This window comes from Esox lucius, chromosome 9 (assembly GCF_011004845.1).
Source record: "Esox lucius isolate fEsoLuc1 chromosome 9, fEsoLuc1.pri, whole genome shotgun sequence".
In the NCBI taxonomy this organism is placed as follows: domain Eukaryota; kingdom Metazoa; phylum Chordata; class Actinopteri; order Esociformes; family Esocidae; genus Esox; species Esox lucius.
The window spans coordinates 861,412-933,500 of record NC_047577.1 but is presented as its reverse complement, the minus strand read 5'-3'; the positions used below and the strand labels follow the sequence as shown (position 1 = coordinate 933,500).

The 72,089-nt window shown below is 40.5% G+C and overlaps 5 protein-coding genes and 2 pseudogenes across 14 annotated transcripts in view; 5 read left to right on the top strand and 2 right to left on the bottom strand.

The window, feature by feature from the left end:
• LOC105030083 (zinc finger protein 501-like) overlaps positions 1-3,056 on the bottom strand; it is a 4,135-nt gene extending 1,079 nt beyond the window's left edge. Inside the window, exons 1-2 of one of the 2 annotated variants that reach the window (XM_010903744.3) lie at positions 2,504-3,056; positions 1-30 (exon numbers count right to left, since the gene is read on the bottom strand). The exon at positions 1-30 is cut by the window's left edge and continues 1,079 nt beyond it. In XM_010903744.3, coding sequence (XP_010902046.1) covers positions 1-30; positions 2,504-2,795 — 322 coding nt within the window. In that variant the 5' untranslated portion in view covers positions 2,796-3,056. Of the gene's footprint in view, positions 31-470; positions 1,124-2,503 lie in introns of those variants that run through there. The other variant, XM_020049593.2, reaches the window with a different exon arrangement.
• An 8,798-nt stretch (positions 3,057-11,854) lies between these two features.
• On the bottom strand, positions 11,855-24,256 carry LOC105030079. 3 transcript variants are annotated; one of them, XM_029122107.2, is made up of 3 exons: positions 24,170-24,256; positions 15,166-15,239; positions 11,855-14,365 (listed from the first exon to the last, which is right to left on the bottom strand). In XM_029122107.2, the coding sequence occupies exons 2-3, from the start codon at positions 15,174-15,176 to the stop codon at positions 12,688-12,690; spliced, it is 1,689 nt and encodes a 562-aa protein (XP_028977940.1). In that variant the 5' UTR covers positions 15,177-15,239; positions 24,170-24,256; the 3' UTR covers positions 11,855-12,687. The 3 variants fall into 3 exon arrangements, with proteins under 3 accessions (XP_028977940.1, XP_028977939.1, XP_012986960.2); XM_029122106.2 differs by lacking the exon at positions 24,170-24,256 and adding an exon at positions 16,486-16,526; XM_013131506.4 differs by lacking the exon at positions 24,170-24,256 and adding an exon at positions 15,554-15,965.
• Positions 24,257-25,021: 765 nt separating this feature from the next.
• Positions 25,022-32,226, top strand: LOC105030081. 4 transcript variants are annotated; one of them, XM_010903742.5, is made up of 3 exons: positions 25,022-25,040; positions 29,032-29,107; positions 30,207-32,226. In XM_010903742.5, exons 2-3 carry the CDS (start codon positions 29,097-29,099, stop codon positions 31,756-31,758), a joined length of 1,563 nt encoding a protein of 520 aa, XP_010902044.4. In that variant the 5' UTR covers positions 25,022-25,040; positions 29,032-29,096; the 3' UTR covers positions 31,759-32,226. The 4 variants fall into 4 exon arrangements, with proteins under 4 accessions (XP_010902044.4, XP_010902043.4, XP_019905137.3 ...); XM_010903741.5 differs by lacking the exon at positions 25,022-25,040 and adding an exon at positions 26,669-26,721; XM_020049578.3 differs by lacking the exon at positions 25,022-25,040 and adding an exon at positions 27,256-27,274.
• A 6,851-nt stretch (positions 32,227-39,077) lies between these two features.
• Positions 39,078-47,886, top strand: LOC105030089 (annotated as a pseudogene).
• Positions 47,887-51,452: 3,566 nt separating this feature from the next.
• On the top strand, positions 51,453-54,598 carry LOC114828650 (zinc finger protein 664-like). Its single transcript, XM_013131516.4, has 4 exons — positions 51,453-51,986; positions 52,437-52,498; positions 52,719-52,887; positions 53,412-54,598. Exons 1-4 carry the CDS (start codon positions 51,683-51,685, stop codon positions 54,191-54,193), a joined length of 1,317 nt encoding a protein of 438 aa, XP_012986970.1. The 5' UTR covers positions 51,453-51,682; the 3' UTR covers positions 54,194-54,598.
• Positions 54,599-58,833: 4,235 nt separating this feature from the next.
• On the top strand, positions 58,834-66,861 carry LOC114839784 (zinc finger protein 544-like). Of its 4 annotated transcripts, XM_034294385.1 has the most exons (5): positions 58,838-59,590; positions 61,607-61,668; positions 62,257-62,425; positions 62,553-62,597; positions 62,785-64,916. In XM_034294385.1, exon 5 carries the CDS (start codon positions 62,850-62,852, stop codon positions 63,858-63,860), a length of 1,011 nt encoding a protein of 336 aa, XP_034150276.1. In that variant the 5' UTR covers positions 58,838-59,590; positions 61,607-61,668; positions 62,257-62,425; positions 62,553-62,597; positions 62,785-62,849; the 3' UTR covers positions 63,861-64,916. The 4 variants fall into 4 exon arrangements, with proteins under 4 accessions (XP_034150275.1, XP_034150276.1, XP_028977972.1 ...); XM_034294384.1 differs by having other exon boundaries at positions 58,834-59,590; positions 62,553-64,916; XM_029122139.2 differs by having other exon boundaries at positions 58,918-59,590; positions 62,553-64,916.
• A 4,959-nt stretch (positions 66,862-71,820) lies between these two features.
• The window catches only part of LOC105030078, a 9,022-nt pseudogene continuing 8,753 nt past the window's right edge, over positions 71,821-72,089 (top strand).

Here is a 72,089-nt window from a genome sequence, read left to right as displayed (position 1 = left end):
CAGATGATCCGCAATATTCCCGTTTCTCTCCTGTATGAACAACAAAAGTGGAACACACGGTTAACCTCTGACCTTTTATTTCAATCCTGTCTGGTATGGCTAGTATCATACTGACATCTCAGTTAGATTAAAAATATATTTATCCAAGAGCTGGATAAAATAAACACATTTATAACAAAATTAAAAGTTGTAATTTGAAAAACATAAATTTTCACACTGATCACAAGAAGGGTTAACCCTCATTTCAGACTGGGTCTGCATCAACTGATCCATAATCTCTGTATTAAAACATAGCAACAAATGTCATTATTGATTAGTTAGCTTTACTTGAGACATTACATGAGACAAAAATTACAATATATATAATATATACAGTCAGCACTATCTCAAAAATAATATATTTTTGAAATAGTGTTGAGTGTTGGAAAATAGAAGCAGAAAATTTTTTCCACAACTCTGGTATGCTCCCCAGATTCATTTATTTTCAACTGACAAAAACAGATGTTTTAATACAAATATGATATCGGCAGCCCTAATAAAAAACTGTACATCAGCTATTCATTAACTCGTTCCACGAATGTCTGATTAACCAAATTTCATCCTATTAATGCTCTCCTAAAAGTGGGCTATAAATACAGGCTAACCCTTTCTTTTTCCCCTGAACAGATGGACAGGGCTTATCTGGGCTCAACAGCTGATCCAGTACAATAGGCTACAGTTGATCAGACAGTGAATTCAATGTGTTGTCACCCGTGGTATACAGTATTAAATTATTCTACAAGAGGAAAGGGACTTTGGTGTGTGTGGTCCAGGAGCTGCACTTTGAGGATCTTTTTAATGCTTTGTATTCATGTATTTTACAGGCTCCTAAATTGGAAATGGAGAAACCAGCACACTGTTCTTGCTTGTATCACTATTGGTCATTTATTGAAGAATATGTATCAGCCTCTAAGCCTCCGTCAGAGCTCTGTTCTCCTGTTTATATGACCTTTCAGAGACTACCCACTAAACTACAGGGTTTGCTGTGGCTCTGTGGAATCACTCGTTCACATGTTCTGGCCACTACGCTATAGATGAGTAGAAGTGGTGGCACAGTTGGATTTTGTGTTATTCCTGGAAGCACCTGTCAAGACACAATGACAGCAAGTTTTTAAGGTCCTTATCCAGCAAAGAAAATAAAAAAACATCACAACACCCCCCCATGCTTAACCTTTGACATCGGATTAATAGTGAGGAATATGGAGCTAGGTTTTCACCAGAAACTCAGGAACTATTTCGCCCAATCAGCTCCACTTTTGACTAATCTATCCATAGAACTTTCTTCCTAATAAAAGAACCAGAAGTTTTGCTCTGCAACAGAGAATCCTAAAACCCAATGTCATTTGATTTGTCCATGAGCTGAATCTGAAGTTCATCTGGGTATTGCAGCAGGAAAATCATTCAAAACCCACAAACATGTCTACATCCACATTTCTGAAAATCATGTACATATTTGGAATTGGGCCCCTAAGTGTCACAGTGGTCTAAGTCAATGCCTTGCACTCCGTCATTGTGGAGAGGTTAATCAAAGCCTGGTGAGGCACAAAATCAGCACAGGACGGAAACCGACTCTGCACTTCTTAAAGCCTGGTGAGGCACAACATCAGCACAGGATGGAAACCGACTCTGCACTTCTTTAAACCTAGTGAGGCACAACATCAGCACAGGACCGATACCGACTTGTCACTTCTTAAAGCCTTTGCTGATATCACAACAGAAGCTGCAGTGTTCTACAGATTAAAACCAAGAACCACAAAGCTACAGAGAAGCAAAACGTGTAGGTTATGGGGCTGCACAATTTAAATGACGTCTAGTCAGCAAGAATGAATTAACCATAGATGTCTTGAACAGTGTCAGTTACCACGTGTCCCTGACAACTATCATCACACCCGCCTCTTATGATGTCTTTATATACTTTTATTTATGTATGTAAATAGATATAAAAGTAATGAAAATCGTATTTAAAAACATCAACCCATTCAGACAATTCGTCCCTCGTGTCACACATCTGCAGTTCATAGACATGTCGAAATATTGACAGTACTTACTGGTGTTAATACAATATATTGACAATACTTACTGGTGTTAATACAATATATTGACATTACTTACTGGTGTTAATACAATATATTGACAATACTTACTGGTGTTAATACAATATATTGACAATACTTACTGGTGTTAATACAATATATTGACAATACCTACTGGTGTTAATACGATATATTGACAATACTTACTGGTGTTAATACAATATATTGACAATACTTACTGGTGTTAATACAATATATTGACAATACCTACTGGTGTTAGTACGATATATTGACAGTACTTACTGGTGTTAATACAATATATTGACAGTACTTACTGGTGTTAATACGATATATTGACAGTACTTACTGGTGTTAATACAATATATTGACAGTACTTACTGGTGTTAATACGATATATTGACAATACATACTGGTGTTAACACGATCTCCATTCTCCTGTTCCTCCTCTAACGTGACAGGAAGCTCCACCTCCCTCACCCAAAAAAATGCATCTTTCTCTTCTTTCTTCACAGTCAGATTATTTTCCTCTTTCGTCATCAACGCCTCTTCGTTCTCTTCTTTCACTGTAACAGCTTCACTTTCTACTTCTTTTACAGTCATGTCCTCTTCTTCATTCTCTTCTTTCACGACAAAGTTCAGCCACAGATCCTCTTTCTCCGTCCAGCAGACCTCCTCTTCTTTAACAAAAGGAGAATCGCTCATAATCTGGGACGTTTTTTAATGATTTTTACTACACCTTAGATAATAATTCACACGACTAGACTAGTGCTAACTTCAGCTAGCTTACAAAACAACAACAACGTAAGCTAGTACTGATCGAAAAAACAACGTAATATAATTTAATAGCGTAGTCAATCGAGACAAATTAAATGTATTTAAAACTAAATAACATACACTTAAACGATCAAAATAACGTATTTTGCTAGTAAGCTACAGAGGTGACTAACAGTAGAATAAGCGTCAGGTCCACTTTATTATACGTCACATTGGAAGTTCCACTTGAAAACGCACAACTCCACCTGCTGACTGGAGTGGATAAAGCAGTTAAGAGACCTTCATTTTATTGCAAAACTGTTATTGTTTTCAAGAAGAAAAAAATGTAATTGTAAGGACTTTTAGGGGACCAAAATGTAGTTCCATAAACATTCCCTAAAACCAAAGTATAGTAATAAAAACTCACACACCCCAATTTCTCTGTACCAAATTCCAGTAGACACATGAAATCATGGACCTCGTTAATAAAATATGTTTACTCACAAAAGACAAAGACAGCATTTGTGATTGAGCAGTGGTATGGCTTCTCTGAAATGACTTTTCTCCCATGCAGCGTGAGCAGTGGTATGGTTTATCTGATATGAATTTTCTCACATGCAGCGTAAGGTGTGGTATGACTTTTCTGAAATGAGTACTCTCCCATGCAGCGTGAGCAGTGGTATGGCTTCTCTGAAATGACTTTTCTCCCTTGCAGCGTGAGCAGTGGTATGGTTTTTCTGATATGAATTTTCATCACATGCAGTGTAAGGTGTGGTATGACTTCTCTGAAATGAGTACTCTCCCATGCAGCGTTAGCAGCTGTGATGGCTGGAGAGACTCATCTCGGCCTTGTTAGAATCATGTGTTGTCGAGTCCACAATATTTAATTCTCTATAAAAACACACACACAAAAAAAAAACTTGGGCAAGTGCTTAACTTCTGATCATCTATTCCAACTTGGTTTGGTCTGAGACATAGTAGTCTCAGTGAGATTAACAGTCTCTGTTATGAAAGACTTGAATAACTGTCTGTGGATCAGTAGTTTAGTTTGACTCAAAGCATTTTTTCTGTCTGTTTAAACAAGCCTATTTTTATCAGACAACTACATATTTCAAGGAACAGTGACATATGACGACATCCATTTTAAAAAGAGGTAACGTTTATTAAACAATAACATTTCATTTTCATCACAAAGTACATCAATGTCAAATTAGAAACACTTAAAGTCTAAAAGCCTCTACCTGCCACCTGCTGAAAAGAAAATATCAGGTTCCCTGTAACATAAATCCATAACCCTTACAGTTTCTATACACTCAACTGTTATAACATAAATCCATAACCCTTACAGTTTCTATACACTAAACTGTTATAACATAAATCCATAACCCTTACAGTTTCTATACACTGAACTGTTATAACATAAATCCATAACCCTTACAGTATCTATACATTGAACTGTTATAACATAAATCCTTAATCCTTACAGTATATTTACACTCAACTGTTATAACATAAATCCATAACCCTTACAGTTTCTATACACTGAACTGTTATAACATAAATCCATAACCCTTACAGTTTCTATACACTGAACTGTTATAACATAAATCCATAACCCTTACAGTTTCTATACACTGAACTGTTATAACATAAATCCATAACCCTTACAGTTTCTATACACTGAACTGTTATAACATAAATCCATAACCCTTACAGTTTCTATACACTGAACTGTTATAACATAAATCCATAACCCTTACAGTTTCTATACACTGAACTGTTATAACATAAATCCATAACCCTTACAGTATCTATACATTGAACTGTTATAACATAAATCCTTAACCCTTACAGTATATTTACACTGAACTGTTATAACATAAATCCATAACCCTTACAGTATCTATACATTGAACTGTTATAACATAAATCCATAACCCTTACAGTATCTATACATTGAACTGTTATAACATAAATCCATAACCCTTACAGTATCTATACATTGAACTGTTATAACATAAATCCTTAACCCTTACAGTATATTTACACTGAACTGTTATAACATAAATCCTTAACCCTTACAGTATATTTACACTGAACTGTTATAACATAAATCCTTAACCCTTACAGTATATTTACACTGAACTGTTATAACATGAATCCATTACTCTTAAAGTATATTTACACAGAACTACAATTAAGTACTCCACAGGAAATCAAACAAGTCCACACACAGTTTCAGTGTAATAATAACATCAGTAAAGGTTACAGTGTCAGACTCGTTAGATCCTAGTGGAACCTATTGTTTCCAATAAAAACCTGAAATGTCCCAAATCATATCATTATAAATTGTCCATTTCACATTCTTTGGATTCCACTATAATGGTTTTATAACATTTCTTTTACATGAGTTCTCTGGTGGGATTTTAAGTATCTTCTGTAACAAAAATTCTTCCCACATTGATCACAGCTATATTATTTATCTCCTGTGTGAGTTTTTTTGGGGGGATTGCAAGTTGCTTCAATTCGCAATACTCTTCCCACTCTGAAAACAGCTATTAGGTTTCTCTCAAGTATGACTTCTCTGGTGTGATTTTAGGTGGCCTGCTTGAGTAAATCTCTTCATTGATCACAGCTGAAAGATTTCTCCCCTGTGTGAGATCTTTGGAGTGCTTTCAGGTAGCTGACTTTGTCAGTTTTCTGGTGTGATCTCAGGTAGTTTGACTGAGCAAAAGACTTTCCACATTGATCACAGCTGTAAGCTTTCTTCCCTGAATGTATTCTCCAGTGTATTTTTAAGATCTGTTGAAGAAGTCAAAATGTTCAGAGCAGCAGTAAGGTATCTCTCCTGTATGGATTCTCTGGTGTTTTTTAAGATCTGTTAAAGAGGTGTAACTCTTGCCACAGTCAGAACAACTATAAGGTTTTTCTTCAGTATGGATTCACTGGTGTCTTTTAAGTTCTGATAAAAACATTAAACTTTTCCTTTTTAAAACTCAGAGCAGTGGTGAGGTTTCTTTACTGTGTGTCTCTGTTGTGGTTTCTTGAGGTGCTCTGATTTAGAGTGACTCTTCTCCACCTTCATGATGTAGTTGAGACTCCTCAGAGGATCCACTGTAGTCACGTCTCTCTCCTGTGTGAATGACAAGTAAAGATGGTTAAGCAGCAAGATTGTATAAGAAAGTGTGGTGCAACTATGAGTCAATAACTAAAACACAATCTTCACTCTAGACCAGGGCTGCAACAACTAATCAATAACATTACTCTAGACCAGGGCTGCAACAACTAATCAATAACATTACTCTAGACCAGGGCTGCAACAACTAATCAATAACATTACTCTAGACCAGGGCTGCAACAACTTTAGCTTTTCCCGATGAGTACCTGCATGAGAGGTATCGATTTACTGGAGATGGAATCCGTTATTGTGTGGCACTGCTTTTTTTTAGAAGCGGCATGTTTTTATATGCCCTGGGAGATGCCGAAATTCTAAATAAAGGCTCTAGTTGCCGTTGTGTCAGAAGTGTGCTTGGCACACATCTTTATTACCTTCGCTGGCCACAGAAGAATGTGCTTCATCAAAGAGGATTTCTACAACATTGCAGGTAACATGAATTACAGATTACAAAAACTTGTAACAACAGTCACAGGATATACTCAGACTATTTTGTGTTACAGCTTTCCCTAATGTCATTGGTGCGCTGGACAGCACATAGATCCGCATTAAACGCCCCTCAGGGGCCCACAAGGGATATTATGTCAACAGAAAATCCTTCCACAGTATCAATGTTCAGGTAAAAATTATTTAGTTACTGTCAACTAGCCCAAATGTATTCTGTGCATGAAATGTATACTGAATAGGAAACATTGCATTGTTTCAGAGGATCTGTGATGCTGCCTGCATCATTACCAATGTGGAGGCAAAGTGGCCTGGGTCCGTCCATGACTCCCGAGTTTTTAGGTCTGCTGGGAGACAAGGGTTATGCCTGTGAGACATAACTTCTCACTCCCCTTGCAGACCCTCAGACAGCAGCACAGCAAGGATACAATCTTGCTCATGCAAGAACAAGGGCCTGAATTGAGATGGCATTTGGCCTTCTCAAGTCATGATTTCAGTGTCTCCACCACCTGAGGGTCACCCCAGACAGGGCCTGTGACATTACTGTAGCCTGCACGGTCCTACACAATATTGCCTGTCTGAGGAAGGAAAGGGGTCCAGCAGTGGCACCGGAGATTGAGTGGGACAATGCAGCTATATTCCCAGATGACATTAATGGCAGGCTGGTCAGAGACCAATACATTATTTCAGATGAGTGATTTCATTGTCTTGTCCTTCTCTAATAAAGGATTGTTTGTGTTACTCCTTAATTAGCCCTAATGTTTTATTCGATATTATAGTAGCTTACTTTGGTTTCATAACCTCAATTTTCATCTCCCCTCACTGAACCAATAACTTTGCATAGTGTAGTGTACATTCATCACACAGGGAACACCACAATGCTTCTTAAGCTTTTTATTTTAGTGCTGTCACTTGTCAGTTTGGAGCTTAGGAGAGAGAAAGAAAAATATGATTAATACATTGTTTTACAGATGAGCTTACAGTGTGGATTGAAGTCACTTCTTTTCTAGTTTCTGGATTTTCCTCAGTGTTCTATTCTTGATTTCTATACCAAGGTCCAGATCCTGGAGAGTCCTTTTACTTACAGCAATCTGTGCATCTGCCAACTCCATTTGCTTGTTCAGATGTCATGTATACAGACATCTTACAGTTTGTGAATTCTGTAAACCACCCATTGAATAGCACAGCAGGAATTGTGCATAATTCAGATTTCCATTAGCCCATATTTACTATGTTGCCAGGCAGCCTGTAATACTGTACTGCGTCTGGATCCTGTTACATACAGATCCTTCCATCACAGGCCTTCCTTGGTTCAAATCAAGGGCCATTTCCTCAGCTGGGGTGAAGTCTGGAGAAAGTAGATATTTTTAAATCCTTATGCATTCAGTCGGTCCGCTATTGTCTGCCAGGCTTTTTCACTCAGTTTAATAACAGCCGCCGTATTTCCTTTTCTGCATATTATATGCTTTACCTCCTCATAACTTTCCATAATTAGTTGCTGCTCCTCGGGTGAAAAATATGCCGCACGCGTCTTCTCCATCTCTGAATCAGTGAATCTGTGATCGATACCGTGGTCTATTTAAGAACGCCGTGGACGTGCATTTATCCTGACTATCTACACCTGGCTTGACATAGCTTCACCTTCTCATCCTGGCTCGGCAAACGTGCAACCGATTAAGCCGCGATGAGCGGATCACGCTAAGTCAAGCTGCGCTTTTTCAGTTATCATTCTACTTTTGTGCAACAGGCCCCAGGGCTGCAACAACTAATCAATAACATCACTCTAGACCAGGGCTGCAACAACTAAACAATAACATCACTCTAGACCAGGGCTGCAACAACTAATCAATAACATCACTCTAGACCAGGGCTGCAACAACTAATCAATAACATCACTCTAGACCAGGGCTGCAACAACTAAACAATAACATCACTCTAGACCAGGGCTGCAACAACTAATCAATAACATCACTCTAGACCAGGGCTGCAACAACTAAACAATAACATCACTCTAGACCAGGGCTGCAACAACTAAACAATAACATCACTCTAGACCAGGGCTGCAACAACTAAACAATAACATCACTCTAAACTAGGGCTGCAACAACTAATCAGTAACATCAGTAATAAAATATAGTTGGAAAATAATGTCAAATTGATTAGATTAATCTGATTCCAATTACATTTCTTTCCAGCAGTCTGAAGAGCCATTAACCTGCTTTTCTGTCACCACATGCATCATAGATGATCACATAAAGGTGGATTCACGCTTGACCTTTGATTTCAGATTAATATTGTGGAAAACAGAGCTTGGTTTTCACTAGACATAGAGTGTTCTACAGCCGAGGAGCGAAGCAACAGAAAGCCTTCTCACCTAGCATTGTCTCGTTGTGTTTATTTTTGTTACTACACACAGATTAAAACAAGAAACCAGGGAAGCCTAGTTCAGCCGGCCCGCAATAGAAAAGCTTGCCACCTCGAGAATCGAACCAGGGTCACCCACATGAAAGGCTGTGTCATTAACCACCACATCATGGAACTACCTGTCATTATAGACTCTTGTCTGAACAAATCCACCACAAATATGTATTGCGTTTGCCACTGGCCGTTTTAACAGCGTATTAAACTGTACTAAGCTTTACCGGTATCTACTAACTTACTGGAATAGTCATAAGAATTGAGCAACTGCTAATCTGTCAAAGCTATGTCATTTCATGGCATAATAACGTATTTTGTTCTTTCATGCCAAAACAACATACTTTTTCTTTCATTTGTGAATGACATTCATACAATAACTATCAATAAAGGCGACGATTTCATCATGTGAAAAGATGAGAGAATCGTGGAATCTAACAGAAATAATTAATAAATGTTGTTGCACTCAATGGATTCAAACTTAAGTCTTCTACTAGAGAGGCACAGTCTTTAACCACTACGCCACGGCATTACACGTTTCAGCAGTCAATAGACTCCATTGAGGATTGTGTAAAACTGATTAACGTTTCTTATTAAGTTTACCTCGACCGCAAATAGCGTGTATGAACTGTCTTGCTTTTGCCACTGGCCGTTTAAATTGCTTATTAGCCAGTAATCCACTTACTAGTATAAACTTCCTAGGAATAATCATGCGAATTGAGCAATTGCTAGTGAGACTGAAGATATTCCGTGCCAGAAACAGTCGCAATACAACCGTAGACAGTTTCAGCCAGCGAAGTTTCCGCCAATACAGAATAATTCACAATGCATAGTTCACTTGCGAGGAGATACAAACTCTGTACCTATAGTTCTCGTGTCCACTTCTCTAACCACTACTCTCTTTAACAAGGGGCAGGCAGGCAGTCAGACAGATAGACAGACAGAGACATTCACTCTTCTTAACACGGTTCATTTTTATTTTTTTTTATGTATCAGATTATTTAAAAATGTGTCCTAGACTGGCTCCTTTATTTATAGAAGTAATATTATATATTGGACATAACTTACTGGTGTTAATCAGATCTTCAGTCTCCTCCTCTAATGTGACAGGAATCCCCTCTCATTCACTCCAACAATGGGATCTTCCTCTATTTTTACTGTCAGATAATCCTCTTTCACTATAAACAATTATTTCCCTTCTTTAACAGGAAGGTCTTGAGCTTCTCATTTCACTGTAACAGCCTGAATCTCTACAACAACCTGAGCGAATCGAAACCTAAAATGATCTAAACAACCAGCTTCCCAATGTTTGTTTACAAGCTAGCGAGGTGGCCGACTGCTGTAGAACCTTGTAGAACAAGCGTTCCAGTCCACACCTTTCCAAATGTTACTGGTTGCCCAACCTTAGAGACGCACAACTCCATCTGCTGACTGGAGTGGGTAATCAGGTTAAGAGATAACAACAAAAAGATGTACTCTTCTGCTGGCTGAAATCAGGTTTTAATGCAGTGGTAAATTCTGTATTACTTTAAACTACAGTCACCACAAAATTCCAGCTTGAACTCAATGTTAATGTCAATAATTTATTGTAAGTATACAGTCACCATGTAGGTTTATAAATTCCAAAAAGAATGAAAATAAAACTAAGCTTACACCAAGATGATCAGTGCCTTCCAAAAGTATTTACTTCAAGCTGTTACACAATGAGAAGTATCTGAAAGCACCTCTAGACCCAGCTGCGATGTGGGGAAAACATTTGATGGTCAGATGAGATCAAAATAGAGGGAAACTGAAACAGCTCTGTTTGGCATACGCCTGGCATTGCCCATGCCTCAAGACACACCACCCTAATAGTGAAGGATGGTGGTGGCAGCATCATGCTGTGGGGATCCTTCTTGAACAAGTACACCCGCTGTTTGTAGAATAATGTACGTCAGGTTTGAAATTCCTATGACCAATATTGAAAAAGACATTGAAGATATCCAAAATGAAATGTGCTTCCATTGATTTATTGATTATGAATAAATACATTATGACTTTTTATACAAAATCAAAGCTTGAACAAATAGGCCAGCTATTTGTAGAATAATATACATCAGCGATGATGTTCCCTACTTCTGGATAACGTGTGTGTTTATAGACTAGTACTCTGGAACAAATGGCCTAACAGAAAACTGCACATCACAGGCATCTTCTGTTGCGAAAAAAAGTGAAAGAATAAAGAGCTGGTGTTCTGAGTTTTTGACTGAGAATTGTAATTGCGTTTACACTTATTACAAATAATTTAAAGTAAGAAAGCTTGCTAAAAACTGGTGTACTAATACAATTTTATTCAGACTTTATATTTATATCTGAAATAAGTGTAAGCATACTTTTAACAGTAAAAGTACAAACCATAAGTGGTTTATTAGATTATTTAGAAATGCAGACATTTTGTATTAGTGAACAGTTGATTGGGTCCACCCATCTTTTGGACCCTTTCACCATGACAACGGTCTAAATTATTCAGACCATGGATTTAACCTGGTTTCCTTGGGGGATGTGTTTTAGCTGCTCATCTGCAAAAATGCAATTAAGTGTAGTTGTGTACAGACAGTCAGTACTGCATTTATTTAGTAACTTTATTGTTTTTATTTTAGTGATAATTAAATGAATATTTTTATATTTTGTGTTGGTCATCATTCATTTATGTCCTACAGTTTTATTAGGTTTGTGTATTCTCTAATCAAAACATTAAGGGGGCACAACTCCACAAAGCTTCCATCCCTCTTATTAGAGGACTCAGCCCCTTTAACATGTAATAACAGAGTTACACCCTTTAAGGTGTGCTCTGAAATGATGTTCTTTAGGTACTTTGACAGTGGATGCAAGTGATGAGTACAGATTTACTGTCAAGGTAAGTTTATTTATATATCACAATTCATACATAGAAGCAATTCAATGTGCTTTACAGTGAAAAATATAAAAATACAATACAATAAAAGAGAGAAAATATAAAATGGTATACTAATATTTGCCAACCATTAACTAATGATTTGTTAATGCTGTCATTAATCAATTACAACTCCTTTGCAAACAGTTTGCATCTGTTTTTTTAACAACCAAATAAAGTTGTTTAAAATAAACTTCTTAAACATGGTATAATACATATGCTTTAATTATACAGGGAAAATCACAGAGGCCGTAGTTTCATTTTCAGGTGAATAATTACAATAATCACCAGTTAAACTGTTTTTTTTTATAGAGGAAACAAATTTGATATTTACTTTATTTGGCTCTGTTGAATGTATTTTGAAAGACAAGTTGTCATCAGCCCATATCCCAAGATATTTAGAGGAAGGAGAAAATCAAATTTTCATACCATTTTAACTATACATTTTATAAACATTTTCATCTTACTTTTGTGACCATGAAAAAAACATGCATTTTGTTTTCTTTGCATTTATCATGAGCTTAAGATGAAAGTTTCCTCTGCAGTGCTGGCACAGAGATTTCTAAACCCCAGCCTGCAGTTGGGCTGGAATAGAAACAGGAAGCTGAGATTTAACTTGATTGGTCAAACATGAAACCAAAAAACAAAAACTCAGGAAATTACAGCAAAGCTCATCATCAACATTGACAATGTCAATCTTATAACAGGCCTGTGTTCCTCACTGTTGTGAAAAGGTGTTTTTTCTTCTTTTTGTTAAAAATACAATACATTTGTTCGTTGTATTTACTGTATTTTTTGTGTTCATTGTGCCCTCGCCAGTGAGACCCTGAATAAATCAAACATCCTTGCTGAATGATAAAGACATTTCTGGTTTATTATCTTTTAACTTTTCTCATTATGTAATTGCCAAATCTCCTCAAATACCCTTCCTGGTGTTCCTCCTCAACCATCTTCTTCATCTCCTCCAGTTTCTTAACCTTCTCCACGTCTCCTGTCTCCTTCATCCTCACAATCAGGAAGTCCAGATGTTTGGCAGTGGACAGTGAGACGGTCTTCAAGGCAATCTCTTCCAGTATGATGAGACACTGGTAGGATTCCTCCACAAGTGAGGTCTTCTTGTGTGTTAGCTCCACCAGTTCCTTCTGAAGTCTGATGAGCAGATTCTCTTTCTCCCCAACACCTTTCTCACCAAGATCATACTTGCGTTTCAACTCTTCATATGTCCTGGTAACCATCCTGGTCTTGAGAACATACTTTTCATTTCCCTTGACATGCTTGGTGAAGTGGCATTTATTAGTACACACAGTACAGTGGTTGTTCTTCATCACACTGCACAAGGAGAGATCAGAAACCCACCAGCAGTCTGGATAGTGACAGTTCTCCTCACAGACTGTACAGATGGTCGCTCCATCATTGAAAATAAGCCAATTCCCTAATGTATCTACTGAGATTTTATCTTTGTACATTTCCTCAACTTCATATGAGAAATTCTTGTTTTCCTCCATTTCATTCTTGTGTTTCTCCAGGGCATTTTGAGTGTCCTTGATTTCTTTTTGCTTTCCTTCAATCTCTTTAACCCTCTCCTGTAAGTTGACAACTACAGCTTCCAACTGTTTGCGTTCTCTCAGAACTCCTTCAGTCATCTTCACACTCTTTGTTTCAATGTTATTCAAAAAAGTGAAAAACTTTTCCATGGATTTTAATCCTTGATTCCAGACCTGCTCCTGAAGGTGGTGATACGCTGGACGAGTCTGATATACTGCATTAAAGGGTTCACATTGACGGTTATTAAACATAAAATGTACAGGATGATTCTTCTCATTCTTGGCACAGGGAACCTTTGCTGTAGTAATGGCTTCTAGCGCATTCTTTGGGGCCATTCCATCAGAGTGTGTGATAAAGGCCACAATGTTTTTTTCCATATCTTTGCCAAATAAAGACAAAACTGCATCAAAGATGTACTGTTGTCTGTCACTGAGACGATTCATTGCTGCCTTTATGACTAAACCAACAGCATCAATTTGATGAATCCCTTTATCAGACCTAAACAACTGAAACAATTTTTCAGCGATCATGTTGTCTTTTTCGATTTCTCTGGTGTCTCCAAATCCTGGAGTGTCGATAATGGTGAGAGAGTAGGGGACTCTCCTGCCTTCATATCCAAATACCTCATATACAGTGACTCCTGTAGTTTGACTCTCACTCTGCTTTCCATTCTCCTGTTCAACAATCTCAAACCAGACTTTGTCCTTCAACTCCACCCCCATGACATAATTCACCATGGCATTAATCAGAGTGGACTTCCCTGTTCCTGTTTCTCCAACTATCAGAATGGTTTTGTTCACCTTCATGTTATCTCTCTTTCCAAAGGTACATCTTCTGAGTTTATCTTCTTGGTCCAGACTCTCCTTCTTTGTTATTAGTTGGTATCGTGCACGGGGGTGATCTTCCTGTCCCACACTTTCCTTCTCTGGTATTAGTTGACAACGTGCAGGATGTCCTTCAGGGAGAAGTTCACTTAGAATTGTGCCTTTCATTTCTGATGATGGGACCCTAGTCATGGGAAATCAAAGATCACATGTTATTTACCTTTTAGTTGGAGGAATGCAATACAATCCACAATCTATTAATCAGTATACATTTTTTTTTATTAAGTGTGATGTAAACATGTTTACCTCTGCTCCACAATTTAACATATTTAAAATCTAAATGTTTCACATATAATTTCTGTTTTGAAATGTAGATTCTCCACTTTAAATACTGTATACTTTCATGTGAAAACGTAACTGTTTTACATATTTATACATTTATCATATGAGATAAATTGCCACCACATTGATTTATGAAGGTAACCCAATTTAACAAATCACACATACAAATTTAACTTTGAAATTAAATGTGTTTGTGTAATTTAAATGAAAAGAAATGCAATTTACTTTTGCAGACAAAGTACCATCATACACAATATATAAAATTGGAGTCAAGTGCACAGAAACAGGAGCAAATGAATAGAAAGTAATTAAAGAGTAAACTGGAAGGATCTAGCCTTCCACATAGATTAGATAATTGGTCGGCTCTTGACCATATGGATATGTGATAACACATCATGACTCGAAGAAACAGGCGAACTGCTCTTTCAGTAAAGACTCCCCTCTGTCTTTCCCCACTGTTTGTCTAATTATGCATAAAAAATTTATTTTACAGAATGTAAATACTTTTATTTGAGATTCTCCATTAAGTACACTTTTAGTCCAGAAAGAGGCTTAATATGTGTTAGATAAAACAGCCTAAGGATTATAACATTTGCATATTTAATAACATTTGACATAACAGAGAACTATTTGAATACTCACTTGGACGCCATTGCGGTAATTTCGTTGTGTGGTCCACCCGAGATACTGTTGACAAGAGTTGGCAGGATTCAGTTCTATGAATGGAGAAAATGTTGCCAAGTTTCAATAAAAAGACATAATAAAATAGTACAGACACCTTCATAACAAAAGCACACACAGGGGGAAAAAAGTGTCTCAGAAGGCCCAGTTTCCCGATAACGTGGCACTTACGACGGTTTAACGATGCGAGTAGCTTTAATAGGGACTTTGTTACGACGGACTTACGCCTGTAACCCAAACCACTACGTACGTCGCTCTTTACAAAGTGCATCGTAAGTGCCACGTTACGGATGTTTGGAAAGAAAAGAGGCAATTTTTAGGGGTTTGGAATGGAATTAGGCATACATACGTTTTGAAATATAGCTATGTATTGCATTTCGATATAGCTTGATGTAAGGTCTGCGCCCTGTTCGTGTCATTCCTCACCCGGAACCGGCGCACTTCCTAGACCTCAACCTTCCAATCAAAGCGGCGCATACCGCTACTGGAGCAACATGCCTCCGTCTGGTATCGTTACACTTGCTTACTGATTAGAAGAATATAATATAGCTGGTGGTGTATTATAGACATCAATAGGAAAATGCAAAACTTGAAGAAGTAGTGAAATTTAGGGTGGACGATATAGTATCCAACTATTGGAGAGGACTTCAGCCAATCAAAAGCATATCTACGGAAACCAATTATCAGTTCCTAGGGTAGCTATATAGAATATACACTCACCTAAAGGATTATTAGGAACACCTGTTCAATTTCTCATTAATGCAATTATCCAATCAACCAATCACATGGCAGTTGCTTCGATGCATTTAGGGGTGTGGTCCTGGTCAAGACTATCTCCTGAACTCCCAACTGAATGTCAGAATGGGAAAGAAAGGTGATTTAAGCAATTTTGAGCGTGGCATGGTTGTTGGTGCCAGACGGGCCGGTCTGAGTATTTCACAATCTGCTCAGTTACTGGGATTTTCACTCACAACCATTTCTAGGGTTTACAAAGAATGGTGTGAAAAGGGAAAAACATCCAGTATGCGGCAGTCCTGTGGGCGAAAATGCCTTGTTGATGCTAGAGGTCAGAGGAGAATGGGCCGATTGATTCAAGCTGATAGAAGAGCAACTTTGATTGAAATAACCACTCGTTACAACCGAGGTATGCAGCAAAGCATTTGTGAAGCCACAACACGCATAACCTTGAGGCGGATGGGCTACAACAGCAGAAGACCCCACCGAGTACCGCTCATCTCCACTACAAATAGGAAAAAGAGGCTACAATTTGCACGAGCTCACCAAAATTGGACAGTTAAAGACTGGAAGAATGTTGCCTGGTCTGATGAGTCTCGATCTCTGTTGAGACATTCAGATGGTAGAGTCAGAATTTGGTGTAAACAAAATGAGAACATGGATCCATCATGCCTTGTTACCACTGTGCAGGCTGGTGGTGGTGGTGTAATGGTGTGGGGGATGCTTACCATAATATTTTTCCGAACTAATGGCCATTTTCCACTACATGGTACCAGCTCAACTCGTCTATAGACTTGACTTTAATGCTTCATGGGGGTCAGTTCTTTACTGTGTTTAAACACTGCCGTGTCCGTAGATGGCGCTATAGCGAATTGTACATGTGTAAGGCAATACACAGACCATGTGTCTATGGCAACCCACTCTCTTCCCTTTGTGTACATATAACACGGGTTTACACTTCACAATTTCGTGCTATGCATAGCCAAAGTACTTTTTTGCGTGCAGTTCAGACGCGATCTCCTCCTCACAATGGTGAATAAATGCGATATTAAAGTTTCACCTTTACCCTTTTACGTTCTTTCAAGAAAAAGGTTAATCTACGGCTTTTAAACGATTAGTCACTCTTCGGGAAATCCGTACCTCTCAAATAGGTTTCAGTTGGTGCTTGTCAATTAAACAATTTTATTGACCACCATTATTATTAATGGGAGGAGATCGCGTCTCAACTGCACGCAAAAAAGGACTTTGGCGTATGCATAGCACGACATTGTGTGAACCCGTGTTATATGTACGCAAAAGGAAGAGAGTTGGTCTATGGGCAAGACAGTCCCCATTTGGATCCCACGCTGTTTTACCATGAAAACTAGAAGAAACATTCATTTTAGTGACTTGGTTCTCTCGTCAACTCTCTCGTCAACCCAACTCAAAGTTTCTAAGGTATAAGCTATATGCTCTGAATTGGACAATACAACATGTGGATTATCACATTGGATCCAGCTTCCATTCCTCAACAATGGATTATCACTACAATTTGATGAACTCCCGAAACAAACAAAGATCAAGGATATTTTGGACATCAGACACGAATAAACAGTAACCCTTGTTTCTTCGTTTATCCACAAGTTCGGATGTTATGTGCTTCTTCGCATATCAACAGTTGAACAGGTATGGTAACATCGTTAGCTAACTTTTCTAAATCGTGTTTCTTAGGGTATCAACAAGTTCAAATTTTATAATATGTGCTTACTCCTTGTATCTTTTATCATCTGATATGTAACGTTGGCTAAATCGTGTTTCTTTGTGTAACATGTGGATAACGTTACTCTTGGCAGTGAATTTAGATTCGCTAAACCTGGACCGGTTGCAATTCCATTACTGAGGTGTCTGTGTATTCACATTGTTCTTAGCTAGCCTGTGTGTGTCTTATGCTGCCGGTTTTTTAAACTTATTTTCTAAACATTGCTTTCAGGTGATGACGTTTTCTGTAGTTTTGTTCCCGGAGGAGGAAGACTGTGGCAGCAGTTCCACGCCAGGTATGTGAATTACATGTTGATCTCGTAATTGCTGCAATGTTTACTTGGTTTCACCATATTTACCTGTTCACCAACTTTGATGTTTATTTTTAGGATGGAGCAAGCGCAGTACTCCAAGGCACCAGAGAGGTACTCGACGCCACCATGTAGAGGATTGCTACATAGGTAAGTGTGGGTTCATTCACTTAACCCAGATGCTTAACTTGTTTTTAAAGCATGTTGCTTCCAATTTTATTTGTCTTCTTCTTCTTCTTCCGCTTCATCCGGGGCCGGGTCGCGGGGGCAATCAAATCAATCAATCAAAATGTATTTATAAAGCGCTTTTTACAACAGCAGTTGTCACAAAGTGCTTTACAGAGACACCCGGCCTTAAACCCCAAGGAGCAAACAACAGTAGTGTTGAATTTCAGTGGCTAGGAAAAACTCCCTAAGAAGGTCGAATTTTAGGAAGAAACCTAGAGAGGACCCAGGCTCAGAGGGGTGACCAGTCCTCTTCTGGCTGTGCCGGGTGAGATATTAAGAGTCCAATTGGAATAATAAATACATTTCTCTTGGCTAAATCCAGAGTATATTTGATTTTAGACTAGGTCAGAAGTATGACCAGGTGGACAAGGACAGGAACAGCAACGGTCCCCCCAAACCAGGTAATCCGCAGGTGTGGACCAGGACCTCATCTCCTTCTAAAATTTAAAATTGGAGGAAACTGAGAAAAGTTAGTAGTACATCCCTCATGTCCCCCAGCACAATAATATAGCAGCGTAACACCTTGGAAACTGAGACGGGGGGGGCCGGGGGCAGCAGTCTAAGCAGGGATGCCCAGACTTCCCTCTCCCCAGACACTTCCTCCAGCTCTTCCGGGGGGACACCGAGGCGTTCCCAGGCCAGCCGGGAGACATAGTCCCTCCAGCGTGTCCTAGGTCTTTCCCGGGGTCTCCTCCCGGTGGGACGGGACCGGAACACCTTCCCAGGAAGGCGTTCCGGAGGCATCCGAAACAGATGCCCAAGCCACCTCAGCTGACCCCTCTCGATGTGGAGGAGCAGCGGCTCTACTCTGAGCTCCTCCCGGGTGACCGAGCTTCTCACCCTATCTCTAAGGGAACGCCCAGCCACCCTGCGGAGAAAGCTCATTTCGGCCGCCTGTATCCGGGATCTTGTCCTTTCGGTCATGACCCAAAGCTCATGACCATAGGTGAGAGTAGGAACGTAGATTGACCGGTAAATCGAGAGCTTCGCCTTGCGGCTCAGCTCTTTCTTCACCACGACAGACCGATACATCGACCGCATTACTGCAGAAGCTGCACCGATCCGTCTGTCAATCTCCCGTTCCATCCTTCCCTCACTCGTGAACAAGACCCCTAGATACTTAAACTCCTCCACTTGAGGCAGGCACTCTCCACCAACCTGAAGTGAGCAGGCCACCCTTTTCCGACAGAGGACCATGGCCTCGGATTTGGAGGTACTGATTCTCATCCCCACCGCTTCACACTCGGCTGCAAACCGTCCCAGCGCATGCTGAAGGTCCTGGTTTGAAGAAGCCAACACGACAACATCATCCGCAAAGAGCAGAGACGAAATCGTGTGGTCCCCGAACCTGACACCCTCCGGCCCCTGGCTGCGCCTAGAAATTCTGTCCATAAAAATTATGAACAGAACCAGTGACAAAGGGCAGCCCTGCCGGAGTCCAACATGCACTGGGAACAAGTCTGACTTACTGCCGGCAATGCGGACCAAGCTCCTGCTTCGGTCGTACAGGGACCTGACAGCCCTTAGCAAAGGACCCAGGACCCCATATTCCCGAAGCACTCTCCACAGGATGCCGCGAGGGACACAGTCGAATGCCTTCTCCAAATCCACAAAACACATGTGGATTGGTTGGGCAAACTCCCATGAACCCTCCAACACCCCGTAGAGGGTATAGAGCTGGTCCAGTGTTCCACGGCCCGGACGAAAACCAGACTGTTCCTCCTGAATCCGAGGTTCTACTATCTGCTGTATTCTCCTCTCCAGAACCCTGGCATAGACTTTCCCGGGGAGGCTGAGAAGTGTGAGGGGCACTTTCCAGCACCCCTCCCAGAGACTCCAAGAAGGTCGGGTACTCTGCACTGCCGTTCGGCCCATAGGCACAAACAACAGTGAGAGCCCTATCCCCGACCCGAAGGCGCAGGGAAACGACCCTCTCGTTCACCGGGGTAAACTCCAACACATGGCGGCAGAGCTGGGGAGCTATAAGCAAACCCACACCAGCCCGCCGCCTCTCACCATGGGCAACTCCAGAGTGGTGAAGAGTCCATCCTCTCTCAAGGAGTGTGGTTCCAGAGCCCAAGCCGTGCGTAGAGGTGATTCCGACTACCTCCAGTCGGAACCTCTCGACCTCACGCACTATCTCAGGCTCCTTCCCCGCCAGCGAGGTGACGTTCCACGTCCCTAGAGCTAGTTTCCGTGTCCAGGGATCGGGTTGCCTAGGCCCCTGCCTTCGACTGCCGCCCGATCCTCTACGCACCGACCCCTTATGGTCCCTCCTGTGGGTGGTGAGCCCACGGGAAGGCGGCCCCACGTCGCTCCTTCGGGCTATGCCCGGCCGGGCCCCATGGGGAAAGGCCCGGCCACCAGGCGCTCGCGTGCGAGCCCCAACCCCGGGCCTGGCTCCAGGGTGGGGCCCCGGCTGCGCCATACCGGGCGACGTCACGGAACTCAAATAATTTTTCATCATTAAGGGGTGTTTTGAACCGCTCTTAGTCTGACCCGTCGCCTAGGACCTGTTTGCCTTGGGAGACCCTACCAGGGGCATATAGCCCCAGACAACATAGCTCCTAGGGTCACTCGGGTACTCAAACCCCTCCACCACGTTAAGGTGACAGTTCATCAATTTATTTTTAAGGGCAAGCAGGCAGAGGTAGGGGGAAGTTTTAGCTCTGCACATGAAGGTAAGAATGAACATTTTGGTGGACACTGCGATTTGAGTTCTGATTGTAAAATAACCAGATATTTAGGACTGAATAAATAACTGTCTTTCAGAACATTTGGAGAAGATTAAGTGGCTGACTGAAGAGAAGGTCGAGTTGAGGGCACAGCTGGCTCTACAATCAGGTAAAAACAAGACTATAGTTACGCTAGCATCTTGTGTTAATGAAACTGCATTTGTCTGAATGTGTGCCCTTTACTGAAATGCAATACTGTACAGCCTTTCTGAAATTACATTTATATGGCAGTTTTGTTTATTTCACTATTAAGCCATTGACATTTCATTGTGCTTTTTAGCTTTTGATAAACGTCTGACTAAAGAGTGTCAAGCTGAGGGCACAGCTGCCTCTACAACCAGGTAAAAACTAGACTATAGTTGCGCTAGCATGTTGTCTTCATGAAACATTTCATTTGTCTTGAATGTCATGCAATTCTCAAAATCATGTCAGACTCTTTAAGTACAATATCTGATTACTATATTACAGGAGCCATAAGGAAGAATCTTTCCAACCGGGATGCCACTGATGAGGCTGTCCAGAACCAGGTACCAGAAAGGGGTAGCTGACAGTGCAGGTGGGAGAAGATGTCGCGGCGGTACAAGAGACCTGCCGTGAATATGAATAACATCTCCAGCACAACCAATATTGCTGCTAAGCTGCAGTACTGTATTTCTATTTGTTTGTGTTTTACTGCTGCTATGTACAGTGTTATATATGATTGCATTATCCTCTTAATATATTTATAGCTCTGTGTGAATGTTCTTAATTCTGACTGTAGTCGTAGTGTTATGCCACCATTCATAAGCTTATTGCACTGATGTATCTATGATATTCAATAACTATTGATTGCTGTTAGGTCATACTTATGTATATTACTGCCATTCTAGCCATTATTTATTTTGTATTGTATTATGTTTATTTTGTACTTTCACAGTCAAATACTGTTGCTGGGTTAGGGTTGTTTTCTTGCACTATTTGAAAAATGTTTATTTCAGTTCATTTGCACATGTTTATTTTGTATGCTTGCTGTATAATGCATGAATTTTTTTTGTATGCATCTTGCACTATTTGAAATAAATTTAGATTTTATTCAGTTCATTGTCATTTGTGATGAGGATTATTATAAATAAAACCTAATATTGGGGCGTGAGGCGTCCCGCTGGGTTTATTGAATAAAAGCAGCTAGCTGCCGTCGGGCCGCTGGTGAGCCGCTGATCAGGGTATTGTTAGAAGGCATTGTCATGAAAGCAGCCCATCGACGGCCAGACTGCGACGCGCACTATAAAAAAAAAAACGGAAACGCTCGGCGGCCACAGTGGCAAAAAGCTAGTGGGCCACTGGCGTGTTGCTTGCTGGGATGTCAATCTTGTGCGCCCGGAATCCCCTACCTGTACCACACCGAAGCGGAAGTCTGCGTCCACCAAGGCAAGAAGCACAATGGAGAATGTCTTATTATAATACAAAAAACTGTCCTCCTGACATTGTTGGTGCTTGAATCTGCACGTTTGCCATCTATTGCACCTCTGCAAAGGGGAAAGTTCCACTTCTCACAGGACCTTTCAGCAATGGCCTTCCAGTCTTCCTCACTTAGGCTGGGCATCTGTTGGTGCATCAGTTTTCTGACAATTGCATGTTTCATCAACACAAGCTGCCAATGTTGTGTTGCTGAGCTGATAACTAAATGCCAGGCTACTAAAGGAGTCTCCTGATCCGAGGAATCTAAATGAAAGAAAAGGTAAAAACATTTCCAGCACAGATATAGTTGTGGGGAGAATGCTTTTGAAAATATTTTTTATTTGGTTCATGTTTATGAAATACTGAAATGTTATCTAATTCAACGCGGAAGAGTGTTCCAAAAGATGGAAAATACTAACAGACACCTTTGTCAGGAAATGCAAGAGCTATACCCCTAGTAGGTCTGGAGCAGCAGCGGGGAAACCAACATGGAAGTGCTACCACCTCATGTCTTTCCTGCTGCCTCACATCAAAACTATAGGGTATGTCAGAAAATGGTTGGTAATATAATATTGTAGTGTATTTCCATTTAGCAAACATTACAATATGACATTTTAATCAGGCTCTGTCTGTGTATGTGTGTGTGTGTGTGTGTCTGTCTGTCTGTGTATTTGGCAGTTTCTTTGTGTGTTAATGTGCCATTCATATAAAGCTTTCTTATCCGTATAACCTGTAAGAAATGACAGAAAGAAATAACCAGGAGGAGAACAATGACAGCTTGGGGGACAGAAGAGAACGAGCAATCTACTCCACAACCCGAGAACCAAATGTCTGCTCAACTACACAACCTAAAAGCAGCTGGGCAAAATTGCAGCGCACCCAGCTGGAGTTAGATGAGAAGCTGTTTCAATATCTTACAGCACCCTTTGAGCCCCAGGTACTTAAGAGGAGTTTCAAATCATCCGCTGAGATGTTTATCATTTGCCAGGTGCCAGTAATGGAGACTCGATATTAACACACAGCTAGAGAACTAAAAAGCCAATAAATATATGCAATGTTTAATGGAGAATTGTAGTAAAGCTAACTAATCAAGTTATATTTGCATTACAACACTCACTTACCCATGATGAAGACTTTTCACCACGAATTCCAACAAGTTCATAATCCAACATTTCAAAATTACGCCCACAGTAATGACACAATTGACATTCGCCTGCCGTGTAATTTGGGCTTTAATCGCACGCAGATGACATGCAGGAACGCAAGTTGCGACCCTAAAGTAGGGGACTACAGCAGTAACAAAACAGGTAGATGATGGGATATACAGGTCCTGGTCATCAAATTAGAATATCATCAAAAAGTTGGTTTATTTCAGTAATTCCATTCAAAAAGTGAAACTTGTATATTATATTAATTCATTACACACAGACTGATATATTTCAAATGTCCCTTTTCATTTGTCAGACAAGTCACTGACTGGGTAAGATTGACAGAGTCAATTAGATCATAAAATCTTAACGTAGTAAAGGTAGTTTTATGTTCGATATTTAACAGATATTCAGACATTTAAAGCTCAATAGCTTGCAAACAGTTGAAGCTACAGACCTTAGTCTCGTTATGAAGGTAAAAGGTTGGACCACACTGCACAGGAAGATTAAAACACTGACCTCAGACCTGTGCAGTGTGGTCCAACCTTCTTTCATAACCAGACTGACCCGAGACCTGTGCAGGAAATAATATCAACAAACAAGAACCTGTAATAATTATAAAGCAGATACTTACAGCCCAATGAACATCCAGAAGTCAAGCTGACACCCATCCCCAGATGTTCTTATTTATAGCTGACTGAAATCATGGAAGGAGGGGCTGATAGTATTTGACCAATCAGAACATCCATGTACAGCTCACAGTGTGTGGTGAAGAACCTCTGAGGAGGTCAGCTGATTTCAGAGAAAAACACTGTGCAGTTAGATAGTGTGTAGAGAATGCAGTGGGAGATCTGTGAAATCACGTGACTAAATGCAGGGACAGGATGGAGTCCAGACAATGTAAATTAAAAGTATCAGGTAACATGTAAGCATGTAAATCCCATCTAAACTTGTCCTTGTCTTTTTTTGGGTTCCGCTCAGGCCCTGACAGCAACTGACACTTTATGGAATCGACACTAATAAATTAACTTGAAAAATACATGTTAAACCCACTTGGCTAATTTACATAGGATTTACTGATAAAATACAGGTTTAAACAAATTAATTGATTTAAATTGGGACCACTGATAAAATAAAAGTTTGAATAATTTCTTTCCAATTTTTAGGTTTGATAAATATTGTGTTTTTCAGTTTAGATGGGATTTACATGTTTACAAGTTACCTAATACTTTTTATTTACATTGTCTGAACTCATCCTGTCCCTCCATTTAGTCACGTGATTTCACAGAACTCCCACTGCATTCTCTACACACTATCTAACTGCACAGTGTTTTTCCCTGAAATCAGCTGACCTCCTCAGAGGTTCTTCACCACACACTGTGAGCTGTACATGGATGTTCTGATTGGTCAAATACTATCAGCCCCTCCTTCCATGATTTCAGTCTGCTATAAATAAGAACATCTGGGGATGGGTGTCAGCTTGACTTCTGGATGTTCATTGGGATGTAAGTGTCTGCTTTATAATTATTACAGGTTCTTGTTTGTTGATATTATTTCCTGTATTATTATGATTGTATTTTTAATAGAGGCAGAATGCTTATGTAATTAACATATTTGCTGCTTCCCTGATATTTATTACATAAAAAAGTCACTGCTGTTGACAAGGATATACACTGCTCATGGTCCAGAATGTAGTGAATTATCTTGCTTGGAAATACAACCCTGATGTGCAAATCATTTATCCTTATAAATTATTAGAAAATAGTACAAAGGCAACATATCAAATATAGAAACATAGAAATATTATTGTTTTTGGAAAAATACGTGCTCGTTTTTGAATTTGATGCCATTAACAAGTTTTAACAAAGTTGGAAGAGGGGCATGTTTATTACTGTGTTTCATCACCTGTTTTCAACAATACATTGTGAGTGTTTGGGAACTGAAGAGACCAATTGCTGTAGTTGTGAAAGTGAAATGTTTACCCATTCTTGCTTGAAATAGGATTTCAGCTGCTCAACGGTTTGGGGTTTCCTTTGTCATAATTTATGTTTCATAATGCACCAAATTCTTTGCCAGACAACGTAATCGGAGCCAAGATGAGCGAATTTCTCTTACTGAGTGAGTGAGTGACAGTCTGAATGACTCCCCTGTGTTAAATAGCATAGTGGTTAGAGGGACAAGAATATTAGCCAGTAATAGGCTTACTAGTATCCACTAACTTACCACCCTATTCAATGTGATGGCAATTTTATCGATCAGAACTCTTAAATGAGGAAGTACAGGGACGAAATTCTCTTGTCACCGTGTAACAGTTTTATTAATTATTTGCAAATAAGAGACGTGTCAAACGCTTACAAACATAATCGTCCGAGGAGTCTCTGACTCCATACATGCACAGTCCATATTTATGACAGTTAAAAGGGGTTTGGTAAGTTGTTGCCCATTTGTCTTATGTCACATAGGTTTTTACCTAAAGGGCGGGCTGTCCCCCCACCTTATCCTTCCTGCCATAATGTTTACTGTTGCGTTTACCTAAACAAGCCAATTGCTCCTACTTCACCCCAAGGACCACATTCCTGAGGAACAAAAGGACTGACACCCTTCTTTGTCTAGGCAGGAGAACATGGTCAAAAGTACCTAATAATCCTCTGATATTATACAGACATGTGTGTCACAATCAAAGTAAAGATTTGCATACTAGCCAATGGAAAGACAGACATTTCTCAAATGTACCTTAGTTCAAAATGTCCATAACATCACCCATGACTGCATTCCTGTACACAGCTTCAACACCATTGTCAAGTTCGCAGTGACGAGTCAGCTTACAGGGAGGAGGTCAAGTGCCTGTTGGCTTTGTGCACTGATAAAAACATGCCCCTCAATGCAAAGAAAACCATACCATACCGTCATCTTCCGCTTATCCGGGGCCGGGTCGCGGGGGCAGCAGTCTAAGCAGGGATGCCCAGACTTCCCTCTCCCCAGACACTTCCTCCAGCTCTTCCGGGGGGACACCGAGGCGTTCCCAGGCCAGCCGGGAGACATAGTCCCTCCAGCGTGTCCTAGGTCTTCCCCGGGGTCTCCTCCTGGTGGGACGGGACCGGAACACCTTCCCAGGAAAGAAAACCAAGATGCTCATTGTGGATTACAGGAAGTCTAACGGTTGCAGTACCCAACTTCTCATCGATGGTACTGAGATGGAGTGTGTCCAGGGCCACTTTTTGTCTGTCCTGAACAAATCCTAATGCATAGTTTGTTTTGACGAGGCTTGAACACGGGACCTCTTGCTAGCCAGGCCGCGTCAATAACCACTACACTATTTAACAAGGGTCACTCCCTCCTACATAGATATTCGCTATTCCTGGCCGGCTCCGGTTATGCAGCCTGGCAAAAATGAAATTAAATAAAAAACATTGACCATCGCGATTATCCAAATCTATGTGCTGTTGTTGTGTTACATATATCCTGTCCTCTTTCTGTGCTGTTCATTGCGATTCGCAAAGCGAGTTAGCGGTGCAGAGACAAATATTGTTTTGTTTTCTTTGCAGAAATATTACTAATAGTTATCTCAGTTTATCCCCACGAGTTTGTCGACATTCGTGTCAATTTTAGACCATGTCACTTTTTATGGATCAGCATTAAAAGGGGGGAAGACCACTACAAGTGTGGCCCTCAGAAGTGGAGCTGTAGTGAGGGTCAATTTACCGATTTGGTATGAAGGATACAAGTTATTCCTGTGTTGGTGAGTGTCGCTAACAGGATACTAGGAAAAATACACAAGATTGATTGATAATTGATAAACATATTATCCTTGGACACATTATAATTTCTAATGCTGTCATTGAAAATTAATGTACATAATTTTTTGTGTACACACCTAACTTGTACTGTATGAACAGATTGTATTAGGAGAGGCTTGTGATATAGCAACAGGTATTCAATCTTGATTTTGAAGCTGCACTTGTGATTTTTGACCTGCATCAGCCATACAGATGTCAATAGATCTCCCTTAGAATGAACCTTGACTTCACCACACATATTACTTTGTTCCCAGCACACAACTCCAATACCATGACAAGTGATAGAAAAATACACTCAACTAAAGGATTATTAGGAACACCATACTAATACTGTGTTTGACCCCCTTTCGCCTTCAGAACTGCCTTAATTCTACGTGGCATTGATTCAACAAGGTGCTGAAAGCATTCTTTAGAAATGTTGGCCCATATTGATAGGATAGCATCTTGCAGTTGATGGAGATTTGTGGGATGCACATCCAGGCCACGAAGCTCCCGTTCCACCAAATCCCAAAGATGCTCTATTGGGTTGAGATCTGGTGATTGTGGGGGCCATTTCAGTACAGTGAACTCATTGTCATGTTCAAGAAACCAATTTGAAATGATTTGAGCTTTGTGACATGGTGCATTATCCTGCTGGAAGTAGCCATCAGAGGATGGGTACATGGATGTCATAAAGGGATGGACATGGTCAGAAACAATGCTCAGGTAGGCCGTGGCATTTAAACCATGCCCAATTGGCACTAAGGGGCCTAGATTGTGCCAAGAAAACATCCCCCACACCATTACACCACCACCACCAGCCTGCACAGTGGTAACAAGGCATGATGGATCCATGTTCTCATTCTGTTTATGCCAAATTCTGGTGAGCTCGTGCAAATTGTAACCTCTTTCCTATTTGTAGTGGAGATGAGTGGTACCCGGTGGGGTCTTCTGCTGTTGTAGCCCATCCGCCTCAAGGTTGTGCATGTTGTGGCTTCACAAATGCTTTGCTGCATACCTCGGTTGTAACGAGTGGTTATTTCAGTCAAAGTTGCTCTTCTATCAGCTTGAATCAGTCGGCCCATTCTCCTCTGACCTCTAGCATCAACAAGGCATTTTCGCCCATAGGACTGCCGCATACTGGATGTTTTTCCCTTTTCACACCATTCTTTGTAAACCCTAGAAATGATTGTGCGTGAAAATCCCAGTAACTGAGCAGATTGTGAAATATTCAGACCGGCCCGTCTGGCACCAACAACCATGCCACGCTCAAAATTGCTTAAATCACCTTTCTTTCCCATTCTGACATTCAGTTTGGAGTTCAGGAGATTGTCTTGACCAGGACCACACCCCTAAATGCATTGAAGGAACTGCCATGTGATTGGTTGATTAGATAATTGCATTAATGAGAAATTGAACTGGTGTTCCTAATAATCCTTTAGGTGAGTGTACATTGAATTACCAAAGGGTCCTAGACTAGAACAGTACAACAATTCATAAAGCCCATGTTCCACCTTCCACAACTGCCTTCCTTTAATATTCCCCCGGTCAATGTGGGCCCAACAAAGATTTCCAAACGTGGCTACCCTCCCATGTGCTAATAAGGCGTGCAAATGACAAACTATGCACTCTGCACTCAATATTGTATGGTCTACACTGCAACCAAGTATAAAGGGGAAACACTACAAACTATCAAATGCTATATGTTCTTTATTTACAGAAATGAATCCTGTTAACACCTGTCACCTGTATCTTATTTGGGTGGAACACAACTAAAATACCATCATGGAATTCAAGTGAGTATCCAAGGATTTTGAATATACCAATGTTAAGAATTTCCAAGCTGTTTGATCAAACCCAGATTAAGTCTATTTCTGGACTATAAAACAGGCTTCATAGACAATCTCCATGAAAAGACAAAGACCAGAAAATGATTGCTCTGGATCTGGTTAACACATCCAAAATGTATATGCCCAATTAGATCATAAAAGTAAATTACAAGATATGGATTTGGTTTAATGTTTATAAATAATGCAAGAAGGGGAGCATGGGGTAAGTTTAGCCACTGGGTTAGTTGACCCACCCCCTGTATTAAAATTGTTGTGCTGATGAAAGAATAAATAATACTGGCCTTCTATATACTAGTTGAAGATCTAGAGCTTCAGCATTTGTGTGTTCGATTGCAGGCTCAAAATGATCTGAAACAAAGAACTTTCTTCTCAAACTCAGTCTATTCTTGTTCAGAGAAATTAAGGGTGATGGGCCCTCTACATACTAGGGTGAGGAGAAATAACACACAGATCAAAGAAACAATAAATTCTCATTTTCACCTTATCACCTCCCAATTTAGTCTCCCCTGTCCCTTGTCTTAAGTGTGATGTTCAGGTCAGGACCGGTCCGTTGTAATCAAGTCTTTGTGTTTCAGTTAATCTTAGGAATTAAAAGCCCTGATCATTGCACTCTGCTTTTGAGTCCTGCCTCATCTCTATTCCACGTTACACCCATCTACTTTTAGATGTGCCTCTGTACCTACCTCAAGGTGCAAAGCACTGTGGAAGTAGTAGGAATCTCATAATTCAAAACAAATTACTTCCTGGTTTGATAAAAGGCAGTTTTTTTTCTGAGGTAGGCATTGTTTTAAAAACTGGTAGTAGTGGAGACAAACACTGAAAGTGCCCTACCAGTGGAGCACTAGTCTACTTTGATGCAGTTTGCTGTATGAGATGCACATCCACTAAAAGTCACTTTTAGTATGTATTAGTTATTATTTGGAGTTGCTGGTTATTATGTTTAGCAGCAACTGAGGTAAATCACATTTGATTTAGCTGTAACTTTAGCTGTATACCAATATACTAGTAACAGTATAATAACAATATACAATAATTTATTTCACAGGGACACATCATCAAAAGTAAAAAACATGATTCCACAAAGTCATCTTATAAATAGAGGACCTCCTGCAAGATATCAACTAGAAACAAAGAAGATGAGTCTGGATAATAATGATAAACTCAGAAGATGTACATTTCTAGAGAAAGATCCCTTTATGATGAACAAAACTATTCTGCTGGTAGGAGAGACTAGTACAGGGAAGTCCACTCTGATTAATGCCATGGTCAATTATGTCCTGGGGGTTAAGATGGAGGACAAAGTCTGGTTTGAGATCACTGAAGAGGAGACAACAGGTCAGACTGAAAGTAAAACTACAAGAGTAACTGTATATGAGATATTTGGATATGAAGGCAGGAGAGTCCCCTACTCTCTCACCATTATCGACACTCCAGGATTTGGAGACACAAGAGGAATCGAAAAAGACAACATGATCGCTGAAAAATTGTTTCAGTTGTTTAGGTCTGATAAAGGGATTCATCAAATTGATGCTGTTGGTTTAGTCATAAAGGCAGCAATGAATCGTCTCAGTGACAGACAACAGTACATCTTTGATGCAGTTTTGTCTTTATTTGGCAAAGATATGGAAAAAAACATTGTGGCCTTTATCACACACTCTGATGGAATGGCCCCAAAGAATGCGCTAGAAGCCATTACTGCAGCAAAGGTTCCCTGTGCCAAGAATGAGAAGAATCATCCTGTACATTTTGTGTTTAATAATGTTCAGAGTGAACCCAATGATGAGAAATATGATCACTATCAGGAACAGGCCTGGAATCAAGGATTAAAATCCATGGAAAAGTTGTTTACTTATTTGAATAACATTGAAACAAAGACTGTTAAGAAGACGGAAGGAGTACTGAGAGAACGCAAACAGCTGGAAGCTGTAGTTGGCAACTTACAGGAACTGATAAAAGAGATTGAAGTAAAGCAAAAGGAAATCAAGGACACTCAAAATGCCCTGGAGAAACACAAGAATGAAATGGAGGAAAACAAGAATTTCTCATATGAAGTTGAGGAAATCTACAAAGATAAAATCTCAGTAGATACATTAAGGAATTGGTTTCTTTACAACAACGGAGCGACCATCTGTACAGTCTGTGAGGAGAACTGTCACTATCCAGACTGCTGGTGGGTTTCTGATCTCTCCTGGTGCAGTGTGATGAAGAACAACCACTGTACTGTGTGTACTAATAAATGCCACTTCACCAAGCATGTCAAGGGAAATGAAAAGTATGATCTCAAGACCAGGATGGTTACCAGGACATATGAAGAGTTGAAATACAAGTATGACATCAGTGAGAAAGGTGTTGGGGAGAAAGAGAATGTGCTCATCAGACTTCAGAAGGAACTGGAGGAGCTCACAAACAAGAAGACCTCACTTGTGGAGGAATCCTACCAGTGTCTCATCATACTGGAAGAGATTGCCTTGAAGGCCATCTCACTGTCCACTGCCAAACATCTGGACTTCCTGATTAAGAGGATGACGGAGACAGGAGACATGGAGAAGGTTAAGAAACTGGAGGAGCTGAGTAGGAACACAAGGAAGGGTATTTGAGGAGAATGGCAAATTACGTCATGGGAATAAAAAAATCTGAAATAAAACAAGAAATTTGTATTTTTAACTAAAAGAAGAAAAATACTTTAACAACACAATATAAAAATCACAATTGTCAGCAGTGAGGAATGCAGGCATGTTATAAGATTGACATTGTCAATGTTGATGATGAGCTTGTCCAGAGTCTATTAAATCTAATCCAGGTCAGAAGCATGACCAGATGGACAAGGACAGGGACAACCGGGTGGAGGGGGCTGGAAATGTCAGGCATCGTCTTGATCTGCTACACAGCCAGGAGGACTTCGGACAGTGGCAGCAATGAATGGATTGCATGAATGGATCACTCTGTTTTTGTAATTATTATTTTGTGTCTTTTTTTAGGATGACTGTATTTACTCACCTGAAAATGAGACTACAGCCTCAATGTGATTTTCCCTATCTAATTTATGTATAAAATATTATACCATGTTTAAGTGTATTTGCATACTTTATTTGGTTGTTTAAAAAACAGATGCAAACTTTGCAAAGGAGTTGTTATTGATTAATGACAGCATTAACAAATCATTAGTTAACAGTTGGCAGTTAATAGCCTACACAATTTTTAAAATGTTCCCTAAATCTTTACTCATCGCATCCACAGTCAACATTCCTGAAGAACATAATTTCAGACCTTAAAGGGTGTAACTCTGTTGTTACATGTTAAAGGGGCTGTGACCTCCAATAAGAGGGATGGAAGCTTTGCGGAGTTACATTTTCTGATTTGAGAATACACAAACCTAGTAAAAATGTTGGATATGTCATGAATGAATGATAAACACAAAATATTAAAATTTCCTTTTAATTATCTCTAAAATGAATACAATAAAATTACCAAATAAATGCAGTTTTGACTGTCTGTACACAACCATAAACTTTTAATTGCATTTTTGCCGATGAGCAGCTAAAACACATCCCCCATGGAAACCAGGTTAAATCCATGCTCTGAATAATTTAGACCGTTGTCATGGTGAAAGGGTCCAAAAGATGGGTGGACCCAATCAACTGTTCACTAATACAAAATGTCTGCATTTCTAAATAATCTAATAAACCACTAAAAGTATGTTTTAAACTATCAGATATGATCAGTACTCCAGTTTTGAGCAAGCTTTGTAAGTAGGAAAACCTGCAAAATCGGCACTGTATCAAATACTTGTTACCACTGTATATGACTTCTTTCCTGTGTGTGATCTCTGATGCTGTTTCAGGTTCAATAACACCCTGAAGTTCATTCCGCAGTGGGAACAGTGCTAAGGCTTCTCTCCTGTGTGAACTCCCTCATGAGATTTTAGGCACGCTAACCAGGCAAAAGTAATTCCACATCGGGAGCAGTCATAAGGCTTCTCACCTGTGTATATTCCCTGATGTATTTTCTGGGAAAATCTTTTTCCACATATGGAGCATTGATGAGGTTTCTCTTATGTGTGTGTTCTCTCATGCATATTCAGTGTCCCTAACCATCTGAAACTATTTTTACAGTGGGAACAGTTGTATGGCTTCTCCCCTGTGTGTATCCTTCGATGTTGTTTCAGTCTCACTAAACCCATAAACCTCTTTCCACACTGGGAGCACTGGTAGGGCTTTTCTCCTGTGTGTGTCCTACTGTGCCTGTTCAGTGATCCTATTTTGCTATAACTCTTTGCACAATAGGAGCAGTGATGTGGTCTTGCTGATTTGGCTGTCTGTGGGTCTGGTTCACCTGAAGGACTTTTCCCACTGTCAGGCTGAGGGTCAGGTCTCTCCCCTGACAAAGACAAACTTAGTTTTTTTTTAAATAGAGAGACCTAAATGAAACCTCCACATAGCAAAATGATCTTCCAAGTTTATCTTCAAAGTTAACAGAACATTTTATTAATTGTTGTGGAAATTCTTGAACTGATGTATACTTGGTCCTATACATGTATAAATGGGTTACTAGTTAAAGGTACTGAGTCCCCATGTTTGGATAAGAAAAGGAATGTAGGAGAGGGGGATCTGGTGTTCAGGGTCATTATTGACTGGTATCAGCAGATTATAGGGTTACTTGTGAATCGGTAAATCTGTATAACCCATCAGTGTCTGTCTGTTGTTTGTCCAGATGCTGTTAGTCTTCTCCTAGAGTTGAAGAGGTTTCCCATGTGGGGGAGGATAGCTTGGGTGAAACCTAGGAATGTAATGGAACAAAGGGAATGTGTTCTGTCTATAGGACAGCATCTTACCACAACCCTTTCTCCACTATAAGTACTGATGACTGTTCATGTATTAAGTTAGAGATTCCTCTCACGATTATTTTGTAAGCATTTGACACGTTTCTCTATTTGCAAATAAACTAAATTATGCCAAGAGAATTTTGTCTTTGTACTCCCTCCTTTAAGAGTTCTGATCGATGAAATTGCCATCACAAATACAAATAGAAAAATCATTATTTACATTTTAGTTATATAGCAGATGCTCTGATCCAGAGCGAGTTACACAAGTAATTAGTCTTTAGTGTGTTACTCAAGAGCACAAAAAAAAAATCCTTGCCATCTTTTGAACCAGCAACCTTTCAGACACATCAACCTTGACCTCCAGGCTATTGGCCTTCTTCCAATGTAGAACATTAACGCAAAATCTTTGGATTGCCTGTTATTTCGCCTCAGCAGAGAAACATGAGCCCTGAGGAGGGGTGGTGCAGTGATACAGTTATGAACTGTTCTGAGCTCTGCTCACTTCTACTTAGCTGCACTACTTAGTTTTAACACGAATTGACAAACGCCAATTGAAATTGGATTTGAGGGATGATTGATCAGGCTGATGCCACATTCATCCACATTCATTTTGCAGACACAAAGTTACTCCCCTCTGTAGGAGGGGAGTAGCTTCCTGTGCTCATTGTCAATATTATTTCACATTAAATGGGATAAGACGGCATAAAACATTTGCTAAAACCAAAGTATAGTAATAAAAACTCACATACCCCAATTTCTCTGAACCAAATTCCAGTAGACACTTGAAATCAGGGACCTTGTTAATAAAAGATGTTTACTCACAAAAGACAAAGCTAGCATTTGTGATTGAGCAGTGGTATGGCTTCTCTGAAATAACTTTTCTCCCATGATGTGTGAGCAGTGGTATGGCTTCTCTGATTTTAATTTTCTCACATGCAGCTTAAACTGTGGTATGACTACTCTGAAATGAGTACTCTTCTGTGCAGCGTGAGCAGTGTTATAACTTCTCTGAAATGAGTACTCTCCCATGCAGCGTTAACAGCTGTGATGACTGAAGAGACTCATCTCTGCCTTGTCAGAATCATGAGGATCCACAATATTTAATTCTCTGTAAAAACAAATTCGGGCAAGTGCTTAACTTCTGATTATTCCAACCTGCTTTGGTCTGAGACATAGTAGTCTCAGTGAGATTAACAGTCTCTGTTATGAAAGACTTGAATAACTGTCTGTGGATCAGTAGTTTAGCTTGACTCAAAGCATTTTTTCTGTCTGTTTAAACAAGCCTATTTTTATCAGACAACTACATATTTCAAGGAACAGTGACATATGACGACATCCATTTTAAAAAGAGGTAACATTTATTAAACAATAACATTTCATTTTCATCACAAAGTACATCAATGTTAAATTAGAAACACTTAAAGTCTAAAAGCCTCTACCTGCCACCTGCTGAAAAGAAAATATCAGGTTCCCTGTAACATAAATCCATAACCCTTACAGTTTCTATAAACTCAACTGTTATAACATAAATCCATAACCCTTACAGTTTCTATACACTGAACTGTTATAACATAAATCCATAACCCTTACAGTTTCTATACACTGAACTGTTATAACATAAATCCATAACCCTTACAGTATCTATACATTGAACTGTTATAACAAATCCATAACCCTTACAGTATCTATACATTGAACTGTTATAACATAAATCCTTAACCCTTACAGTATATTTACACTGAACTGTTATAACATAAATCCTTAACCCTTACAGTATATTTACACTTAACTGTTATAACATAAATCCATTACTCTTACAGTATATTTACACTGAACTACAATTAAGTACTCCACAGGAAATCAAACAAGTCCACACAAAGTTTGAGTGCAATAATAACATCAGTAAAGGTTACAGTGTCAGACTCGCTAGATCCTAGTGGAACCTATTGTTTCCAATAAAAAACCTGAAATGTCCCAAATCATATCATTATAAATTGTCCATTTCACATTCTTTGGATTCCAATATAATGGTTTTATAACATTTCTTTTACATGAGTTCTCTGGTGGGATTTTAAGTACCTTCTGTAACTAAAATTCTTCCCACATTGATCACAGCTATATTATTTATCTCCTGTGTGAGTTTTTTTGGGGGGGATTACAAGTTGCTTCAATTCGCAATACTCTTCCCACTCTGAAAACAGCTATTAGGTTTCTCTCAAGTATGACTTCTCTGGTGTGATTTTAGGTGGCCTGCTTGAGTAAATCTCTTCATTGATCACAGCTGAAAGATTTCTCCCCTGTGTGAGATCTTTGGAGTGCTTTCAGGTAGCTGACTTTGTCAGTTTTCTGGTGTGATCTCAGGTAGTTTGACTGAGCAAAAGACTTTCCACATTGATCACAGCTGTAAGCTTTCTTCCCTGAATGTATTCTCCAGTGTATTTTAAGATCCGTTGAAGAAGTCAAAATGTTTCCACATTCAGAGCAGCAGTAAGGTATCTCTCCTGTATGGATTCTCTGGTGTTTTTGAAGATCTGTTGAAGAGGTGTAACTCTTGCCACAGTCAGAACAACTATAAGGTTTTTCTCCAGTATGGATTCACTGGTGTCTTTTAAGTTCTTATAAAAACATTAAACTTTTCCTATTAAAACTCAGAGCAGTGGTGAGGTTTCTTTACTGTGTGTCTCTGTTGTGGTTTCTTGAGGTGCTCTGATTTAGAGTGACTCTTCTCCGCCTTCATGATGTAGTTGAGACTCCTCAGAGGATCTACTGTAGTCATGTCTCTCTCCTGTGTGAATGACAAGTAAAGATGGTTAAGCAGCAAGATTGTATAAGAAAGTGTGGTGCAACTATGAGTCAATAACTAAAACACAATCTTCACTCTAGACCAGGGCTGCAACAACTAATCAATAACATTACTCTAGACCAGACCAGCAACAACTAATCAATAACATCACTCTAGACCAGACCAGCAACAACTAATCAATAACATCACTCTAGACCAGGGCAGCAACAACTAATCAATAACATCACTCTAGACCAGGGCAGCAACAACTAATCAATATCATCACACTATACCAGGGCTGCAACAACTAATCAATAACATCACTCTAGACCAGGGCTGCAACAACTAATCAATAACATTACTCTAGACCAGGGCAGCAACAACTAATCAATAACATCACTCTAGACCAGACCAGCAACAACTAATCAATAACATCACTCTAGACCAGACCAGCAACAACTAATCAATAACATCACTCTAGACCAGGGCAGCAACAACTAATCAATAACATCACTCTAGACCAGGGCAGCAACAACTAATCAATATCATCACTTTATACCAGGGCTGCAACAACTAATCAATAACATCACTCTAGAGCAGGGCAGCAACAACTAATCAATAACATCACTTTAGACCAGGGCAGCAACAACTAATCAATAACATCACTCTAGACTAGGGCTGCAACAACTAAACAATAATATCACTCTAGACTAGGGCTGCAACAACTAATCAATAACATCAGTAATAAAATATAGTTGGAAAAGAATGTCACATTGTTTAGATAAATCTGATTTCAATTACATTTCTTTCCAGCCGTCCTGCATTTTCTTTTCATTGACCTGCTTTTCTGTCACCACATGCATCATGAATAACCACATAAAGGCAGATTCATGCCAAGGAGCCAAGCAACAGAAAGCCATCTCACGCAGTTTCAACATCGTCTCGTTGTGTTTATTTCTGTAACTACACACAGAATAAAAAAAACATTTAAATGTATCATATTATTTAAAAATGTTGTCCTAGACTGGCTCCTTGATGTATAGAAGTAATATTATATATTGGACATAACTTACTGGTGTTAATCAGATCTTCAGTCTCCTCCTCTAATGTGACAGGAATCGACTCTCATTCACTCCAACATTGGGATCTTCCTCTATTTTCATGGTCAGATTCTCCTCTTTCACCATAAACAATTATTTCCCTTCTTTCACAGGAAGGTCTTCAGCTTCTTATTTCACTGTAACAGCCTGAATCTCTGCCCAACCTTAGAGACGCACAACTCCATCTGCTGACTGGAGTGGGTAATGCGGTTAAGAGATAATGACAAAAAGATGTACTCTTCTGCTGGCTGAAATGAGGTTACAATGCAGTGGTAAATTCTGTATTACTTTAAACTACAGTAACCACAAAATTCCAGCTTGAACTCAATATTAATGTCAATAATTGATGGTAAGTAGTATTCCCTTCACCATGTAGGCTTGAAAAGGCCGTTTTAACTTCCAAAAGGAATGAAAATAAAACTAAGCTGACACCAAGATGATCAATGCATTCCAAAAGAATTTATTTCAAGCTGTTACTCAATAAGAAGCATCTGTAAGCCCATCTGGACCCAGCTACGATGTGGGGAAAACATTTGATGGTCAGATGAGATCAAAATAGAGGGAAACTAAAACAGCTGTGTTTGACATAAGCCTGGTGCTGCCCATGCTTCAAGACACAGCACCCCAATAGTGAAGCATGGTGATGGCAACATCATACTGTGGGGATGCTTCTCAGCAGTAGGGACTGGGAATTCCCAAATAAATTACATGATCATACATCACATGGTGCTTATAGTTGTAGATTCTTCAGAATTGTTTATAAATCAGTGTAGTGTGGTATACAGCATGCTGATTTCCTATCATATCGGGCCACTCCAAAATGGATGTGATAATAGTCACAGCCTTCCTAACACATGTTACAGTTGATGAAATACAAATGTTAGTGTGTAGGGTTTTCTAGCATGCTAACTCTCATTAAGACAGACAGGTATTATAGTTTGTGTAACTAGCTATCGTTGGCATTTATTCTTTGGATTTTCATGGTGTAATGGAGTTGACTGATGATCGTTACATTCCTTTGTAACGAATCAGTTATTAACGCTCACATTGAAACAAACAAACAGTATCACTATTGGAAGCCGAAACGTCTTAAAATAATTCCGATTGATTTGTTAGAGTAGGTTGTGACACGTCCCTTTCAATTATTGTTAGCCCAACGCTATAAAACTAACGAAGAATACGATGACGTATAATATAATGGACGGGCTCTGGTTCAATAACAGTCAGACACCTTCGTGGCTTGCTGGTGAAAACATACATTATTTAGAATGCTTTGGAGTTAATATTAGTCATTAATCACTGTGCTTAAAACACAATTCATTCGTATCTATTCGTTACCCTGTTTAATTTCAGTATTTGTTTTCTTCGCTTTGTTGTGACCTAGCTGAATGTGACGTTCCGATCTAACGTTAGGTAACGAAGACCATGATCTCACCAAACTTCTCCCCTCCTGCTAAAGAAGAGGACTGCTGGACGGAGAAAGAAACTCCCGTGAAAGAGGAGAGTGAAGATGCCGCTGTTAGCGTAAAAAAAGAATTTGAGTTTGAGGCTGTTACAGTGAAAGAAGAAGAGAACGTCGTTCCTGTGAATGGAGAGGCGTTTTTGGTGAAAGCTGAGGGGAAGGATGTTACTGTGAAGAAAGAGGAAGATGCACTTTTTGGAGTGAAAGAGGGGGTGATTACAGTTACATTAGAGGAGAAAGAGGAGACTGTAGATCTGATTTACATAAGTAAGTACTGTCTATATATGGGTATTTCTATGAATCAAGTGGTTGACACCATGGTAGCCATTTCTAAATGGTTTGATATGTGTGGAAATGTGCTCTTCTTGAAGATTCATGTGTATAGCATAAATTGGCACAACTAGACAATAACGATTAAACTAGATGATACACCACTGGTCACAGAGGAGTCCCACAGAGATGATACACCACTGGTCACAGAGGACAGGTCACAGAGATGTTCTACTGAGATGATACACCACTTGTTACAGAGGGGTCCCACAGAGATGATACACCACTGGTCACAGAGGACAGGTCACAGAGATGTTCTACTGAGATGATACGCCACTTTTCAGAGAGTAGCCTCGTACAACCATCTTGATCTTGCGAGCTCACATTCTGTTTCACTACACACATTAGTTTGGACATTCATGCACTCTAAATGTTTTGTATGGGCATTGACAACAGCCATTGAGAAAATAATTGTTTTGAAAGATTATTACAGTGAGGGCTACCATTAACAGAAGTTCCAGGACGCTCATTTAGAATTTGCTATAAATGGGTTTGTGTGGTTGGTAGAACTGAGGAGCATTTAGCTTCTTCTGGTCATCATCAACTAAATCCCTCCCTCTAATTATCAGACAGCGCCGATTGGTCTGGCCAAAACTTGGTTTGAGGAAGAAATAAAAATATTGTTGATGTTCAGACTGATGTGTAGAGTGAAACAGAATGTGATCTTGCGAGATCAGGATGGTTGTACGAGGCTACACAGAGAGGTCACACAGAGGTTACAGAGTTACAGACACTAATTCATAAATTTTTCCCCTCAAGTTCAGAAGAGTTTTGGTTGCTGCAAAGGAAGCTTCTGGTAGTTTCTTCCATTTGACGATGATGGAGACCACTGCGCTCTTGGAAACCTTCAACGCTTTTGTTTTTATAGCCTTCCCCAGATTAATGCCTCTACACAATTCTATTATGGATTTATAATTCCAAAGAAAATGTATTAATTTAAAATTCCCCAAATGTATGTACCAATCCTAGATTGCAGATTTTACTGGAAGTGTAGCAGATTTTGATAGTAGGGGTATACTGTTATCACGTCTGATTGGGATCTGTATTTGAATTGCTTTACTCTGTTCTTAATCTCAATCAAATAGTGAACACAACTGTCCCAGCCCACTGTCATAGATTTCAGAAACTGAAAAACCTACTGTACTTAACAAGATAACATTTGCTTACTTGGTTGCAGAGGACAGTTGTAAAAGCATTTAAATATTCACTACATTGTATGTTTGACCTCATTCCCACAGGAGAGAGAGGTGACCATCTTGAATCCTCTGGGGAACCTCAACAACACCAAGATCCTGACAAGGTAGAGTAGATTCTCCAGATCAGATCACCAGATGGTACTTGATTTACAGAACAACTGTCTGGTCTAGTTGGTCTGGTTCTATCATACAGTTAACCTTAACAGAACAACTGTCTGGACCAGGTGTCTATGAACCACTTCATCAAGGTCTGGACCATGTGTCTATAAACCACTTCATCAAGGTCTGGACCAGTTGTCTATGAACCACCTCATCAAGGTCTGGCCCAGGTGTCTATGAACCACTTCATCAAGGTCTGGACCAGGTGTCTATGAACCACTTCATCAAGGTCTGGACCAGGTGTCTATGAACCACTTCATCAAGGTCTGGACCATGTGTCTATGAACCACTTCATCAAGGTCTGGACCAGGTGTCTATGAACCACTTCATCAAGGTCTGGACCATGTGTCTATAAACCACTTCATCAAGGTCTGGACCAGGTGTCTATGAACCACCTCATCAAGGTCTGGACCAGGTGTCTATGAACCACTTCATCAAGGTCTGGACCAGGTGTCTATAAACCACTTCATCAAGGTCTGGACCAGGTGTCTATGAACCACTTCATCAAGGTCTGGACCAGGTGTCTATGAACCACTTCAAGGTCTGGACCATGTGTCTATAAACCACTTCATCAAGGTCTGGACCATGTGTCTATAAACCACTTCATCAAGGTCTGGACCAGGTGTCTATGAACCACCTCATCAAGGTCTGGACCAGGTGTCTATGAACCACTTCATCAAGGTCTGGACCAGGTGTCTATAAACCACTTCATCAAGGTCTGGACCAGGTGTCTATGAACCACTTCATCAAGGTCTGGACCAGGTGTCTATGAACCACTTCATCAAGGTCTGGACCATGTGTCTATAAACCACTTCATCAAGGTCTGGACCAGGTGTCTATAAACCACTTCATCAAGGTCTGGACCAGGTGTCTATAAACCACTTCATGACAACAGTCTAGTAATCATTATGATGTCTCTGTCCTTTCTTTATGGTTTCCAGGACAACAGTATCCTACCCCTCCCATACTTCCCTGAGTCCCTGGGTCGTGTCTCTGTCAGTAGGACTTTACTGTTGGGTCTGAAGAGGGTGTCAGTGAGGCTGGTGGACTGCAGGAAACCTCTGGGACTGAACGATAACACAAGAGGAGGAAGAGATTTGACACATCAGAGTAAGTTGTAGTTTTTGTTTAAACCAAGCGTGCCGCACAAGCCCTGAAAAGTGAAGCCAAAACGTCTCGATCGCCCCCTGGTGAGTGGTCCCAGTATAGGTCATAAACCCCGCCCTCCCCATGTTATTCAATGGGACGCGAGACCAACTAAACAATTAAATTACCCTTCAAATATCTTTTTTCCGAAGCTGGTTTCTGTCATTTACTGTAGTTTGTATCACGCTAATGTAAATTCAAGAGTTTGTTTTTAAAATAAGTTTGTTTTTAGTTAGTTATTTAATGCTCTAAAAACGGTGGTGTGACGTCGTGATTCACAGCTGTGATTGACAGCTATCTGAGCCGAGGAGCCACTGAATCTTCGGAGGACTGAGGAGATTGGAACTTTACATTTAATCTCTAAATTTCTATAATTGATATAATTTCACACGGACATAATGGGTTGTTCTGCAGTACATTGTGCTAACCGATCTGGCATTTCCAATCGATCTTTGAATTTTTTTCGGTAAGTTAAATTTATAAGCTATTTAATTAGTAAATAAATGTAATGGGCTAGCTAACGTTAGCTAAAAGACAACAAGCCTCGTTAATAGCCATGTTAATAGCTAGCAGGTGATCGTTAGCTAGAAGTTACCAATTATTTTTGTATTAGGCCTATTCTAAATTAAGGTTAAACATGATGTAAGTTAGGCTATAACATATCGTCTAGGTTTAACAAGCAAAGGTTGTACTGTACTTGGACTTGCGATTGATTACGGTATGCGCATTCTGCGAGGGAGAGTGAGGGCGGGGCACAGGGGTGGGGCCGTTGATTTCGCGGCTTTATGGCTTTACTTCCTGCTCGCTACTGCGCATAACTACTGCGCAGAACTGGTCCCAAGATCGCTATCTGCGCAGACGCAAGTCCAAGATGTCAGCGCCGTATCAGGACACTGGCGGCTTCATTTTTCACCAATGGAAAAGAGCGAAAGGGCGTCGTCCATTTTTTTTACAGTCTATGGTTTAAACAAAGAAACATAAACTGATGAGCCAAAATGTTATGACCTCCTGCCTAATATGCTTTCGATCCTGCGCATGCCGCCAAAACAGCCCTAACCCACCAAGGCATGGACTCTACATGACCTGTTTGTCCAGAACATCCCACAGATGCTCAATCGGATTGAGATCTGGAGAATTTGGAGGCCAAGTCAACACCTTGAACTCTTCAACATGTTCCTCAAACCATTCCCAAACAATGTGTGGCAGGGGGCATTATCCTGCTGAAAAAGAGGCCACTGCCATCAGGGAATACCGTTGCCATGAAGGGGTGCACCTGGTCTGCAACAATGTTTAGGTAGGTGGTATGTGTCAAATTCACATGAATGCTCAGACCCAGGGTTTCCCAGCAGAACATTGCCCAGAGTATCACACTCCCTCCACCAGCTTGTCGTCTTCCCACAGTGCATCCTGGTGCCATCACTTCTCCAGGTAAACGGCACGCAGACCCATATGCAGTAGGGTGTGATGCACTGTGTTGTGACACATTCCTCCTGTAACCATCATTAACATTTTCTCTGACTTTGGCCCAGTAGACATTCTGTCGGTTTGGATCAGACAGGATAACCTTTGTTGCCCTCGTGCATTGATGAGCCTTGGGTGCCAAACAACTTGTCATTGGTTTGTGGTTTGTCCCTCATTTGACCACAGTCGGTAGGTTCTCACCACTGCTGACTGGGCGCGCCACACAAGCCTTGTCATTTCAGAGATGCTCTGACCCAGTCATTTGGCCATAACAATTGGTCCCTTTTCAAAGTCGCTCAGGTCTTTCCTCCTGCCCATTTCTCCTGCATCCAACACGTTGACTACAATAACTTATTGTTCACTTATCATCTACCCAGAACTTGACAAGTGCCCTTGTTAGGAGATGATCAATGTTTTTCGCTTCACCAGTGAGTGGTTATAATGTTTTGGCTTATCGGTGTATATATGTTTACATATATTAAGTTGCTGATGCACATTTACTAATAAATTATTCACTAAATAAAAACAATATAAAAACTTGTTCCCCTGGTAGAGAAACGTCAAATTATCTGATGGGTTTTTTGAGTCTCTTACATGTTCCAGAACCCCTTTAAAAATGTAATTTTAATATCCCTAGCACAAAGTGATCTTCTGGGATGTTTTATTATAGCTCATTAATTCATGGGACCATTTTGCGTGACTAAAATCAACATCAAGAACATGAGAGAGTACAGCAGTAGCGCTGAATGGCCCTCAGGCCCAACCAGTTAACTGGTCTCCAAAATGCTTTCATTCATTATGAGAACAGTAGCTGCTAGTTCTAGGTCGCTAAATCAAAATGTGTGAATAAAACCGGTGCAATAATATTTTAAATGAATTAGATTAAATCTAATTAATTCAGCCTTTAGTGGGATCCTAGTGGTTCTTCAGCAAAAATATTTCTGGAAACCTCCATAGACTTAAAATAAACAAAATGTTTTCTATCTACTAGTGGTCCGTATCCACCTCCATAGACAAGCCTTTAAATAAACAAAAAGGTTTCAATCTACTTTTTGGGTTTCAAGAGGATATACTGTAGTTTGTTTTTAGTGGTTTGCATTTTAACTAAATATAATGTTCTTAAATAGTGTTAATTGTAATATTTAAGAAATCGTTATTTACAGTTAATCCTTTTGGGGTCATTTTTAGGTCACCTAACTTTATACACCTAATTCCACAAACCTTGTTGCTCTGTATAATGGACATTATTCTCTTAAAAAAGGTGTATCATTTTATATGCTGAGGAAGGTTTTTTTCTGGAAGAGCAGTACAGATGTAAACCCATGCTACAGAAGTACAGATGTAAACCCACACTGCAGCAGTACATGGGTACTGGAGGCAGTGGCTTAGACAGCTGGACCACTCTAGGACACAGTTAATGGAAACTACTGCGCTGTGTTTTGTTGTAAATTTATCTGCAACTCTGAGTCTTCTTATTTTGTAAGAATAAGGCCTTCCAGTATCCTGGTAGGTTGGAATAAAAGGTCAGAAGTTAACCATCTTGACATTGTTATTCACACAGGAGAGATATGTGATGATCCTGGATCCTCTGGGGAGTCTCAACAACAACATAATGCTGACAAAGTAGAGAAGAGTCTCTCCAAATCAGAACGCCTCAAGAAACAACAGCAGAAAATGGGGAAGAAACATCACCACTGCTCTGATTGTGAAAAGAGTTTCACCTCTTCACAAGGCCTTAAAGTACACCAGAGAATCCACACAGGAGAAAAACCTTACAGTTGCTCTCAATGTGGAATTAGTTTTTCTAGATCATTTTCCTTGATATCACACCTAAGAATTCACACAGGAGAGAAATTGTATGTCTGTGGTCAATGTGGGAAGAGGTTTTCTTCATCAGGCCATCTGACTGTGCACAAAAGAACTCACACAGGAGAGCATCCTTATAGCTGTGATCAATGTGGTAAGAGCTTTTCACAGACAATCAACCTGATATCACATCAGAGAACGCACACGGGAGAGAAACCTTATAGCTGTGATGAGTGTGGGAAGAGATTTACTCAGCCAAGCCATGTGAAATCCCACCAAAGAACTCACACAGAAGAGAAACCATATAGTTGTGCTCAGTGTGGGAAGCGTTTTAGTGACCCAAGCAACCTGAAATCCCACCAGAGAACTCACTCAGAAGAAAAACCTTATAGCTGTGATCAATGTGGGAAGAGTTTTAGCCACACAACCAACTTAAAATCGCACCAGAGAACTCACACAGGAGAGAAACCCTATAGATGTGATCAGTGTGGAAAAAGTTACAGTTATCCAAGCAACCTAGGGGAACACAAACAAACTCACTTAAAAGATAAATCTTACAGTTGTGATCAATGTGGGAAGAGTTTTACTAATGTAAGCAACCTAAAATCGCACAAGAGAACTCACACAGGAGAGAAACCTTATAGCTGTAATGAGTGTGGGAAGAATTTTACTCAGCCAAACCACTTGAAAATACACTGCAGAACTCACTCAGGTGAGAAACCGTATAGCTGTGATCAATGTGGGAAGAGATTTACTCAGTCAAGCCACAAGAAATCACACCTGAGAACACACAGGAGAAAAGCCTTATTATTTTTGTAGTTGAATCCTAGAAGTGGGTAAATTGTAAAGATGTGCTGTGCTACTGGCAGGTGCCTGACTGACTGATTATCATTTATGTCTGGCTGACCATCTCAACTGTTTTCACATGATGCAGAAAAAGGAGATCTCTTAAGACTGGAGGTTCCCACTGAATCTGGAGATTGTCAGGCATTAGGGTGACATCTGATTACCGTTATTTAAATATTTATGACTCTTGTTTTTGTTCCAGTTGGCTAAGCTGAAGTGATTCTGATGACAAAAGAGGTTCTAGTTCTTTTTAATCAAGCTGCTGAAATACAGTGCATTCAGAAAATATTCAGACCCCATATTTTATGTTCCAGATGTATTAAAACATTTTCCTCATTAATCTACTCACAATGACTCATTGACAATGGGAAAGCTTTTTTTATATACATTTAAAAATGTGTATACAACAAAACAACCTAAATAGTTGTGTTTAAACATAATTGGAGTCCACCTGTGTTAGATTGAATTCATTGGACAGGATTTGGAAATGCACACACCTGCCTATATAATGTCCCACATGTGACAGTGTGTGTCAGAGCAACAACCAACCTCAGGGCAAAGGAGTTGGCGGTTGAGACTGAGGCTGGTGCAGAGGAAGAGATCTGGGTAAAAACATTTCTGCAGCATTGAAGTTCACAAGAACACAGTGGCCTCCATCATTCCTAAATGGAAGGAGTTTTTAAACAGCAACACTCTTCATAGAACTGACTGCTTGGCCATGCAAAGTGTCACTTCCAGAGGAAACCAGTTACGGCTGATCACAAGGCCAATTACATCGCTACAGTGAGGCATGGTGAAACCAGACACCACTCATCACCTGACCAATAACATTCCTACAGGGGAGCATGGTGAAACCAGACACCACTCATCATCTGTCCAATAACATCCCCTCATCATCTGTCCAATAACATCCCTACAGGGAAGCATGGTGAAACCAGACACTGCTCATCACCTATCCAATAACATCCCTACAGTGAAGCATGGTGCAGGGTCATGCTGTAAGATTGTTTTTCAGTGGCAGGAATTGGGAGACTAGTCAGAATTGAGGGAAAGTGCCAAGTACAGACAAATACTTGCTCCAGAGCACTCAGGGCCTCAGACTGCAGCAAAGGTTCACCTTCCAACAGGACAACGAACCCAAGCACACAGCCCAGACAACACAGGACGACTGGCTTCGGGACTTTTAATCTCACTGAGTGGCTCAGCCAGAGCTCAGACTTGAACCTGATCGAGCTACTCTGGAGAGACCTAAAAATGGCTGTGTAGTGGCGTTCCTCATCCAGCCTGACAGAGCTTGAGAGGATCTCCAGAGAAGTGTAGGAAGGAAACTCCCCAAATACAGGTGTGCTTATGGTGTCACAATGTTTGTGTCATTTTATGGTTTGGTCTGTGTAGATTGTAGGGAAAAAACAGATGCATTTTGGAATATGGCTGTAACACAGCTCTGTGGAACAAGGGAAGTGGTCTGAATCCTTCCCAAATGCACTCTATATATCACAGATGGTTTTGGACATATCATATATTCCTTTTTAGACATTGATGCTTGCTGATATTCTCTACCACATAAAGGTACAAAGAAAAGTATCATGGTACCACTGTCACTGGTTAACTGTAATAAACTTGATCAGTTTTGAAGACAACTGCTCCTTGTAATTCTGTGGAATTATTCTTCTATGTAAGTCACTCAAAATTATTTAGTTTGTTGTCACAAACTGCTTTTTCAAAACACCCAGCCTGAAACCCCTAGGAGCAAGAAGCAACGATGTTGATGCACAGTGGAAACACTCCCCAAAAGGGGCCAAAACCTAGAGAGGAACCAGACATGGAGGGTTGACCAGTTCTCTTCTAGCTGTTTTAAAAGAAATTAAGAATACAAATTGTAGTAATTAAGAAATTCATGTGGTGTACGTAGTGATGGCCATTCGGGGCTTCATTACTGTTCTTCTAGCAGAAGGATATTATGCCAGATGCGCTAACTCAGATTTTCTTTTTCCAAATAAAAGCCATCATTGAAATATATGAGGCTATATATTAACAATCTAGTTGGTACAATTTATGTTTCATGTCCGTTCCAATGTTGTTCTTGTCTGTTCTTTTTTACAGACTAGATTGCTAAATATATGACCTTGTAAATTTCAATGATGGCTTTTATTTGGAAAAAGAAAATCTGAGTGCTGCCACCATAATATCCTGCTGCTAAAATAACGCTAATGAAGCCTCGTTTGGCCATCACTAGGTGTAGGTCTAGAGTCTATAAAATCGTCTGGTAACATCTTGATCTGCAACACACCCAGGAGGACTTTGGATAGGGACAGCAACAAGACTTTCAAGCCCGGTTCTTCGGAGATGTGGGCCAAGACCTCATGTCCTTCTAAGTTTAAACAGGGCAGGTGACGGAAAATGTACAGAACTGACCCTACTCCCCCGGCACAATAATATAGCAGCGTAAGACCTTGAGGCTGCGAGTGTGACAGAAGATAGGCTAAAAAGTCAAACTGTAAATACACTGGTTGCACACGAAGAGAAGCTCAAATTGTGAGAGAAGCTTTTCAACATATAATTGGAAGCTGCACCAGTGAGACCACAGGAGAAGCCTTTTCGCTGGGATCACTGGGAGAAGATTTATCGTACCTGACTATGCACAAAAGAAAACACCTGACACAAAGGAATGCACAAAAGAACATACGTCCATTCAAACATAGCTCAAAACCAAAACAAACGGGGCTATGTCAAGTGGAACATGGCATTTGAGAATTTCTGATTAGAATTACGGTTAATAATCATTAGTGACGTGTAATTTCATGGGGTATAGATGGTATATCTATAGAAATAGTATAGATGGTATATCTATATAAATAGTATAGATGGTATATCTATAGATATAGGATGGATGGTATATCTATAGAAATAGGATAGATGGTATATCTATAGAAATAGTATAGATGGTATACCTATAGATATAGGATAGATGGTATATCTATTGAAATAGTATAGATGGTATATCTATAGATATAAGATAGATGGTATATCTATAGATATAGGATAGATGGTGTATATTGCAGCACTATGTTTGGGGATTCACGTGAAACCAGTATGAGACCATTTTCTAACTAAACGCATTCTAGGCAAATGCAATCGAACTATGCACTGTGGCCTTGATTAACCAATAGTGTGTTAGATAAAATCAAATTAGGTACCACATACGTTTAGCTGACATCATATTTGAGTATGAAATAAAGAAACACAAGTTTTATTAAATATTTAAATAATGATGTTCCCCCTTTTATCTGTATTATTGGATCCATTAATTTATTCATCTATATATTTATTGTACATTTCTGTCTTCTTATATTTATTATTTTTTCCCCCTATTAATGCGTACATTTGTTTGTTTATATATATCTATGTATATTTGCCTATTCATGTTTATTTATATAAACATTAAATATTTAGATATTTCAAAGTCTATTTGTTTGCTCCGTAGCCGACCAGAAGGCCCTGCAACGGGTGGTGAAATCCGCCAAGCACATCACTGGTACCCAGCTCCCAGCCATCACAGACATCCAGCACATCACTGGTACCCAGCTCCCAACCATCACAGACATCCAGCACATCACTGGTACCCAGCTCCCAACCATCACAGACATCCAGCACATCACTGGTACCCAGCTCCCAACCATCACAGACATCCAGCACATCACTGGTACCCAGCTCCCAACCATCACAGACCTCCAGCACATCACTGGTACCCAGCTCCCAACCATCACAGACATCCAGCACATCACTGGTACCCAGCTCCCAACCATCACAGACATCCAGCACATCACTGGTAACCAGCTCCCAACCATCACAGACATCCAGCACATCACTGGTACCCAGCTCCCAACCATCACAGACATCCAGCACATCACTGGTACCCAGCTCCCAACCATCACAGACATCCAGCACATCACTGGTACCCAGCTCCCAACCATCACAGACATCCAGCACATCACTGGTACCCAGCTCCCAACCATCACAGACATCCAGCACATCACTGGTACCCAGCTCCCAACCATCACAGACATCCAGCACATCACTGGTACCCAGCTCCCAACCATCACAGACATCCAGCACATCACTGGTACCCAGCTCCCAACCATCACAGACATCCAGCACATCACTGGTACCCAGCTCCCAACCATCACAGACATCCAGCACATCACTGGTACCCAGCTCCCAACCATCACAGACATCCAGCACATCACTGGTACCCAGCTCCCAACCATCACAGACATCCAGCACATCACTGGTACCCAGCTCCCAACCATCACAGACATCCAGCACATCACTGGTACCCAGCTCCCAACCATCACAGACCTCCAGCACAAGCGGTGTCTGCACAGGGTGCATGGCATCACCAGAGAACCTTCACATCCATGCCATACTGTTTGTCCTCCTACCATCAGGCGGGCGTTACAGGTCTCTTCGTTTCCACACCAGCAGGCTCAGGAACAGTTTCTTTCTATCTAGTGTAACCATGCTGAACTCTGTGACCCATTACTAACCATACCCCCCCACACCACTCAGTACTGCCTCTCAGGGACCTTGTTGCACTACTCCCTTGTACTACTGGACTCTGACACTGCCTTGCCAAGTCTTATAAGTTAGTTTTCAGTGATTATAGGTACGTGTCTACCTCAGGAACCTCACTGCTGCTATCCCTGCATGTCAGTTGCTCTTGCACCTTGCACCTCCAATTTCCTCGTTTGCACATCTTAAATGCCAATTAGAATAGACATTTGTACCCGTGCAACTATTTATCCCACTTATAACATTATACTTTACTTGTAAATGTTCTTTCCTCCTCAATTTGCCTTAATTGCACATTTAGTATTGCCATCTGTACTGCATTTACCTTCATTGCACATCTGTACATTCCAACTTGTAATATACATATACCTACTTAATATTTGTAATTTTTCTGCCCTCTTCTATTCGCACTTCTGGTTAGATGCTAACTGCATTTCGTTGTACTGTATTTGTACTTGTTCAATTATAATAAAGTTGAATCTAATCTAAACTATTTATTTCTAATTATGCCAGGTTTGAGGTTGTCAGTAGATGGGGGTTGTGCGTCTTTGAGTCGTGGTGGGTCTGAACTGCGGGTGTGACGTATAACGTAGTGGACTGGGACGCTTGTTCAACAACAGTCGCCACTTCGGTAGCTTGCTAGCAAAAATAGGAAAACTCTTTAGACCGTTTTATTGTATATTCGTCAATGTGTTTTGAACACACTTCGTTTGTTTTTATTGGCTAGCGGTTTTTTATTTAAATACTTCATTTCTTTTGCTAGGGTACTGAAACATACATTGTTGTTTACAGTTAGCTAGTTTAAGTTAGCAATAGCCTAGCTAGCTAAAATCCCGACGATGAGTTCACTAAACTACTCTTCCCCTACTAAAGAAGAGGTTTGCTGGACGCTGAAAGACGGTGTCTGGCTGAACATTGTCGTGAAAGAGGAAAATGAGGAGGAGGATGTGACAGTTGAAAAAGTGAAAGCTGAGGCTGTTACAGTGAAAGAAGAAGAGAATGACGTTCCTGTGAATGAAATGAAGCAGGTGGAAAATATGACTGAGAAGAAAGTGAAAGGTGCAGTTTTGAGAGTGAAGACGGGGAAGATTACTGTCACATTAGAGGAGGAGGAGGACGTGGCTGGAGGTCGCATTAGCACCAGTAAGTACTGTCTGTATGTGTATAGTTGTGTGGTTATCATTTAAAAATGGATGTGATTGTTAAATATGATGTTGTTGTAGCGTTGTGTGTGAATCATATTTCCGTAAAGGCAAGTAGAGAGTGCCAGACGCCGAACACCTTAAGCATGGAGAAACAACCAGTAGCAGAAGTAGTATTTCTCTAGTTATGTCGGTTATCATGACTTTACGCAGCTGTCTGGCAAATAGTTTTCGTGATCACTGAAAGGATTACTGTGTTCTCTGAAATAAACAGTATTGCAATGAAGTAGGACATTATCTTGAAGGATGCGCTGTGGACAGGCATTCCTCCATTTACTAGCGCTGTCCTACAGAGCTGGCTTTGAGAAAGGCTTCTGTACAGATCAATGTATAACGTTAAAAGCATTTAAAGATTCTCTACATTGATTGTCTGACCTTTTCATTCCCACAGGAGAGAGAAGGGATTATCCTGGATCAACTGGGGACCCTCAACAACACCAAGGTCCTGACAAGGTAGAGAAGATTCTCTCCACATTATAATCTGGTCTAGTTGGTACAGTGTGGTCTGGTTCTGTTATACAACAGGTCTGGTTCTATTATACAGCGTGTTGTGGTTCTGTTATACAGCGTGGTCTGGTTCTATTATACAGCGTGGTCTGGTTCTGTTATACAGCTGGTCTAGATCAGGTTCTTCATCCTTAATCACGTGTCTATCCTCTCTTTATGGTTACAGGACAACAGTATCCTACCCCTCCCATACTTCCCTGAGTCCCTGGGTCGTGTCTCTGTCAGTAGGACTTTACTGTTGGGTCTGAAGAGGGTGTCAGTGAGGCTGGTGGACTGCAGGAAACCTCTGGGACTGAACGATAACACAAGAGGAGGAGGAGATTTGACACATCAGAGTAAGTTGTAGTTTTTGTTTCAGATATTTGTTTTATTGGCAGTACTGTCCATCATGACAAAAGCATCATCATCCTCCAGCAGGTTGACAGTACAGTCCATCATGATAAAAACATCATCCTCCAGCAGGTTGACAGTACAATCCATCATGACTAAAACATCATCCTCCAGCAGGTTGACAGTACAATCCATCATGACTAAAACATCATCCTCCAGCAGGTTGACAGTACAATCCATCATGACTAAAACATCATCCTCCAGCAGGTTGACAGTACAGTACGAGTGAACAATATTTCCCTGTGTTGTGGCCTTAGCAACTGGCAATTTGTCCCAGATGAACTGTTAACTTTAAAGCTGTTAACTTAATAGCAGTGTAAGACTGCTTCCAGAGCTCCATGGATTCTTTGTACAATACTGATACGTTAAACATGTTTCTTAACTGAAAATCCATGTAGAGTTGGTCTCAGGACAGATTGTGTTGGAATAACGTGGGGTGAGAAGTTAACCATCTGATTTTGTCACACAGGACAGAGGCATAAATATCGTGGGAAGCCTCAAAAACATTATGATGAGAAAGCAGAGAAGAGTCACTCCAGATCAGAAAACCTCAAGAAACACCAGCAGAAACCTACTGGGAAGGGATCTCATCACCACTCTGACAGTGGGAAAAGCTTTATCAACTCAAGTGAACAAATAATAAACAGAGCACCTACAGGGGAGAAGTCTCATGGCTGTGATCAGTGTGGGAAAAGATTCACTCGGTCAACAAACCTGAATCTACACAAGAGGGTGCATAGTGGAGAGAAGCCATACCACTGTTCCAACTGTGTCAAAACTTTTGCTCGATTGAACAAACTAAAAATACACGAAAGAACACACACAGGAGAGAAGCCTTATCACTGCTTCATTTGTGGAACAAACTTTAATACTTCAAGCAGCCTCACATCACACAAGAGAACCCACACAGGAGAGAAACCTTATCGTTGTGATCAGTGTAAGAGGAGATTTGGTTTCTTAGGCAATCTGATAAGTCACAAGCGTACCCACACTGGAGAGAAACCTTTCTGCTGTTCAGACTGTGGGAAGGGTTTTACTACCTCAACCAACCTGGCATCACACCAGAGAACCCACACTGGAGAGAAACCTTATGGTTGTGATCGGTGTAAGCGGAGATTTGCCTTCTTAGGCAACCTGACTAGTCACAAGCGTACCCACACTGGAGAGAAACCTTACTTCTGTTCAAAGTGTGGGAAGTGTTTTGCTACCTCAAGCAACCTGGCATCACATCAGAGAACCCACGAAGGGTAGATCTTATTGCTGAAATCAACACGACAAGGGTCTGAGAATATTTGTCAGTTTGCACACCAGGATGCAATTATCAATATTGCATAAATTAGGCTAATTGCTTTATTAATTAGTTTTTTTGATTGAACAATTTCAATAAAGGTTAGATTACTTTCTTATTTTCAGTGTAAATCAAGCTAAAGAAAAACTTTTCCATTTGTTTTAGAGAAAAGAAAACAAGGATGAAGGAAGTTAGTTTGATCTGTTGCTGAAGGTCTGGTATTTCTTATTTCTATAATCACAACCCCCATTCATACACTATGTTATACTGTTTTTTTATTTTCTTAGATTAGAGGTGTGATTTCAGTCTTACATATTTTAGCAAGTGTAAAAATATAAAAATGTTTTAATAAATTTAGTAGTAATGAATAGAATTTGGAGTGAGTATTTTTGGTTTGGAATTTTGCATCTTTGTGAGACCTGATTCTGCATAAAGGGGAGAAGTAACCCTGATAGATTTATAAGGTTTTCCTGTTATTAAAATTTGGTGCTTCTCATAAATATATATTGGTAGTCTTAAAGTGGGGTTAGAGAAAGACACCAGAAACATCCTAGAAAATTTTGATATGAAAAACCTGGAACTCTGATTGGTGGGAGTTTGAATAAACATTGAATTATATTTCCAACCCATTTTCTGTATTAACCTATGTCCATGTCATTTTCCTATGTCCATGTTGTTTTCCCTGAGGTTCTCTGTGTTATCCTATGTCCATGTTGTTTTACCTGATGTTGTCTGAGTTTTCCTATGTCCATGTTGTTTTCCCTGAGGTTCTCTGTGTTATCCTATGTCCATGTTGTTTTACCTGATGTTCTCTGTGTTATCCTATGTCCATGTTGTTTTACTTGATGTTGTCTGAGTTTTCCTATGTCCATGTTGTTTTACCTGAGGTTCTCTGTGTTTTCCTATGTACAAGTTATTGTCAGATTAGTTAATTGGGGATTTTTGCTTCTGTTAGGTGGTCCATTGAGATCCTGCGTCTGTGGGAATAATGGAATATAAACTAGGGTCATTGTGCTATACATTAGCAGTGGTTTTAGATAGCAATTTAGTTGAGGATTTTAGCCAAACCTAAAAGATCTTTGTTCATGTCTGATTCACATGTGGTTTTGGGGATGCCAGCTGTACTGTTAATACTCAGTGGTAGAAAAGAAAACCTGGCAGGTCCTGCAAAAAAAGCATATCAGCCTTTGGATTGAGCCAAGGATAATCATGTGTTTTGAAGGTAAGACCATGTTGATTCTGGCCCAGTTTGAGGGTAGGACAGTATTGATTCTGGTACAGTTTCAGGGTAGGACAGTGTTGATTCTGGTCCAGTTTGAGGGTAGGACAGTGTTGATTCTGGTCCAGTTTGAGGGTAGGACACTTGATTCTGGTCCAGTTTGAGGGTAGGACAGTGTTGATTCTGGTTCAGTTTGAGGGTAGGATACTGATTCTGGTTCAGTTTGAGGGTAGGACAGTGTTGATTCTGGTTCAGTTTGAGGGTAGGACAGTGTTGATTCTGGTCCAGTTTGAGGGTAGGACAGTGTTGATTCTGGTCCAGTTTGAGGGTAGGACAGTGTTGATTCTGGTCCAGTTTGAGGGTAGGACACTTGATTCTGGTCCAGTTTGAGGGTAGGACAGTGTTGATTCTGGTTCAGTTTGAGGGTAGGATACTGATTCTGGTTCAGTTTGAGGGTAGGACAGTGTTGATTCTGGTTCAGTTTGAGGGTAGGGCATTGATTCTGGTTCAGTTTGAGGGTAGGACAGTGTTGATTCTGGTCCAGTTTTAGGGTAGGACCGTGTTGATTCTGGTCCAGTTTTAGGGTAGGACCGTGTTGATTCTGGTCCAGTTTGAGGGTAGGACCGTGTTGATTCTGGTTCAGTTTGAGGGTAGGATACTGATTCTGGTTCAGTTTGAGGGTAGGACCGTGTTGATTCTGGTCCAGTTTGAGGGTAGGACAGTGTTGATTCTGGTCCAGTTTTAGGGTAGGACCGTGTTGATTCTGGTCCAGTTTGAGGGTAGGACCGTGTTGATTCTGGTTCAGTTTGAGGGTAGGACAGTGTTGATTCTGGTCCAGTTTGAGGGTAGGACATTGTTGATTCTGGTCCAGTTTGAGGGTAGGACCGTGTTGATTCTGGTCCAGTTTGAGGGTAGGACCGTGTTGATTCTGGTCCAGTTTGAGGGTAGGACCGTGTTGATTCTGGTCCAGTTTGAGGGTAGGACCGTGTTGATTCTGGTCCAGTTTGAGGGTAGGACACTTGATTCTGGTCCAGTTTGAGGGTAGGACAGTGTTGATTCTGGTCCAGTTTTAGGGTAGGACCGTGTTGATTCTGGTCCAGTTTGAGGGTAGGACCGTGTTGATTCTGGTTCAGTTTGAGGGTAGGACACTTGATTCTGGTCCAGTTTGAGGGTAGGACAGTGTTGATTCTGGTTCAGTTTGAGGGTAGGACCGTGTTGATTCTGGTCCAGTTTGAGGGTAGGACACTTGATTTGAGGCAGATTCATCAGGACGATATTCTAAATTCGTTTGGAAACGTTTTCAAGACTGAATTTAAACAATGTCCTGACATTGTTTAATGTAATGCTACAGAAGGAGAATGGGATGGGATCAGCTGATCCAGGGTGGATAGTACTGTGAGTGTCTGAAGCAAGTATGAAGAAATTACAATTCAATGTAAACTGGTCGATGATCCGGGAGGAATGTTGCAATTGGGAATATCCCAGTCACCCTGAAACATTTTGTGGAACAAAATATTTGAAACATGAACCAAAAATGTTAACTGCAAGTATCTTTTGGTCATTAATCCTTATTTCAGTAAAAATCGTACATATGACCCCTTCAAGGACGCAAAACGGAAATACCGACATGGGTGTTTTTTTAACTGCATCACCCACTCCAGACCGCAGGTGGAGCTGTTTGCATCACCCACTCCAGACCGCAGGTGGAGCTGTTTGCATCATCCACTCCAGACCGCAGGTGGAGCTGTTTGCATCACCCACTCCAGACCGCAGGTGGAGCTGTTTGCATCACCCACTCCAGACCGCAGGTGGAGCTGTTTGCATCACCCACTCCAGACCGCAGGTGGAGCTGTTTGCATCACCCACTCCAGACCGCAGGTGGAGCTGTTTGCATCTAAGAGATGCACTAGGGCAACTCAGAGGGATTGAGAAACCAGACGAGGGATTATCTATTACCAAGCATCTCAGTCGCTTCCATAAATAAGGGTAGGGTAGAAACTGTGTAAATGGTTTCCTGAAACATTATTTTAAAGCAAATCCTCATTAAGTACTTTTTATGTTTTTGTTTGTGTTTATGTAAACTTGGTTAAAGGCAGTGACATTCATATTTTTATTAAAGTTGATCTGAATGTTTCCCATAAATGGCAATTCTTTATTAACTCATATGCAAGAGGTTTTAGACTTAATATTGTAGTACACTGACAGGTTTATAACTAAAGGCCTGTAGCCAGGTTAAATTAAATTATTAGAACCATCTTGTTTTTCAGAATACCATTTACTAAATGAAGCATATTGTAATAAATTGTTCCAATAAGTCAAATGTTTCCATCATAAAAAGCATATTCAAAGCTGTTTTATTCCTCAAAGGGAAACTTGGACCGGATAGCATGGACAACAAGCAGGTTTAGGCACTCTTCTTCCCAAGTGCCCCCTTGCCCACAGGGTGAATTGTCTACAGGCAATCAACCTGTAAAGACTGAAACATGAATATTGATTAGTGTGGAACACTTCATTGTAATTTATTAATTTGTCATGTCATCAGTTGTGGAGCTACAGACTCCACATTAATTGACTTACAAAAATGTCTAATAAACTGAGGCCCAGCCACGGCTCTAATACCTGTAGCTGTGTTAAACCAGCTACATAGTGAGCTAATTACAAATTCCAGCACAAGGACACACCTCAAATGTAATTAGTTCACATACTGTAGTTATAGCTGTAGCTCATGCCTAACGAAGTAATACCCAGCTGATTCTCTAAACACGTGTCTAAATAGTTACATACGTACAGGCGTTTTGACATAGCTTGCTCCCATATTCAAAGACATGATAGTAACTCCGCACAAAGCAACATATGTTTAACCTAGCGGACAAGTTATCAACTGGACCATAAGCTTGTGATGTTGTACACAACGTGAAAGTAACAGTAGCTGCAACTCACCGGCTATTTATAAGGCGCTCCAAACTTTCTGCCCGAACATACTTCAGAGAAAGCATGGCCATCTCTAAAAGGTCTTTCTCTTCACAGACCATGGGGAAGAGCCTGTTGTCAAGGATGCATGACAGTTCTCCTGAACCACCAATACCCAGGTCGCGCCGGTCTGCCTCTTTGCAGCAGATAGATAATGTCTTTGTTGGCATTGCCGTGTTGTTCAACATGTTATCTATATGTATTCCGACACAACTAAATGTTCTGTTTCATATGAAACAACTACGGGAACACATTTACGTATTGGTTCAAAAGTATACGCCAAGGGATGAACAGGCACTGCATCCCAGATATGTCTGTCTCCCATTGTTACTGCAGTTTGACGGGGTTGATATTAGAACGCTACCATTCCACTGACGTCAGTCGTATACGTCATTCCAACAAGGCGGTGCCCAATACTTTTCAAGTACACAATAGGAATTTATATTATTTATACTATATGGCGTACATTTTTATCATGTATTCTTTATGTTATTAAATATATACCCAATTATGATATCAATGTGTGTAATCACGATTCAATTTAAGGTTGAACTATCATGGTGACGTATAACGTAGTGGACGTGGACGCTTGTTCAACAACAGTCGTCACCTCTGTAGCTTGCTGGCAAAAATAGGAAACGCTTTAGACCGTTTTAGTGTATATTAGACGCTGTGTTTTGAACACACTTCATTTGTTTTTATTGGCTAGCAGATTTAATTTAATGACTTTGTTTCGCTAGGGTACTGAAACATACATTGTTGTTTTCAGTTAGCTGGCTAAAGGTAGCAATAGCCTAGCTAGCTAAAATCCCAACGATGAGTTCACTAAACTACTCTTCCCCTACTAAAGAAGAGGTTTGCTGGACGCTGAAAGACGGTGTCTGGCTGAACATTGTCGTGAAAGAGGAAAATGAGGAGGAGGATGTGACAGTTGAAAAAGTGGAGTCTGAGGCTGTTCAAGTGAAAGAAGAAGAGAATGACGTTCCTGTGAAAGAAGAGAAAGAATTTTTTATGGTGAAAGAGGAGGAGAACGAAGTTCCTGCGAATGAAATGAAACATGTGGAAAATATGACTGAGAAGAAAGTGAAAGGTGCAGATTTGAGAATGAAAACGGGGAAGATTACTGTCACATTAGAGGAGGAGGAAGTGGCTGGAGGTCGCATTAGCACCAGTAAGTACTGTGTACTGTGAGGGAATAAATTATTTGTTCCCCAGCTGATTTTGTACGTTTGCCCACTGACAAAAAAATGATCAGCCTATTATTTTTATGGTAGGTTTATTTGAACAGTGATTGACAGAATAACAACAAAAAAATCCAGAAAAACGCATTTCAAAAATGTTATACGTTTATTTGGATTTTAATGAGTGAAATAAGTATTCGATCCCTCTGCAAAACATGACTTAGTACTTGGTGGCAAAACCCTTGTTGGCAATCACAGAGGTCAGATTTCTTTTAGTTGGCAATCACAGAGGTCAGATTTCTTTTAGTTGGCCACCAGGTTTGCACACATCTCAGGAGGGATTTTGTCTTTGCAGATCTTGCCAAGTAATTAAGGTTTCAAGGCTGACGTTTGGCAACTCGAACCTTCAGCTCCCTGGCTAGGCCACTCCAGGACCTTAATGTGCTTCTTCTTGAGTCACTCCTTTGTTGCTTTGGCCGTGTGTTTTGGGTCATTGTCATGCTGGAATACCCATCCATGACCCATTTTCAATGCCCTGGCTGAGGAAGGAGGTTCTCACCCAAGATTTGACGATACATGGCCCCTTCCATTGTCCCTTTGATGCAGTGAAGTTGTCCTGTCCCCTTAGCGGAAACCCCCCCCCAAAGCATAATGTTTCCACCTCCATGTTTGACGGTGGGGATGGTGTTCTTGGGGTCATAGGCAGCATTCCTCCTCCTCCAAACATGGCAAGTTGAGTTGATGCCAAAGAGCTCGATTTTGGTCTCATCTGACCACAACACTTTCACCCAGTGTCCTCTGAATCATTCAGATGTTCATTGGCAAACTTCAGACGGCCTGTACATGTGCTTTCTTGAGCAGGGGGACCTTGCGGGCGCTGGAGGATTTCAGTCCTTCACGTCGTGGTGTGTTACCAATTGTTTTCTTGGTGACTATGTTCCCAGCTGCCTTGAGATCATTGACGATATCCTCCCGTGTAGTTCTGGGCTGATTCCTCACCGTTCTCATGATCATTTCAACTCCATGGGGGCAGTCTAGGGCGTGGAGCCCTAGACAGAGGGAGATTGACAGTTATTTAGTGTGTTCCATTTGCAAATAATGCCCAAACTGTTGTCACCTTCTCACCAAGCTGCTTGGCGATGGTCTTGTAGCCCATTCCAGCCTTGTGTAGGTCTACAATCGTGTCCCTGACATCCTTGGACAGCTCTTTGGTCTTGGCCATGGTGGAGAGTTTGGAATCTGATTGATTGATGGCTTATACAGGTAATATTTTTTTCCTAGCCACTGAAATTCAACACTACTGTTGTTTGCTCCTTGGGGTTTAAGGCCGGGTGTCTCTGTAAAGCACTTTGTGACAACTGCTGTTGTAAAAAGGGCTTTATAAATAAATTTGATTGAAATTTGATTAATATATACAGGTAACAAGCTGAGATTAGGAGCACGCCTAAAAAAATCATACTTTCGTGAAGGACCTTAAAGCATGGAGGCACAACCAGTAGCAGAAGTGTCCTTGGGAGAACAGAGTATTTCTCCAGTTATGTCGGTTGTCATGACTTCACGCAGCTGTCTGGCAAATCATTTTCGTGGTCCCTGAAAATAATCCATTCTTAAAGTATGGCTTTTATTTTGTATTTTTGTATTTACTTTAACTTCCATGACATACTGAATTTTTAATTAAGAAATTAATATTATATTCCATTGATTTTACACAGCATGTAAATGGATGACATGTCTAAATCCTACCTACAACAGGATGCTTCTGTGTGTTAACTTTTAAATACCAGACGTTGTAGATAACTTATGTACCACTTCTTCTCTGAAATAAACAGCATTGCAATGAAGAAGGACATTATCTTGAAGGATGCGCTGTGGACTGGCATTCCTCCATTTACTAGCGCTGTCCTACAGAGCTGGCTTTGAGAAAGGCTTCTGTACAGATCAATGTATAACGTTAAAAGCATTTAAAGATTCTCTACATTGATTGTCTGACCTTTTCATTCCCACAGGAGAGAGAAGGGATTATCCTGGATCAACTGGGGACCCTCAACAACACCAAGGTCCTGACAAGGTAGAGAAGATTCTCTCCACATTATAATCTGGTCTAGTTGGTACAGTGTGGTCTGGTTCTGTTATTCAGCATGGTCTGGTTCTATTATGCAGCTTGTTCTGGTTCTGTTATACAGCGTGTTCTGGTTCTGTTATACAGCATGTTCTGGTTCTATTATGCAGCGTGTTCTGGTTCTATTATACAGCGTGTTCTGGTTCTGTTATACAGCGTCTTCTGATACTGTTATGCAGCATGTTCTGGTTCTGTTATACAGCGTGGTCTGGTACTGTTATGCAGCGTGGTCTGGTTCTATTATTCAGCGTGGTCTGGTTCTATTATACTGCGTGGCCTGGTTCTATTATACAGCTGGTCTGGTTCTGTTATGCAGCGTGGTCTGGTTCTATTATACAGCGTGGTCTGGTTCTGTTATGCAGCGTGGTCTGGTTCCATTATGCAGCGTGGTCTGGTTCTGTTATGCAGCGTGGTCTGGTTCTGTTATGCAGCGTGGTCTGGTTCTGTTATACAGCGTGGTCTGGTTCTGTTATACAGCTGGTCTGGATCAGGTTCTTCATCCTTAATCACGTGTCTATCCTCTCTTTATGGTTACAGGACAACAGTATCCTACCCCTCCCATACTTCCCTGAGTCCCTGGGTCGTGTCTCTGTCAGTAGGACTTTACTGTTGGGTCTGAAGAGGGTGTCAGTGAGGCTGGTGGACTGCAGGAAACCTCTGGGACTGAACGATAACACAAGAGGAGGAGGAGATTTGACACATCAAGGTAAGTTGTAGTTTTTGTTTCAGATATTTGTTTTATTGACAGTACAGTCCATCATGACAAAAGCATCATCATCCTCCAGCATGTTGACAGTACAGTCCATCATGATTAAAACATCATCCTCCGGCAGGTTGACAGTACAATCCATCATGACTCAAACATCATCCTCCAGCAGGTTGACAGTACAGTCTATAATGACTCAAACTATCATCCTCCAGCAGTTTGACAGTACAGTCCATAATGACTGAAACATCATCCTCCAGCAGGTTGACAGTACAGTCCATCATGACTCAAACAACAACATCCTCCGGCAGGTTGACAGTACAGTCCATCATGACTCAAACAACATCATCCTCCGGCAGGTTGACAGTACAGTCTATAATGACTCAAACTATCATCCTCCAGCAGTTTGACAGTACAGTCCATAATGACTGAAACATCATCCTCCAGCAGGTTGACAGTACAATCCATCATGATTAAAACATCATCCTCCAGCAGGTTGACAGTACAGTCCATCATGACTCAAACAACAACATCCTCCGGCAGGTTGACAGTACAGTCCATCATGACTCAAACAACATCATCCTCCGGCAGGTTGACAGTACAGTCCATCATGACTCAAACAACATCATCCTCCGGCAGGTTGACAGTACAGTCCATCATGACTAAAACATCATCCTCCGGCAGGTTGACAGTACAGTCCATCATGACTGAAACATCATCCTCCGGCAGGTTGACAGTACAGTCCATCATGACTAAAACATCATCCTCCGGCTGGTTGACAGTACAGTCCATCATGACTAAAACAACATCATCCTCCGGCAGGTTGACAGTACAGTCCATCATGACTCAAACAACATCATCCTCCGGCAGGTTGACAGTACAGTCCATCATGACTCAAACAACATCATCCTCCGGCAGGTTGACAGTACAGTCCATCATGACTCAAACAACACCATCCTCCGGCAGGTTGACAGTACAGTCCATCATGACTGAAACAACATCATCCTCCGGCAGGTTGACAGTACAGTCCATCATGACTCAAACAACATCATCCTCCGGCAGGTTGACAGTACAGTCCATCATGACTCAAACAACACCATCCTCCGGCAGGTTGACAGTACGATCCATCATGACTCAAACAACATCATCCTCCGGCAGGTTGACAGTACAGTCCATCATGACTCAAACAACATCATCCTCCGGCAGGTTGACAGTACAGTCCATCATGAATAAAACATCATCCTCCAGCAGGTTGACAGTACAGTCCATCATGACTCAAACAACATCATCCTCCGGCAGGTTGACAGTACAGTCCATCATGAATAAAACATCATCCTCCAGCAGGTTGACAGTACAGTCCATCATGACTGAAACATCATCCCATTACAGGATGAGTGAACAATGTTTCCCTGTGTTGTGGCCAGCGTTGGGGTAATGCGTTACAGTATAAGACCACTAAATGTGTAACATAACGCATTAGTTATTTAATTTACGTAATCCCTTACTAGTTATAATTTCTAGTGAATAACACATTACTCAAGTTCCTTTTCTCTAGTAGCAAGTGGCAACAAAGGACGCAAAGATGGCAGCACCAGCTCTTCCAGATACAGGTTCTTCATGAAACACAAACCACAGCCACTTGCCTAGCTCCCATTCATTTAAAACGATATGTAACGTCGACTAGCGATTTGTGGAGCGGAAGGCTGAGCTTCGTGATTCAGGCCTTCGTGATTCAGGCCTTCGTGATTCAGGCCTTCGTGATTCAGGCCTTCGTGATTCAGGCCTTCGTGATTCAGGTAATATCTTGGTGGGATCTCTTGCCTGCTGGACAACCAAAGTTCAATCAGACATCATCCTCTGTTGGACAACCAAAGTTGATCCCAAATCAACCTCCATTATTTCCAGGCAAACGAATGTTCAATTTTGAATGAACAGGTAGCTGCCCCTTCAGAGCTATATTAGCAATATACAGAAAGTACATAGGGCAGCGGGGCTTGTTTGGGATTCACCAGAGTAAGCTTTTATTCCGTTAATAAACATTATGTAGCTCACATTGTTTTAGTATATGGGAGGTGTTAATAGTGGTTTAATAGTGGGCGTTTATATAAGCGGAGAAACATTTTCTTTTGTCAACTACAGTTCATAATAAATTAATATCTAAATACATGTTCTGTTTCTAAATGAGATTTTTCTGTATAATTTCAGAACAGATTTAGTAATTATTCACCTCTGAATAAAGTCATGAAACTAATGGATTATGCACATTATTGCAAAGTTTTCTTTTTGATTTAAATTGCAATTTTCTTTTTGAGGAGGTATGTTTATCAATGTATAAGTCAACAGATGTTATTTTTGTTCTTCATTGTTCACTGCAGTGGATCTATCTAGTATTGAAGTCTGTACATATAGGCTGTTAAATTAGCCTGGCCTGAAAATGTGGAGGCACGTTGATTAAAGAACTAAACGCAAGTACAGTGGGGAGAACAACGATTTGATACACTGCCGATTTTGCAGGTTTTCCTACTTACAAAGGATGTAATAAATGCAATAAAATGCTAATTATTTAAAAATCATACAATGTGATTTTCTGGATTTTTGTTTTAGATTCCGTCTTTCACAGTTGAAGTGTACGTATGATAAAAATGACAGTCCTAGCCATGCTTTATTAGTAGAAAAACCTGCAAAATCGGCAGTGTATCAAATACTTGTTCTCCCCACTGTATGTGCAAATAGTGTTTGTCATTATGGTATATTATTACTTATGGCAATAGGATTGGTCACTTTTGCTGTATAATGATTGATAATGTTATATGCTGGTGACTGACAATGACTATGCAATACCTGACTACATTATTATATGATGTCCCATTTAATCTCTGCCTTCTGGGCATAAGAGACCAACACGTGGATATAGAATCAAAGGACTGATCCTAAAGTAATGGCTAAGTTAATTAACAGCTTACTTTCTACAGCAAGTAACTAAGCAATGTAAACTAGTTATGGTAACTGTAATTAGTTACTAGTTCCCCAACACTGGTTGTGGCCTTAGCAAGTGGCTATTTGTCCCAGATGAACTGTTGAAGAATATCAAGCCACCATCAGCTGTTAACACTGTAAGACTGCATCCAGAGCTCCATGGATTCTTTGTACAATACTGATAATTTAAACATGTTTCTTAATTGAAAATCCATGTAGCGATGGTCTCAGGACAGATTGTGTTGGAATAACGTGGGGTGAGAAGTTAACCATCTGATTTTGTCACACAGGACAGAGGCGTAAATATCGTGGGAAGCCTCAAAAACATCATGATGAGAAAGCAGAGAAGAGTCACTCCAGATCAGAAAACCTCAAGAAACACCAGCAGAAACCTACTGGGAAAGGATCTCATCACCACTCTGACCGTGGGAAAAGCTTTATCAACTCAAGTGAACAAATAATAAAAAGAGCACCTACAGGGGAGAAGTCTCATGGCTGTGATCAGTGTGGAAAAAGATTCACTCGGTCAACAAACCTGAATCTACACAAGAGGGTGCACAGTGGAGAGAAACCATACCACTGTTCCAAATGTGTCAAGAGTTTTGCTCGATTGGACAAACTGAAAATACATGAAAGAACACACACAGGAGAGAAGCCTTATCACTGCTTCAGTTGTGGAACAAACTTTAATACTTCAAGCAGCCTCACATCACACAAGAGAACCCACACAGGAGAGAAACCTTATCGTTGTGATCGGTGTAAGAAGAGATTTGGTTTCTTGGGCAATCTGATAAGTCACAAGCGTACCCACACTGGAGAGAAACCTTACTGGTGCTCAGACTGTGGGAAGAGTTTTACTACCTCAACCAACTTGGCATCCCACCAGAGAATCCACAAAGGGTAGATCCTGTAGCTGAAATCAACATAACAAGGGTCTGGATATTTTTGTAAATTTGCACACCAGTGTGGTGCATTTATAAAAACTGCATAGATTAGGTTAATTGCTTCATTATTATATTTTTTCATTTAAATTTCATTTAAATTAAAGGTTAGATTTATTTTCTGTGTAAAATCAAGCTAATGAAAAACATTTACATTTTTCTTAGAGACAAGGACAAAGGATGTTAGTTTGATCTGTTTCTGAAAGTCTGATATTTCTGATTTCTATAATCACAACCCCCATTTATACACTGTATGTTATACTGTTTCTTCTATTTTCTTAGATTAGAGGTGTGATTTCAGTCTAACATATTTTAGCACGTGTAATCTCGTTTTAGTAGATGATTTAGTAATGAATAGAGTTTGTAGTGATTTGTAGTGAGTCCTTTTTTGGTTCAGAATTTTGCATCTTTGGAGACCTGATTCTGCATGGGGGAGAAATAAAACTATGATACATTTGTAAGGTTTTCTTGTTGAGGTGCTTCTCATGTTGGTATCATGAATAAACAAACCCTTTTCCAGAAATGCTGTGTAAAATGTTAAGATAAACAGAATGCAATGATGTGCAAATCATTTAAACCCTATATTCAATAGAAAATAGTACAAAGACAACATATCAAGTGTTGAAAGTGAGAAATGTTATTGTTACTTAAAAAATATATACCCACTTTGAATTTCATGCCAGCAACACGATTCAAAAAAGCTGTGATAGAGGCAACAAAAAACTGGAAAAGTTGTGTAATACTAAAAAAAACCTGGTGGAACATCTCACAACTGATTAGGTTAATTGACAGCAGTTTAGTAACATGATTGTGTATAAAAAAGAGGGTCATTCAGAAGTAAAGATGAGGAGGGGTTCACTCTGTGAAAAACTGTGCAGGCAAATAGTGCAACAATTTAAGAGTCAAGTTTCTCAATGTAAAGTTGCAGAGTTTGGGCATCTCATCTATGATACTTAATATCAGTAAAAGATTCAGAGAATCAGGAGGAATCTCTGTACACAAGGGACAAGGCCAAAAACCAATATTGGATGGCCATGATCTTCGGGCTCTCAGGCGGCACTGCATTAAAAACAGACAGGATTCTGTAGTGGAAATCACTGCATGGGCTCAGGAACACTTCAGAAAACCATTGTCTGTGAACACAGTACATCGTTGCATCCACAAATGCAAATGAAAACTCTACCATAAAAAGATGAAACCAGATATAAACAAGATCCAGAACCCCCACCGCCTTCTCTGGGCCTGAGCTCATTTAAGATGGACTGAGACAGAGTGGAAAATTTTACATCAAAAATGTAAAATTATTTTTGGGAATCATGGACGACGCGTCCTCCAGACTAAAGAGGAGAGGGACCATCCGGCTTGTTGTCAGGGCGCAGTTCAAAAGCGTCCGTGATGGTATGGGGGTGCATTAGTGCACATGGCATGGGGGACTTGCACGTATGTGAAGGCACCATTAATGTTAAATATTGTATACAGGTTTGGCACAACATGCTGCCAGACGACGTCTTTGTCAGGGAAGGCCTTGCATATTTCAGCAAGACAATGCCAAACTACATTCTGCACGTATTACAACAGCATGGCTCCATAGTAAAAGAGTCCAGGTGCTAAACTGCCTGCCTGCAGTCCCGGACTGTTGAGTAGCTGCAATCCTGTATCAAGCAAGAATGGGAAAACATTTCATTTTCAAAACTACAGCAATTGGTTTCCTCAGTTCCCGAACGTGTACAGAGTGTTGTTAGAAGAGGTGATGCAACACAGCATTCTGTTTTCATTTGCATTTGACACAGGGTCTCAACTTTTTTGAAAACAGGTTGTATATTGGCAGTCTTAAAGAAGGGTTAGAGAAAGACACCAGAAACATAGAAAATTCTGATATTAAAAACCTGTAATTATGATTTGTGGGATGTTGAATAAATGTTGAATTATATTTCCAACCCGTTTTCTGTTTTAACCTATGTGCATCTTGCTTTACCTGAGGTTCTCTGTGTTAACCTATGTGCATGTTGTTTTACCTGAGATTCTCTGTGTTAACCTATGTGCATGCTGTTTTACCTGAGGTTCTCTGTGTTAACCTATGTGCATGTTGTTTTACCTGATGTTTTCAGATTACCTAATTGAGTGAGGATTTTTGCTTTTGTTAGTTGGTTGAGTGAGATCCTGGGTTTCTGGGAATAATGGAATATAAAATGGGGTTATTGTACTATACATTAGTAGTGGTTTTAGATAGGGATTTAGCAAAGAGTTTTAGCCAAACCCAAAAGGTATTTGTTCACATCTATTGGTTAAGGTAATGAAAGTGAGGGAGCATATGTGTGAGATTCTGGGGATGCCACCTAGACTGTTAATCCTCAGTGACAGAAAATAAGACTTGGCAGAAAGAGGTCCTTGTGTGTTTTGGACAGTGTTGATTCTGGTTCAGTTTGAGGATAGGACACTGATTCTGGTTCAGTTTGAGGGTAGGACACTGATTCTGGTTCAGTTTGAGGGTAGGACAGTGTTGATTCTGGTTCAGTTTGAGGGTAGGACAGTGTAGATTCTGGTCCAGTTTGAGGGTAGGACAGTGTTGATTCTGGTTCAGTGTTGATTTGAGGCACTACAACAGTCATAGACTTCATCAGGAAGATGTTCCCACTAAATGAATTTGGTGGGAACACTAAATATTTAACGGAATAGTATAAACTAGTTGAGAATGGGAAGGATAGTACTGAATAGAATAGTATTAACTAGTTGAGGATGGGAAGGATAGTACTGAATAGAACAGTATTAACTAGTTGAGGATGGGAAGGATAGTACTGAATAGAGCAGTATTAACTAGTTGAGGATGGGAAGGATAGTACTGAATAGAACAGTAACTAGTTGAGGATGGGAAGGATAGTACTGAATAGAACAGTATTAACTAGTTGAGGATGGGAAGGATAGTACTGCCAGTATCTAAAGCAGTGATGTATGTGTGGGCAGTGACTACCCTGGGGTTTTGAATGTATGTTATTGTGTTCCAAATAAATATTTTTTTCTGCAATGATTATTGATTTGTCAACAGAAATAAAATTTTAAATAGTCCAGAAAATGTCATTTAGATTTTGTGGATTTATTTACAAGAAATATGTGCTGAGGCAGTGTTTTGAGGAGGGTATATCTGCAGACCGCAAGTCAGGGGCATACAGTGGGTGTTACTTAATATTCAGGAACCCCCATTTAAACTGACCAATAGCGAACATCAGAGGGCGTAACTTAATATTCAGGAACCCCCATATTAAGTAACGCCCCCGACTTGCGGTCTGCAGATATACCTTATTGAGTGTTTTGGCTAAACCGCTCTCCCCCAGCTCCTGTTCCTCAAAAGGGTTGGCAAAAACACTGCTTTTCCCGCTGGATCTAGTGAATGCAAACAATTTTGAGGTTGGCAAGTGTCTAGTATGTTCAGATTCTTACAAATGGGTACGGAAAAGCAAAAGGCTTTTGGGGTTTAGTCATGTCGCTTCCAACCAATCAAAATATTTTAGCCACTTGCTCCCCAGCCCCGCGAGACCAGCTAGCAAATTAACTGGCCTAGCAAGCTATGGACGTGCCAAATTCATTGTCACATCTAGAACTATTTTTCACTTTATCTTTTGAACAAAAAAAGTAATTCTGTCTAAGGGTAGACCAACACCTGATTTTACGTATTTACAACAGCTTAAGGGGCAGAAGATTACCAGAAGTTTAAATAGTATTTAGGAACTGAGTGATTACCAAAATAAATAGCATTTAAGAACTGAGTGACTGTGGTTGCGCTGAAGCTAGCAGGTTATTCTGCTTTCCATGCCTGCTGTTTTCTATTGCTGACACCATATGGGTCAAAGGCTGGTTATGCTGTCTGGAATCATCTGCCATCAGCGACCCAGATTAGTTCAGATGGATAGGTGACTGGATTCCGTCTTCAAATAAAATACGTTCAATATTATTATTTTGTTGCTATTTTCTGCAGAAATGTGTCTACAAAATTGTGTAGGCTATATGGCTTATTGGATTCAGACCTGACATTTTTGGATTCATACTATTTTGCTTAATCGGTTGTTTTGTAAGGGCCACATGATGTATAGCATACCCGTGGGAAAATATTTTTCGTCCGGCGATTGCACACTCAATTGCTTAGGGAGTCATGCAAATGAAACCGGTGATATTACAGAAACGTGCTGAGATTGATGTAGTAAAATACACTGCTCAAAAAAATTAAGGGAACACTGAAATCACACATTCAGTCTCGATGAACGAAATATATTAAAGATCACAACCTTTACTGTACATTGTGTAATTCGTTGAGAACAAAATGACGTAACAACGGTCAGTGGAAACCCAAATCACCAACCAAATGAGGGCTGGATTCAAACTCACACCGAAAATCAAAGTAAACAATCACAGGCTGTTCCAACGTGAGTGAATTTCATCACAGCAACTTATAATGTGACTCAGTAGTGTGTGTGGCCCTCGTGCCTGTATGTACTCCTGACAACGACTGGGCATGCTCCTGATGAGATGGTGGATGGTTTCCTGGAGGATCTCCTGGATCAGGGCATCAGTGAGCTCCTGGACTGTCTATGGCTCTACCTGGTGGCGTCTGATGCACCGATAAATAACATCCCAGATGTCTTCAATTGGATTCAGGTCTGGGGAACGTGAGGGACAGTCAATGGCATCAATGCTTTCTTCATCCAGGAACTGCCTACACACTCTTGCCACATGAGGCCTGGGATTGTCCTGCACCAGGAGGAACCTAGGGCTCACTGCACCAGCGTCAGGTCTGACGATGGGTCTGAGGATTTCATTCTAACAATTTCATTCTAACAACAGTCAGGGTACCATTGTCTAGCACATGGAGGTCTATGCGATCCTCCAAAGATATACCTCCCCAGACCATCACTAAACCAGTCATGCTGGATGATGTTGCAGGCAGCATAACATTCACCATGGTGTTTCCAGACTCTTTCCACATCTGTCACATGCTCAGTGTGAACATGTTCTCATCTGTAAAGAGAACAGCCTGTTTCCTGGTATATCCTCCATGCTCTTGAGACTGTACTGGGAGAGCAACAGTACAGTTCCTTTTAAATCTATTTGCTTCCAATGTATTTCTATGTAATATACATAGATTTGCTAGGGAGTTCAACCCGACTGCTGAGTAGACTATCAGATTTTAGTGTATTTCTCGTTGCCTACCCTGACTTAGACCTCACCGTACGTCACTGGTCTAAAGGAAGTGTAAGTCAATGTAAACTGCCGATCCGGGAAGAATGTTTCTTCAAGTATCTTCTGGTCATTCATTCTTATATTTGTGCCAGTAGTTCAGGAAAAATCCTACATATGGCCACTTCATGCAAAACGGAGATACAGGCGCGGGTGTTTTTTTAACCGCGTTACACACTCCAGTCTGCAGGTTCGGCTGTTTGTCTTTAAGGTTTAGATACCATGGTGACGTATAATGTAGTGGACGTGGACACTTCTACACGGTTCTAATAGTTAGCCACCTCGATAGTTTGCTTAGCAAAAATAGGAAATATTTTATTTAGACATTTAGATAAATATGAGTCTAATAATATTAGTCGGGTAGCCAATATATAAGAATTTTCTTACGTTGTTTGGGCTGGTCAAGTACCGTTGTTTTTAGCTAGTTCAAGCTTGACCGCAGAGTCTCGTAAAGGCTAGCAAGAAAACCCTAACCATCTCTGAACATGAGCTATTCCCCTGCTTCTAAAGAGGGGGAGGTC

Coding starts and splice junctions, on each gene's coding strand:
- LOC114828650 (XM_013131516.4), top strand. CDS start 51,683: ATGAGTTCACTAAACTACTCTTCCCCTACTAAAGAAGAGGTTTGCTGG. Junction 52,499..52,718: donor AACACCAAGGTCCTGACAAG/GTAGAGAAGATT, acceptor TTATGGTTACAG/GACAACAGTATCCTACCCCT. Junction 52,888..53,411: donor AGGAGATTTGACACATCAGA/GTAAGTTGTAGT, acceptor TTTGTCACACAG/GACAGAGGCATAAATATCGT.
- LOC114839784 (XM_029122138.2), top strand. CDS start 59,236: ATGAGTTCACTAAACTACTCTTCCCCTACTAAAGAAGAGGTTTGCTGG. Junction 59,591..61,606: donor TGGAGGTCGCATTAGCACCA/GTAAGTACTGTG, acceptor TCATTCCCACAG/GAGAGAGAAGGGATTATCCT. Junction 62,426..65,691: donor AGGAGATTTGACACATCAAG/GTAAGTTGTAGT, acceptor TTTGTCACACAG/GACAGAGGCGTAAATATCGT.